Source organism: Zingiber officinale, chromosome 5B (assembly GCF_018446385.1).
Source record: "Zingiber officinale cultivar Zhangliang chromosome 5B, Zo_v1.1, whole genome shotgun sequence".
In the NCBI taxonomy this organism is placed as follows: Eukaryota; Viridiplantae; Streptophyta; class Magnoliopsida; order Zingiberales; family Zingiberaceae; genus Zingiber; species Zingiber officinale.
Genome location: NC_055995.1, coordinates 131,063,011 through 131,135,099, shown reverse-complemented (window position 1 = coordinate 131,135,099; position 72,089 = coordinate 131,063,011). Strand labels below are relative to the sequence as shown.

The window sequence follows — 72,089 nt, the reverse complement described above, 5'->3', positions numbered from 1 at the left end:
TCTTTAATTCTTCCGTGAAGTTGATTAACTGATTCACCTTCATTTGAATGGTCTACACTTGACTCGATAGTAGGTCTTTCTTGGTGGTTCTTAACTTAGCTAATCCTTCATGAAGTCCAATCAACTTCTTTCATAACTCGTTTGCATTATTGAATAATCTAAATTTATTGAGTTGCTTGTAAGTTAGACCGCATTGAAGAGTAGTAGTGACTTGACATTCACTTGAGGCTTTTTTTTTATGTCATTGGTCCATAGGTCGAATCCTACTAGTTCATCATTTGAATCTCTTGGTTGGTCAAAGCTGACTTTGATGATCAACAATTCTCTATTTCGATCATAACGTAGTACTCCGTCATAACCTTCCAATATACAAAATTATTATCATGGGAAAAAAAAGATGAGAGATTGTATCCTTCCTACAAATGGCATTAAGTCCTCACGCACTATAGGAGAGAACCAAGAATTTTATAACGGGAGGGCAAAAGATGTGTGTTTATACCGGGCGGTCGTATTGTTGCCCTCATTCTTCGCCCATTCATCATTCATTTTTATACCCTTATCCTTTTTACATTAAAAAAATGAGGGGGACGTTATCAACTCCTCTAAAAAACTAAAATACTTAAAAAAAAAAAAATCTAAATATAAAGCTTAAAGAAAATATAAAAAAAGTTTAAGGTTGTGGATAGAAAGTAGTAACTCATCATAAATTTAAACATAACATGGTTTAAATTTTTAAACTTTGGTAGAAAGTACTAAGTCATCATAAATTACAAGTTTAAGGTAGAAAGGAAAGAGTTTGTATTTGTCAGCATCGTTAAAGGGTATAGTTGGTTGCAATCCATCCAACTGATAACATATCCACACCAAAGAAACGTTGTGGGTAGTCCAACCACTGTTTTCCAAGGTGTATTTCAATTCTATCTGATAAATTTTCACACACATTAATAAGTTCCTACCTACCAATTGTCAAAAGGGTAATCTACAAACAAGAATATGTTTGATTAAACTGTGAAACTTGCAATCAACAATAACATCTTCACAATGTAGGTATGATCATTTCGAAATGCTGGATTAAATGGAAGGCATGGATTTAGAGTCATTTTTTCTCTATTTGTGTCACATAGTCTTGTTTACATTACTGATTAAATGGGATGATATTGCCTTTCATGAAATCTGTATTTTTTTAAGACTCCATATGTAGCTCTTATTTTATGTATGAAAAAAAGGTAGATCCGCTACCTTAGCGGCCCCCCTAGTGCCGGCCCCACGGATATGGAGGGAGGTTCATGCAGGTACACAGGCCATAGGCGCATGGCGGGGTAAACCCCTAGGTCGTCAGTTCCTGAGAATCGACCCCTGGCCATTACGCCAGAGATACCATGCGCCCACCGTCTGTGCTACGCCCTGGGGGCTTATTTTATGTATGAAAGTAATTTGAATAGGTGGTTCACCCATTCAAAAATTCTTTTTTTTTAAAAAAATAAAGAAGCAAAAAGCACCTGAATACATAATGAAGAGTGGGTCCTGTCCTTTCAGCACTAAATTTGTATGATTTTAGTTCCAAGGGATGTTAGGGGAGTATCCTTATTTCATGTGAAGTGATAGTCGAAGCCTTCAAAGGTAATTGTTTATCTTTAAAAAGAATAACTGCCTTAGTCTTTTGATTTTAATTCCAAATTGTAGGTCCAGAACAAAAATGGTGAATGGATCTCCGCACCTCCTATTCCTGATACATTTGTTTGCAATATCGGTGACATGCTTAAGGTTGTCTTCTCTCTCTTGAATAAAATTCTTGACTCATTCAAATAATAAAATTAAAAAGAATGCAATGTCTCTAAAAGGGGAAAAAATGCATTGTCTTATAGCATGATTTGGTTCTTAATTTCCTCTGAAAGTGATAACAAATTGTGTAATTGTTTATAGTATTTCCTTCCAACAAAATGGCCTTCATTTTCATTTTTTGTGACTTCCAAGCATAAATGAAAAGGCCAAATTAGGTCAACCTATCTACTGTTGGTAACTCACAACATACTAAATGATGCAAATTGAAAATTTTCCTTGAAACTATTTGAGTGAATGCATTGAGGAATTCCAGATTTGGTCCAACGGATTATACGAATCAACTCTTCATAGAGTGATCAACAACTCCTCGAAATATCGTGTATCTGTAGCTTTCTTTTACGAGGTATGCTCATCTGATTTCAACATAATAAGTTTTCTGTTACCTCATCTTTTATTTCATTATTTCATGAGCAGCCAAATTTTGATGCTTCTGTTGAGCCCTTTGAGTTTTGCAAGCAAAAAACAGGGGGGATTGCAAAGTTTGACAAGGTTGTTTATGGAGAACATTTAGTTAACAAGGTTCTCAACAATTTCGTGTATTAGCTAACACTATCAATGTTCTCCTCAAATACATAAATAGATAAATGAACACTGATATTGTCATCCTTTGGCTGATCATTTTAAGATCACTAAACTTATGAAATCTTCCTTCTTATTAATTTCTTCTGTTGAATAATATTTCTTTTTTACTGTTTGTGTTTTCTGTATTGTGTTGGTAGTGGATGGATTGTCTAAGGATATTCTTTTCTTTATGATGTTATATTTTAGATTGTCATAAAATCATCATTGTTAATCTAAGTCTTGATGGAAAAAGATGTCGATGTTCATGTAAGATTAGGTTGTCTATGCTAAAAGTGCCTAAACTTGTTACATTGGACCTCTAACTCTTTTTGTTGTAAGGTTAGCAATCATCTATAAGTGATAAGAGTGTCCTTCATTACCTAGGTATATCAATATGAACAGGTAGGTTAGGGGTTGTCACTCGGAAGAGAATCGTCACATTGCGCTTTATATAGGAATTACACTGGACATTCAATAACTGAGATAAGTAGATAATAAAGCTAAATTTAAACTAGTTGAGTATTTGATTATGTTTAATAAGTAGGCCAAATTTGTTTGAGTCAATTAAAATGGTAGATACTTGTGTATGCTTACATATATTTTATCTATTTGTTGTGTATTCACAGAATTGTCTGTCATTTAAAAGTGAGTATTTTGTCTTGTTTGAACAGAGAATAAACAGGCATAAATATTTTGAACCAAGTGTAGTGGGTTTGGCCGAATTAAGTACAAGATGCTTAGGAATCAAGTCTTCAACTTCCTAACAGATTTAGGCATGAATGTTGCATTTTTACAAATTAAAGAAACATATGAAGTTTTTTTTTTTATGGGTTTGTCCTCTAAGGTGGGTACTCGTGTGATTTTTATGATATTGTTTCTTTTAACTTATTTACTTGCAATTGTAAAAAAGTTTTTAAGTTTTTAATCTTCTTTACTCTGTCTTATCAAATTAGACTTTTCTCTTAGAGTTAGAGTTTTAAGAACTTCACTTTTGAAGAGACTTTGTTTTGTCCTTAGTCATAGATAAAGATTTTGACGTGTTTTTCTAGATATTTTTCTAACTCATTCACTTGTAACTTAGAAAATTTAATTAGTTTAGAGAAATACAAAATTTTAATTTTTTATAGTAGAGTTCGAATTAAAATATATGTTAAACAAAATATAAAATTGGAAACTGATTGAATCTAATAATATTTCAATAGAGGTATGAAAATAATTAGAAAAGTAAAATAAATAAAATATTTTATTAGTAATTACTGTAGTCCACTTCTATACAAAATAATGGAGATATATAAAATTATGTGAATTACAAGAGGATTAAACTCATTAAGTCATGCCATAAATTTTTTAAAAAGAGTGTTAAACCTTTTTCACCATATTTAAGATAAGTTTTCTTCGCCAGTTGAAGGTTCAAACTCGTGATTTGATTTTGTTTTTTTTTATTTAGGCTTGAATATTTTTGACTTTGCCTCTCTTTCTCTCTTTGAGTCTGCCTTCAGACACTTTATGAGTGCCTCAAATCAGAGATAGGTTGATGACTTAAATGAGAGACACTTTATGAGTGTTAAATCTCTCTTTGATTCCTGATTAGATCTAGGCACTGCTTGATGAATACCTCAAATCAGAGATACTAAGACCCTTGAATTCCTTCGAGATTCCTTACCTTGCTCGAGGCCGCTTTCTCGCCTACCACTCTGATAAAGTTGATGACTCAAGGGACATGTTGAGATGGACTTTCTGAACCAAAATATGTCAGCATGCCCAAGAATGGGCGGAAGCTTTCTCTCCACCAACCAATAATCAACTTAAATCAAATAAAATGTTCAATGATCACCATTATAAGATTAAATGGTTCATCATATATTTTTCACAATGTACAAATAATAGGTGAAGAGTAGCACACCGTAGCAAGGTGTGCGTGTGTATGTAAGTTAACGACCATCAGTGACCAAATGTCTTCAACTAGGCGTTGACAACAAAACACTCACTCCTCGATGATGATCACCATTGCAGATTAAAATGGATCATCATATATTTTTTCACAATATACATATATCTATTTTTCAGGTGACGATGGACTTCTGCACATGGAACAACATGATGTGCGTGTTGTGAATATCTTTGGATATCCGAGCTGAAACCAAAACAATTTTCTCATCCAGCTAACCCCGACAAGTAAGAAACTCAATTCTTAAACAACCCAAAGTAGGTAGGAGATGCTTCTGCTTCTCTAAACTGGCATTCGTGTGCTCTCCAGATGGTAGCAAGACCATAGTCGGAATATATAAGGACGAAGATTGCCTTGGATAAAACTCTGACGCACAACCCTGGCACTTGACATGATTTATAAGGTGGAGGCAACAATGTTTTGTCAAAAAATACACCTTCCTCCCCCGGTGGGATTATGGGGAGGGTTGAATCCAACACACTATTAGGAATTGCATCTAATGTTTCTTCAAGAAACGACTCAATTGTCTGCATAAATTTCAAGTATAGATTATTGAAACATTTACATAGATGATAAAAGGATACAAGTAACATGGAATAAAGCAAGGTTTAATAAATTTTAAACTCTAGGATTTTCATAAAGCAAGGTTAAAGAATATGCAAAATGGAAGTGAGCTTCTAGTACCCATCATCTAAAAATCTATTGAGAATGAAGATTCCTATGTTCGATTGAAATAATGAAATTTCCCCCTATTCATAAAAAATAATTATTCCTTATCAATGTATTAAAAGGTGATTTCAAGTGGCCGTTGGTAAGCACTTGACCCACAACTATATCCTTAACTAATCAAAACAAATTTATATCCAAAAACGAACATGACTAGTTATAATTAGTGTCATGCTGCAATATTAAAGTAAATATAAAATAACAATGTCAAATGAACCTACAACTTATAAAGAAAATCAAGTTTTACTTAAGATCCTTCTGGAGCAATGTCTTTTGAAAGGAACACCTAACTAGGCAAAGTGGTCTCTTACAAAACCATCACCTGGACCACCTCCTAGACAATGTTCCTTAAGGGCAGCTTGGTGCATAAAGTTTCCGTCAATGTGGGATCCTAAAGAAAGGTCAAATCATATTGAGTCTATTGTACATAGCTACATTGCACAAAGTTATTCATGTGACTCAAATCTGTGACCACAAATCATACGACAATGACTTTATCATTGCATTGAGGCTCCTCTTCATCCTTATTCTATATCTATTATATTTTTCAATTCTATTCAACCCTCAAAAATCATGAATAAGCGAAGCTACTATGACAAAGCAAGCGGCCAACATGAGCCAAACCTCTTTAATTCGAGTTTGCTAACATCAAATCTTGATCCTCATTTGCACCTGACTTACACTAAAGAGCAACTAACAAGAGCTTCTCCTCCGCTAGTGTTCATATTTTGCATCTTCCACAACAAACCAACCTTAAGTCCACCAGATTTGTGCAACATTTTTGTCCAATTTGGCATATTTGTCATCCCTATTGCCCTCTCCATCTGCTCTTGGCATGGGAAAAAGTACTGACCGCAAGCACCTGACCTCTACCTCCTCTCACCATGAGAACTCTTTCCACAATTACACAATAGTTAGATCCGACTCCTACATGCACTCCTCGCCCTTTTGTGCCTATGTTACCCTAACCATGTTGCCTGCAAAAGAAAAAACAAAGAAAACTAGGAACCAGTAAGGTAGGTGAAGAAAACTCATAGGAAAAGAATAATGGCTGTTTCCATGAGGGAAGAGAAGAGAGGGAGGGAAAATATAAAAATATATATTTATTAAAATTATTAATCAAAAATATATTTGAAAAGAAGAAATTGTTTATTTTTATTTTTTGAGTTCAGATTTAAACTTCATTGCATGCAAAAGTGAGCTTTTTGTCTAAATTTTCATCCAAACGAAACGAAATCAAGAGGAAAATTGGAGAAAGTCAAAAGTCATTCTATGAAACGGAAACAAACTCAACATATGTAAAGAAAAAGAAAAACTGTGAAGTCAGAAATCATTGTATGAGATCAAACAATCACCTACAGGATAGTTTTAAAACCTTACTGTTGTACTTCTGGTGTAGTTTAGCTATTAGATCTCTTACTGAAATGTGTGCACATAACCATAAGGCATTTTATACAAAACGGCCTAGTTTGGCAATGTCAGCATAGAACATTATGAAACACAATAAACTTGTAAATTTAGCTTCCAATTTGAGTACATTTGTTGGAAAGTAGTGAATCTAATATAACTCAAGTTTGAGGAAGTTTTGCCAGAAATGTACCTACATTATTCAATAAAAACATGAGAAGCGCAAGTTGCCAGCCTTAATCATTCTTATACTTATTCCTTTCTAATAACAAAATAAAATGAGACAAAGGAGAGTATGGAGAAAGATATTATTTGTTATTTTGACAATTCAGAACAATCTACCATTTAGCCAGGAGGGTAAAGGGAAGAAAACATGAAACTAATTGGAAGTTATTCTGTAAAAATCATATGTTTCTACCTTTTAAAACAATCTCTCAATATTTTAGTTACAAGTGGCAGCTAGGCTAATCGGTGGCCTGACACAACACGCACACGATAGGCCATCTCTGACATAACCCATAAGCCTACAGATTGCATCATACAAATCTATGCTCAACACAAAGGTACTGGGACATGAACTAAGTATGACCCGCCATTTTTATGTAAAAAAAATGATAGTGAATATTTTAATAATATTAATTGTAAAATTATCATTTTAATAGTATTTATTCTTGTTTTTAGTTTTTTATTAATTTTTTAGTAATTTTAAAAATAATTTCAAATTTTAGATAGTAAAAAAATCAAACTTAGAGGGACACCACAAGCCAGGACTTGTGATGGCCCGAGTTGGGTCTAGCCTAGCACCTCTTCCTGTTGACATCACTAACTTTAATCTATGATGACAAGGGAGGAAAGGAAAAAAAACAAAAGAAAATGGGAAATGATATAGTATGGAGCTAAATAGATATTTTTCGACCAGAATTTTATGCCACTATACGAAAAGAAGACGAAAGAAAAGGATGAATGAAATTATACATAGGGCTGTAAACGAGCCGAGCCGAGCCGAGCCGAGCTTTGGGGTGTTCAAGCTTGTTTGATAAGGTAACCGAGCCAAGCCGAGCCGAGCTTAAAATGAACCAAGCTTTTGAAATGAGTGTTCAAGCTTGACTTGGTTTATTTTTGATGAGCTTGAGCTTGTTTGAAGCTTGGCTTGAGCTTGGTTCGTTTAGATGTTATCGAGCTCTCAATTCAAGCTTAGCTTGAGCTTGGTTCGAGCTTGGCTTGAGCTTGGTTCGAGCTTGGTTTGTTTAGAAGTTATTCAAGCTTGTTTGATTGTTTAAATTTTCAGTTGTTTGATTGGTTATTGATCTTGATAATTTAAATTTATTTATTTTATTTTATTATTTATTTAGTATATTGAAAAGAATTTTATTACTGAATATGGTTCATGAACATTGTTCACGAACGTAAACGAGCTGAACACATATGTGTTCAAGCTTGTTTGTTTAGCTTAACGAGCTGTTCAAGCTTGTTTGTTTAGTTAATCTTATGCATATTGAACGAACATAAACAAGCTTTTACCAAGCCGAACACCAAGCTTGTTCACGAACGCTTGGTTCATTTACAGCCCTAATTATACATGGTCGAAGAAACAAAAGAATAAAGTGAAAAAGACTATGAAAACATAGAGGAAACAAAAGAATATAAGACATCTAATAATGGTACTATCTAAGATATATTTTAGGAAGGATAAGTGAAAATATTGGGAAATCGTAATGTTACATTATCAGCTATCCTCGCAAATTAACTTTTGTACTTAAAAAATTATAAATCTTGCATCATTTCCTCGAGTACCAAAAATAAACATACTTTTGGAGAGGATATGAGTTTGAGTTATAAAATTTAAAATTTTTGCAGGTTCTCGTGAAAATTTATTCTCAAAACTAGATAGACAAATAAAGCAATGCATACATCTTGGGACATAAGAGTTCTCCACTTCCAGTGCAATGCCACATAGCAGTATCAGCTTTACGTTTCCAAGACCATTTGCAGGTTCAGAGTGGAATATGTGTAGTAATGGCTAAACAATTGTCACCAGGAAACATGATTAGAATTAGCATTAGTGACTTAAGGATGCAAACATAACTAGCATACCTTAGTATATAGAGTAAGAGTTTTTGTAAATAAAACATGTCGAAAATATTTGATAACTAGATTAATTATTAGTACAATTTCAAAAATTAAAAAAAAAATCTAGCACAGAACTACCTGAACTATACATGGTATAAATTTCATAATATTATAATACTCAGAAAAACAATCAAGTATCTAATATCAAATAGTAGAAAAAAGAAATTAGTAAAGTTTAGCTCATTGAACGTATTTAATATTCTATAAAGAAAAGCACAGGTATTTATAAAACATATTATTTTTCAATGTTATTATTGATTAATAGCATTAAAAAAAATAGCCTCTTGTAATGCAGGGTAAGATTGTGTACAATATATTTAATGTAGTACAATTCTTTCTTGCGGCCTCGCATTACCAGGAATTTCATGCACCGAACTGCTCTTTGAGCATTTTAAAAAACACTTCATTGTACTCCATCCATTTTAACATCGTATGTTAATAAGAAATAACCATTGAATTCTACTACTGGTTTCATATTCAAGTGAAAGAAATGAACAATTCATCCTATGGTCATTCAACTTCAAATTCATGATAGCAAGTTGGGTTATCCCTCCACTAAGCTTTATACAAGTATATATCATTAGCTCCATTCCAAATTCATTTTCTGAAACGCAATTCATCATATGAACTTGATGTCCATTCACTAAAAATTGAGTAATTAAGTCTTTGGATACAATACCAAATCTTCATCTTAATCCTCCCATTTCATGCACTATCAGCACATACATTTTAAGTAGCATGTAGCAGGGGGAGTTGGACCTAATCATTGCGCTGGTCAAGCAAAAAGCACAAGACAAAGCAGGACGACAAAGAAAAAACAGAACACAGATGAATTGATACAACAATTTAGGTCTTCACTAAACAAGGGAAAACATTGGATTTTATAACTTTGTCAATTACATAATAGCATTAATGAAGAATGGGGTAGCATTAGCACAGAACTGTGACATCAGGGGAGCAAAATTTTGACTTGACAAGGACGACCCAATCACTTAATGGAAAAGTAATGGTTGAGCTGGAAATAACATTGATGTCCATCCAAATATGTGATTCGGCTAAACTGAATCATTTGTTGAACCAACCAGTTAAATAAGAGTGGCACTGGTCATTAACAAGCAACTAAAATTCAAGCTAACTTCCAACTTATGGAATTCTGAACTTCAAATAGAATTTAACTACCAAGGAATTGCATTTTGACCATTTTCTAGTAACAATGTATTTATCAGAAAGTTCAAAATTTCATTACTATTCAACACCAGATACACGCTTCTCGTTCAAGACCCTAAACAACATCATATTGGATTTAATGCAGTTGGCACTAGAAGATCAAAACTTTCTAATATAGAAAAAACCTAGTAATCAAGGAAATGAATTGCCTAGTTCAATGAAATTTATCACAAAAAATAGCTTCTTCCGCTTATATTGGGCATCCAAATTATCATACTACTTAGGCTCCTATCACCATTGTTAAAAAGACCAAATATGCTCTTATCCCTCTTCCTACTGCACAAAATTCACATATTTGTAGTATCGGATTGGACTACAGGTATGACCAATAATCTAATTAGGATCTGATTTGAACTTAAATGAAATTTATTTAATTATGGTCTGATTGGATTTGTCTGGAGTCAGTTTGGGATGATGACGATCAAAGATAGGAGGCAACAATGTTGAGCTCAAGCAACTTGGAGATCAATATGGGATCAAATCAGCGGCATTTTGTTTCTCCTTAACATAAGATTAATCATATTAAGGTGTATACCTGAGGATGGTGAGTGATATTAGACGTGTTTGGGTTAACTATACCTCTCAGAGAATTTCAGGTGAATCAACTTGTGTCAAAGAATTGTGATTGCAGGTAGGACCTATGACTCCTCTTCTCGATCTCAGAGTTATAGTGTTGATTTGGTATTGTGAGCATTGCATGTGCTGAAGTTTCTGATTTGGTATTCAAGCAAAAATTAACATTGGTTATACTTGTAAGTGCGTCTATAATATGTTGATAACTTGGGGGGAAATTATTTGGGTTATTTTCCTTGTAGTCCTTTCTGCATATATATATATAAAGTTATTGTCATTTTACATAATATTTTCCTTGAAAATTTTATCTCCAAATACATCTTCTATAAACTAAACAAACAATGGCGGGTTGTAAACATATACTAATATGAATATATAAAATATTCAATAATAATCTCAATCAAATACATAAGAAATATGCCATAGAGTGCTACAAAAGAGAGCATATATTAGATAATATATTTGGTCAGAGATACGACCCAATATGAACTCTTTCTACAGTCAAGTTATTAATTGTAAAAATTATAACCAACATGACTCAGAAATAGTGCATAGAACAGGGACAAAGTTAGTATTTATTTCTCTCGTCATCAATAGAAAGAAAGGGAAAGAAAGTGAAAAGTTACCACATAGAAGAACCTTGTCTCTTTACATGTCTTATCTAATTGACTTACAACATCTTGTAGTTTTTTTGTCATCAAACATTACTGGATCATCAATCTTTTCCAAGTAACCACTAATATCTAAATTTGGGTAAATAATGAGGAAAAAAAAACGAAGGGAATGATACTTTTATACAAATAAAGAGAGAGAAAATAACAAGTTAAAAGATAGCAATAAATAGAAAGTGCAAAAAAACATTATCCAATCAAATATGTACACAATGCATAAAGCCATCGATTGTATTATACTGGACCGAAATTTTTTATATACATAGTATCTTAAAATTCTTAAAATTTTGATATTTTTTTCTATCCCTACCTATACCCATCGTACCGAATTTTTAGTATACCGAAAATTCAGTAAACCAAAAATTCGATATTTGATATAATACCAAATATTTTGGTAGGATATTATACTGGACCGAAATTTTTTATATACACAGTATATTGAAATTTCATTATTTTTTTTCCAACCCAACCTATACTTGTCTTATCGAATTTTAAGTATACCAAAAGTTCCGTATACCACATATTTGGTATGATACCATACCGAAAATTTTGGTACAATATGTTACAATACTTAACGGTTGTTTATAAAGGCCACTAGTTAACAAGGTTCTCAACAATTTCATGTATTAGTTAACACAATCTTTGTTCCCCTTAAATAAATAAATAGATAAATGAACACTGATGTTGTCATCCTTCGGCTGATCACTTTAAGATCACTAAACTTATGGAATCTTACTTTTTGTTAATTTCTTTTGCTTAATGATATTTCTTTTCTACTGTTTGTGTTTTCTATATTGTGTCGATAGTCTATAATACCATACCGAGATTTTCAGTATTGAATAATGAATAACAAAAATGTAGTATACTGAATTTTTAGTATACCGAAAATTCGGTATATTGAAATTTAGCAAGACGAGTACAGATAGGGATGGAAAAAATACCAAATTTTGGTATACTGTGTATATCAAAAATTTCAGTCTAGTATAATACTATACCGAAATTTTTGATATTGTATCATACTGAAAATTCAGTAAATTAAATTTTTAGTATACCGAATATTTGGTATCTGAATTTTTTGGCATATTGAAAATTCGATAAGACGAGTACGGATAGAAATAGAAAACATACCAAATTTTTGATATACTTTGTATATCAAAAATTTTGTTCTTGTATAACAACATATGACTTTCCTTTTGTAATATTTTCATGAACCCTTTAATAATAATTAAATAACAAACATAAATAGATTGAGTTGTTGATGACAATAAAATTAGAAAATATTAAGAAACTATTAGGCTCATTTGTATCCACTTTAGGCTGACGACTTAATCTTTAGTTTGTTCATATAAGAAAGATTAAAAAATGTGCGTGTTACATTTTTAACTTCTTTCATCAATGAATTTGGAATACCATGATTTTTCAACAAAAAGAAATATATAAGTGTTGATAGACTAAAATACCACCCATAAATCAAATTCTTTGAAATCAAATATCAGCACCTGGTTTGTTTACGGGGCAGGAAGGTGAAACAGAAAAAAATATATCTAAATTTGAAATTAAATTTGTAAGGTCTGGTTGAGATATATAATTCTAGAAAATAACTAAAAAATAATTAAACTGTGATAATCATAAACCTCCTAGAAAATTAAGATTTTCAGATAATTCGAAAAATACAATACCAGATAAATAAAAAAAAATGGATGAAAAAGGTACAGAATGAGCAAACTAGCATTCATTAAGTAATAAAATATAAAAAAGAGTGATGTTTTGTTTATTAATCAGACAATTTAAAAAAAAATGATTTCGGTACTTTTGAATGTATTGGAAAACAAAAGTCTTTAGCTAATTAAGCATGATTTTATGTTTAATTATATAACCAACAAAATTTATAAAAACTTTATTATTATAAAAAATGTTCAAAAATTTAGTAACATCAAAATTATAATAGAAAAGGGATCTTACTAGAGTCAAATCCGGTCATACTCTATCCAAATGTTCAGGTTCATTTTCATTTCTACAAACACAACAATTTTTTTAGAAAAGGATAGTTTCCTATTTAAATCATCTTAGATTAAGAAGTATGTTACTGAGGATCAAAAGCATTTGGTTCTTAGAATGGAGAGTACATTTTCGTTAGGGGAATCTATATGCAAAATAAATCCATTAATGAGCTAGTACCTGTACAGAGAGACAAGTGTACCACGAATGAGACCTGCTTTTCCCCCCTCCACTGACACCCTCCCCTCCCGGCCCCATCCATTTTTTTTTACCTTTATACCCCTTATTCAGTGTCCACGTTTTTTTTTACAAATTTTTATTTCTTTTTAATCAGTTTTTTTATCAAATTTTTTTTAACGGTTTTATTTTTTAATTAGTTTTTCTTATCATTTTTTTTATCAATTTTATTCTTTTTAAATAATTTTTTATTATATATTTACCATGGTAAATAATATTTATTTAATATTAAAAAAAATAGTATAATTTTTTAATATTTTATTTATTTTTTAATGGTATATTTTCACATTCCACACACTCTCTTCCAGCTCTATCATATTATTTACCTTTAAACTATTATTTTTATTCCATTTTTTTTTTGTTTTTTATTTTTTATTAAGTATTTTCTCGGCAAGAATATCATATTTGTAATATGTGACATCGGATTCTATGTCCCTAATTTTCTCTGTCCCCCGTGTTCCACTCGTCGCCTCCAGCCCACTACCGACGACCTCTGGCCGTCGTCTCGACCAGAACTATACTCTAGGGGGAAGGTGAACCCAGGGGGATCGCCATCGACATGATCGACATCGGTATTCGACCGAATCTGAGCAGGGACTCAGATCGACGGTGAAGGAAAGTCTGCTCAGATCCGGCCAAATTTTGGCGTTGATCGTGCTGATGCGACCTCACTACGTTCACCTTCCCTAGAATATAATTTTAATCGAGGCGGCGACCGAGAGCCTCCGACGGTGTCGCCGACGGTGGGCTGAGGCGACGAGTGGGAACAAGAACAGGTGATATTGGAATAGAGGATTCGATCTCTTATAATCTTTTATTTTTTTTTAATAGTAGATTTTAGGGGTTATTATTTATAAAAAAAATAAAAGTAAAATATGGATAAAAAATTAAAAAAATTGATGAAAAAATAATAAAAAAAATTATTAAAAAAATAAAACTAAAGAAGTAAATAAAATTGAAAAAAAATTAAAGCAGTAAATAAAATTAGAAAAAAAATAACTTGTTATTTAAAGAAAGAGGGATGAAAAGGTCATTTAATAGAGGAGAGAGAGAGGGGGGTGGGCGGTCAGAGGGGGTGGGAAAAGTAATTTACACCACGAATGCAGGACCTTGAACAGATGTGTATGTAAAAGAAATTAAATTTTAATATTATAAGTGTTCAATAAAAGTGAATGGAGAAGAGATGAAAGAGACTTCATTGTGAATGAGACTTTAGTCCCACATTGAAAGTTTCATGGCATGATGGTTGATTTATATTGATACACATGCATTGAGGATATGAATAAATGCATGGGAAGAAGCTCTCTCTCACGCGTGGGTGCACAGGAGGTGAAAATCCAGGGCTCGGATTGCATTGAATCATGTTGACTCGTGTGCGGGCACGACCTGAGCTCCTATATAAGTTACTGGTTATGGAGTCGAAGAAGACGCCATAGAGATGGTGCTCGTGGGCCAGAACTAAGTCATTTCAGTCAACTTCTAGTTGCTTTGTACTATTTCTAATCTATATATTCAAAAAATACAAATTATTTTGTTTTGTGCCCTTTGTTCCTTAGCTTTTGCTTTAAGTTCTTTTCTAGTTCCAATTCTACTGATATGATAGGTAAAGTTTTTGGCTAGCCAATCCTGATACCAATCACAAACTAATTAATTTTTCACTCAAAGAATTGAAAAGGAAAAAGTGAATCGGTTTTTTTTCACTCAAATTATTTTTTAATGGTCGAATATAATGAATTATGGATGCAAAAGGTTTAGTCAAGATGTGTCTCATGGTTCATGCACAATTATAAAATTGGTGGAATGTTATAAATAGCAAGGTAAGGACAAATATAAGATACAAAGTAAAAATATTATGTTAAAAAATGAGGATAAATTTTAACAATTTCAAATTGTGAATTGATTAAAAGTAATAAAAAGAGATATTAAAAATAAAATATTTTTTTGGTCTGTTAACAAAATTGATCTATTATCAAATTTAATAAACCCCTCAAATATAAATATAAAATCTTAATAATCTGGAGGTCCCTATAATAGGGAGGCACTAGGCAGCTGCCTAGGCTGCCTCCCCCTAAAGCCGGCCCTAAGGGTGAGCAAAAGTAAATTTCGAAAGATTATGGTTTAGAAAAATAGATATAGGAAAAGACTAGTGAAGGAAGAACAAAATGTCTACTCTCATAGGTATTTTTCTCTTCTTTGGGAGACACTTTTATAAAAAATAAATAAATATCATAATATTTTTAAATTTATAATTAGATTTTTAAATTTTTTTAATAAATATAGAAATTATTTTATTAGCCTTTACTAATATATATATATATATATATATATATATAATTATTTTTTTAAAAAAGGGACCTCACTGGAGGTGGAGATTTATGCATCGACCCCATCTTGACAACCCTCAGGCCGACTCTGCTTTTTACAACAACTTATTGTTGTAAAAATATAATCCACACGAACAAGCGTTAGTTTGTCTCACAAATTCATGAAATGGAGATAGGTTGTGCTAGCAACCTAGAGAAAGGATTTCGGCCAAGAGAGGAGAAGAGCAAGGAGAATGAAGAACCTGTACTCGTCTTACCGAATTTAAGTATATCAAAAATTCGTTGGTATGATACAATACCGAAAATTTCAGTACGATATGATATAATACTAAAATGTTGTTTGTGGAGACCACTTGGTTAACAAGATTCTTAACAATTTCATATATTAGCTAACACTATCATTATTCCCCTCGAATAAATAAATAGATCAATGAATACTAATATTGTCATCCTTCGACTGATCACTTAAGATCACTAAACTTATGAAATCTTCCTTCTTGTTAATTTCTTGTCAATAGAAATAAAGTGAAAGAAGGTAAAATGTTATCACATAGAAGAACCTTGCCTCTTTACATGTCTTATCTAATTGCCTTATAACATCTTATAGTTCTTTATAATCAACAATTGCGGGATCATCAATCTTTTCCGAGTACCAGTGAGCCTTCTCACTGGTACAACTATACTCCCGGTTTGATGCACCTTTTTAAACTCCACTGCTGGATCAACATTGAGACCCAGTGTAAACCGCCTAACCACCTCTGCACACAGCTCAGGCCAAGCGGGAAGCTCCTTGTGAATCAGCATAGTGCGGTACCACTCACTGGCACGGCCTGAGAAATGTACCACCGCCATGCGCGTTTTGATCTCCTCTGGTACTTGAGAAATCTCAAAATAGGATTCACACCTCATAATCCAGTCTTGTGGATCGGATCCCTCTGAGGGAAATCGGATCTGGATCAGTGTTCCGCAACTTATAATGAGGGGCAGTTTACCTCCCCTTTACTATCTCGATCGCACCTCAGCACCTCTGAAATTGAACTATCTGAGTGAGAAGGCTCACTGGTACTAAACGTAGGCAATTGTTGTACAAATGATGTGTAAATAACCAACTATCTTATAGTAACCACTATTATTAAATTCATGTGTAAATAATGAACAAAAAAAGAATGAAGGGAATGATATTGTTATACAAATAAAAAGGAAAAATAATAATAAGCTAAAAGAAAGCAATAGATAAATAGCACAAAAAATACTATCTAACCAAATATGTATACAATGCATGAAGCAATCAATGTTGGTATGATAATATACCAAACCAAAATTTTTGATATGCATAGTATATTGAAATTTAGATAATTTTTTCATCTCTATCGGTACTCGTTGTATCGAATTTTCACTATACTAAAAATTCGGATAACGAATATTCGGTATATTAAAAATTTAGTATACTGAATTTTTGGTATGATACAATTACTAAAAATTTTGGTATAGTATTATACCCAACCAAAATTTTTGATATACACAGTATACTAAAATTTCAGTATTTTTTCCATCCCAACTTGTATTTGCCAGTATGATAAAATATTGAAAATTTTAGTACAGTATGATGTAATATTAAAAGGTTATTTATGGAGACCACTTAGTTAACAAGGTTCTCAATAATTTCATGTATTAGCTAACACTATCACTATTCCCCTTAAATAAATAAATAGATCAACGAACACAGACATTTTCATCCTTTAATTGATTATTTTAATATTACTAAACTTATAAAATCTTCTGTCTTGTTATTTTCTTGTCAATAGAAAGAAAGTGAAAAGTTACCACATAGAAGTGTTCTGCCTCTGTACATGTCTTATCCAATTGTCTTACAACATCTTATAGTTTTTTGTCATCAAGTATTGCGGGATCATTAATCTTTTCCAAATAATCACCTATATCTAAATTTATTTGTAAATAATGAGAAAAATAAAGAATGGAGGATATGATATTGTTATACAAATAAAGAGAAAAAATAATAATCTAAAAGAAAGCAATAGATAAAAAACACAAAAAAAATACTATCCAACCAAATAGGTACACAATGCATGAAGCCATCAATGTCGATATGGTATTATACCGGATTGAAATTTTTTATTTACAAAGTATATCAAAATTTTGATATTTTTTCCATCACTACCCATACTCATCCTACCTAATTTTTAGTATACTGAAATTTTAGATACCGAATATTTGGTATATCAAATTTTCGGTATGATACAATACAAAAAATTTCAATACGGTATTATTCTGGATGGAAATTTTTTATATAAATAGTATATTAAAATTTTAGTATTTTTTTCCATCCCAACCTGTACTCGTCTTACCAAATTTTAAGTATACCGAATGTTCGATATGATACAATACTAAAAATTTCAATACGATATGATATAATATTGAAAACTTATTTATGAAAACCACTTAGTTAATAAGGTTCTCAACAATTTCATGTATTAGATAAGATTATCACTTTCCCTTCGAATTGTTAGGACCAAAAGTAGCTAGAGGGGGGGGGGGGTGAATAGCTCGTCGCGTGCTCGTTGCTCGGTGTTGGTTGTTTCTTCAAGAATGTGCAGCGGAAAATACATAAACAAACACAAACACGCTAACACTAGGAGTTTACTTGGTATCCACCTCCAACGGAGATGACTAATCCAAGGATCCACACCACGCACGCACCCTCCACTATGAAAACACTCCTTTTCGGTAACTACCGAGGGCGGAGAAGCCCTACAAGACTCTCAGTACAAGAAGAAAGGAAAGGGAAACAAAATACAAGCGCAAAGCTTACAATGAGTACAGAAAACCCTAACCCTAGCTTCTCTTCTTGCCTTTGATCCGCCTCTTGACTTGGAAAGCTTCCAAGATCCTTCAAGAACTGGCGATCTGATCTTTGAGAGCGCTGTGGAGGAGTTGGCGAGAGATCTGGAGTGAATCGGTGAAGTGATACTGAAGAAATCGCACGCCAACAGCTATAAACGACGCCAACGGTCGAATCCCAATCGATTGGATTGCTCCCAATCGATTGGGGAGGCTTTGGATCGATCCACGGATCGATCCAGAGCGCCTCTGTGCTCTGGAAAAACTTTTGGATCGATCCACCGATCGATCCAGCACTTATCGCGCGAAGCAGCAGCGTCCCAATCGATCCACTGATCGATTGGGACCTCTGGATCGATCCACGGATCGATCCAGAGAGGTTATGTTCGTGGGGACTCACCGGATCGATCGGTGGATCGATCCAGATCTTCTGGATCGATCCACTGATCGATCCAAACCTGCTGGATCAATCCACGGATCAATCCAAACCTGCTGGATCAATCCACGGATCAATCCAAACCTGCTGGATCAATCCACGGATCAATCCAAACCTTGGTTTTTGCCCAAAACCAAGCCCAAAGCCCCCTAAACCAACATCTAGTCAACCATGACTTGTTGGTACATAAGACCTAGCATCCGGTCACCCTTGGCCAGCTAGGACTCTCTCACCAAGTGTCTGGTCAATCCCTTTGACCCACTTGGACTTTTCTCTTCTTGCCAAGTATCCGGTCACTCCCTAAGACCTACTTGGACTTTTCTTCCTCGTGCCAAGTATCCGGTCAATTCCTTTGACCTACTTGGACTCTCACCAGATGTCTGGTCAACCTTGACCCATCTGGATTTCTCTTGCCTGGCTTCACTCACCAGGACTTTCCCAATTGCCTAGTTTCACTCACTAGGTCTTTCACCTGGCTTCACTTACCAGGATTTTTCTCCTGCCTAGCTTCACTCACTAGGACTTCCCAATTGCCTAGCTTCACTCACTAGGTCTTTCACCTGGCTTCACTCACCAGGATTTTCCTCCTGCCTAACATCCCAGTTAGGACTTTCCAGTCAAGTATCCGATCAACCTTGACCTACTTGACTCTTCTTCAATCAACCTTGCATTGTCAAACATCGAAACCCAAACCAAGACTCAAGCTTGGTCAACCAGGTCAACCTTGACCTGAGGGATGTTGCACCAACACGAATAAATACATAGATCATCGAACACTCATATTGTCATCCTTCGGTTGATCACTTGAAGATAACTAAACTTATAGAATCTACTTTTTATTAATTTTTTTTCAATAGAAAGAAAGTGAAAGATGGTGAAAAGTTACCACATAGAAGAACCCTGTCTCTTTACATGTCTTATCCAATTACCTTACAACATCTTGTAATTATTTGTCATCAATCATTGTGAGATAATCAATCTTTTTCAAGTAATCACTAATATCTAAATTCATATGCAAATAATAAGTAAAAAAATACGAAGGAGATGATATTGTTATACAAATAAAGAGAAAAAATAATAATAAGCTAAAATAAAGCAATAGATAGAAAGCATAAAAAATATTATCCAACCAACTATGTACACAATGCATTGTCAATATGTTATTATACCTGATCGAAATTTTATATATACATAGTATATCAAAATATCGGTATTTTTGCCCATCTCTACTTGTATTCATCGTACCGAATTTTCAGTATACTGAAAATTCGGATACTAAATATTTGGTATATTTATATCGAATTTTTAGTATGATATAATACCAAAATTTTTGGTACAGTATTATACCATACTGAAAATTTTGATATACAATATAGTGAAATTTCAGTATTTTTTCCATCCCAACCTACACTCATCTTACCGAATTTTAAGTATTCCAAAAATTTAGTATACCGAATTTTTGGTGTGATACAATATTAAAAATTTTAGTATGATATGATACAATACTGAAAGGTTATTTATAGAGATTACTTAGTTAATAAGGTTTCAACAATGTCATGTATTGGCTAACATTATCATTGTTCGACTCAAATAAATAAATAGATTAATAAACACTGATATTATTATCCTTCGGCTAATCACTTTAAGATCACTAAACTTATGGAATCTTTTTTTTGCTAATTTCTTGTCAACATAAAGAAAGTGAAAGAAGGTAAAAAGTTGCCACATAAAAGAACTCTGCCTCTTGACATGTCTTATCCAATTGTCTTACAATATCTTGTAGTTTTTCGTCCTCAACCATTGTGGGATCATCAAACTTTTCCATATAACCACTAATATCTAAATTCATGTGTAAATAATGAGGAAAAAACAAAGGAAATGTTAGTGCTATAAAAAATAAAGAGAAAAACTATAAACTAAAAGAAAGCAATCTATAGAAAGCACAAAAAAAACATCCAATCAAATATGTACACAATGCATGACGCTATCGATGTCAGTATGACATTATACCTGATCGAAATTTTTGATATACACAGTATATCAAAATTTCAGTATTTTTTTCCATCTGTACTCGTACTCATCGTACCTAATTTTTAGTATACTAAAAATCTGGATATCGAATATTTGGTATATTGAAAATTTGGTATACCAAATTTTTAGTATGATACAATACCAATTTTTGGAATAATACCGTACCAAAATTTTTTATATATACTGAAATTTTGGTATTTTTTCCATCTCAACCTGTACTCGTCTTACCAAATTTTAAGTATACCAAATTTTTGGTATAATATAATATCGAAAATTTAAGTACGATATGATACAATACTGAAAGATTGTTTATGGAGACCACTTAGTTAATAAGGTTCTCAACAATTTCATGTATTAGGTAACACTATCACCGTTCCTCTCGAATAAGTAAATAGATTAACGAGCACTAATATTTTCATCCTTCGACTGATCACTTTAAGATCACTAAACTTATGGAATGTTCCTTCGTGTTATTTTTGTCAATAGAAAGAAAGTGAAAGAAGGTGAAAAGTTACCACATAGAAGAATCTTACCTCTTTACATGCCTTGTCTAATTGTCTTACAATATCTTTAGTTCTTTGTCATAATCATTGCGGGATCATCAATCTTTTCCAAGTAACCACTATTATCTAAATTCATGTGTAAATAAAGAGAAAAAAAAAAGAACGAAGAGAATGATACTGGTATACAAATAAAGAGTAAAAAAAATAATAAGATAAAAGAAAACAATAGTTAGAAAATAGAAAAAATACTATCCAACCAAATATGTATACAATACTAGGGATGATATTATACCAGACCGAAATTTTTGATGTACATAGCATATTGAAATTTTGGTATTTTTTTCATCCCTATCTGTACTCGTCGTACCAAATTTTCAATATACTAAAAATTCGAATACCGAATATTCAGTATATTGAAAATTCGGTATACTAAATTTTTGGAATGATATCATACTAAAAATTTTGGTACAGTATTATATCGGACCAAAATTTTTTATATATATAGTATACTAAAATTTTAGTATTTTTTCTATCACAACCTGTTCTCGTGTTATCGAATTTTAAGTATACTAAAAATTCAATATACCAAATTTTCGATAAGATACAATACCAAAAATTGTAATTCAGTATGATACAATACTAAAGGTTGTTTACGGAAAGACCACTTAGTTAATAAGATTTTCAACAATTTCATGTATTAGTTAATACTAACACTCCTCTCGAATAAATAAATAGATCAACGAACACTGTTATTGTCATTCTTCGATCAATCACTTTAAGATCACTAAACTTATGGAATCTTTTTTCTCTTTAATTTCTTGTCAATAGAAAGAAAGTGAAAAGTTACCACATAAAAGAACCCTGCCTCTTACGTGCCAATTACCTTATAACATCTTGTAGTTCTTTATCATCAACAATTACAGGATTATCAATCTTTTACAACTAACAACTATTATTTAAATTCATGTGTAAATAATGAGCAAAAAAAAAAGAATGAAGGAAATGATATTGTTATACAAATAAAGAGAAAAACTAATAAATTAAAAGAAAGGAATAGATAGAAAGCACAAAAAATACTATCCAACCAAATATATATACAATGCATGAATCCATCGATATACATTATACCATACTAAAATTTTTTATATACATAATATATTGAAATTTTGGTATTTTATTATATCCCTACCCATACTCATTGTACCGAATTTTTAATATATTGAAAATTCGGGTACCAAATATTCGGTATATTGAAAATTCGGTATACCAAATTTTCAATATGATACCATACCAAATATTTTGGTACGGTATTAAACCGGACTGAAATTTTTTATATACACAATATACTAAATTTTGATATTTTTTTCCATCGTAACTTGTATTCATCTTACTAAATTTTGAGTATATCAAAAATTTGGTATACCAATTTTTCGATATGATACAATACCAAAAATTTCAATACGATATGATACAATATTGAAAGGTTGTCTATGGAGACCACTTAGTTAACAAGGTTCTCAACAATTTCATGTAATAGCCAACACTACCACTGTTCCACTCGAATAAATAAATAGATCAATTAACATTGATATTGTCATCCTTCGACTGATCACTTTAAAATCATTAAACTTATGAAAATTTTCTTCTTGTTAATTTCTTCTGCTAAATGAGATTTCTTTTCCATTGTTTGTGTTTTCTATATTGTGTTGGTAGTGTATGGATTGTCTAACGATATTCGTTTCTTTATGTTGTCATATTCTACTTTGTCATAAAATCATCATTGTTAATCTCAAGTCTTGATGAAAAAAGATGTCGATGTTCATGTAAGATCAGATTGTCTATGCTAAAAGTGCCTAGAGTGACCTTCATTACCTAGGTATATCAATATAAAAATGTGGCGTAGGAGTCGTCACTTCTCACTTAAAAGAGGATCATCACATTGCAATTGTACGTAGGAATTACACTAGACATCCAATAACTAATATAAGTAGGTAATAGAATTAAATTTAAACTAATTGAGTATGTGAGTCAAATTATGTTTGAGTCAATTAAAATGATAGATACTTATGTATACTTACATATATTTTATCTTTTGTTGTGTATTCATAGAATTGTCTATCATTAGAAGCGAGTATTTTGTCTTATTTGAATAGAGAACAAATAGTCATAAATATTTCGAACCAAATGTAGTGCATTTGGCCGAATTTAGTAAAAGATGCTTAGGAATCAAGTCTTCAACTTCCTAGCAGATTTAGGCATGAATGTTACATTTCTACAAATTAAAGAAATATAGGAAGTTTCTTTTTGTATGGATTTGTTCTCTAAGTTGGGTACTCAGAAACTGATGTGATTTTCTTGATATTTTTTCTTTTAACTTATTTACTTGCAACTTCAAAGAAGTTTCAAGTTTTTCATCTTCTTTAGTCTTTGTCTTATCAAATTAGACTTTTTTCTTAGAGCTTTAATGTCTTCACTTATGAAGAGACTTTGTCTTGTCCTTAGCCATAGATAGAGATTATGATGTGTTTTTCTAGATATTTTGTAACTCATTTACTTTAACTTCAATAAGGTACTAGTAAAGAAAAAGAAAATAAAGAGTAATAAAAGTGATATTTTTATCAATTTTTTCAAAAGTTAACTTAGAAAATTTAATTAGGTGAGAGAAATATAAAATTTTAATTTTTTTTATAGAAGAATTAGAAGTAGAACATATGTTATATAAAATATAAAATGGAAAAATTATTCAATCCAATAATATTTCAACACAAGTATGGAAATAATTAGGAAAACATAATATTGAATGATTTATAAAGTCATTTTATCTAATATTAAAAGTGAATAAAATATTTAATCAATGAGGATAAGTATTCTAGTTTACTTTTAAAAAAAATAAAGAAGATATACTAAATTATATGAATTATAAAAGGATTAAACTAATAAATCATATCATAATTTTTTTTTAAAAAGTGATAAATCTTTTTTTTGCCATATTTGCAACTTCTGAAGATAAATCTTCTTCATCATCATACTCTAATTTGATTTCATTTTTTTTTTTGTTTAGGCTTGGATTTTGATTTTGACGTTACCTTAACGCTATCAGATTTTTCTACAATCAAAATTATAAATTTCTCTTTTTCTCTCTTTGATCAAGGTTAACACTATATATGTATCTACCATAAATGTCTATAAAATAATCATTGAAAATGTCTTGAGAGCATAATTAATCAAGTCTCTATTTTTTTACTTACTTTTTTGATTGCATAGATGTCATTGAGAGTTCTTTAAATCTTCCATGAAGTTGATTAATTTATTCACCTTCCTTCATTTGAATGTTCTACACTTAACTCGATAGTAGGTTTTTCTTGGCGGTTCTTAAGTCAGAGCTAATCTTTCATAGGGTCCAATCAGCTTCTTTCACAGCTCCTTTGCATGAGTGAATAATCTAATTTTATTGAGTTGCTCCTAAGTTAGACGACATTGAATAATAGTAGTGACTCTGGTATCTACTTGAGCGGTTTTTTATGTCACTGGTCCATAGGTTGAATCCTACTAGTTTATCATTTGAATCTCTTGGTTGGTCGAAGCTTATTTTGATGATCAGCTAATTCCCTATTTCGTTCATAACGTAGTACTCCATTATAACCTTCCAATATGTAAAATTATTGTCATGGGAAAAAAAGATGGGAGATATGGTATCCTTTCTACAAATGCATTAAGGTGGCGTTTGGTTAAATGATAGAAATGACTATGGGTATGAGTTTAAAGTAAGGTGGAATGAGAATCATTCACCTAGTTATATAGGTTTGGTTGATTCCAATAAATATAGAAATCATTCCCAAATTATCATTCTCAAGCCTACAATCCAAACACTATCTTTTACTATCATTTCATTTCCTCATTCCCAAACTCATCAACCAAACACCCCCTAAGTCTTCAGGCATTATGGGGGGAACCAAGAATTTTATATTAGGAGGGCAAAAGATATGTATTTATATTGGGGATGATGGTGTAGTTGCCCTCCTTTTTCTCTCATTCACCTTTTATTTTTAGAGCAATGATATACTCAAGGAAAAGAACTTAAGGAAAAGTTCAAGGATAGACACATAAGGTCATGATCCATCATTTTATTTTTTATGGGTCCCATCACTTTATATATTTACCTTTGAATTTTTTTCGTTGAGTATATCATTTTTCTTATTTTTATACTCTACACTTATTACATTAAAAAATTGAGGGGCCATCATCACTGGTCTAAAAAACTAAAATATTTTTTAAAAAATATAAAACTTAAACAAAATATATATAAAAAAATAGGAAACGTTAGATCAGGTTGTTTTCACAAATACATAAATAAATAAATGGAAATCGAAAAAGAATGGAAGAAAGAAACCGTGCGCCTGCCTGCCTGCCTGCCCTATCGCATTACTCAACTGCCTTTCGAGTTTCATCGTGCTGCGGTTACCGTAATATTCGAATAAAAGAGGAATATGCTTCCTCCGGCCACCGCCGCTCACTTCCCACCGCCTCCAGCCTCCCTTAGGACTATCTCTCCTCGTCCTCCTCCTTCGCTTCATCTCCCCCTCTCTCGCCTTCCCTTCGCCTTCCGCTCCCGCTCTCACCGACAACACCGTCTCGTCTCCTGCGCTTCCAATCCACCCGACTACAGTGCCGCCTCGGCGCAGGTGGACATGTTCCGCGGCCGGGACGGTGTCTGGTCCTCCCGCCAGCAGACCGTGGTCGTCCTCTGGGACCTCGACAACAAGCCGCCCCGTGGTCCCCCGTACGAGGCCGCCCTCGCCCTCCGCCGAGCCGCCGAACTCTTCGGCCGCGTTCTCGAGGTTTCTGCCTACGCCAACCACCACGCCTTTGACCACCTCCCCCAGTGGGTCCTCGACCAGCGCCGTGAGCGCCGCCACCTTGACGTCCTCGAGCGTAAAGGCCTGGTCGAGCCCGCCGAGCCCTACACCTGCGGCGTCTGCGGCCGCAAGTGTCGAACGAACCTCGACCTCAAGAAGCACTTCCGCCAGCTCCACCAACGCGAACGCCAGAAGAAGCTCGACCGCATGCGCTCCCTCAAGGGGAAGAAACGGCAGAGATACCGGGAGAGGTTCATCGCTGGGAACCACAAGTACGAGGAGGCTGCCCGGTCTCTGCTTGCCCCCAAGACTGGATACGGCCTTGCTTCGGAGCTTCGGCGGGCAGGTGTCTTCGTTAAGACAGTCGAGGACAAGCCGCAGGCCGCGGACTGGGCGCTCAAGAGGCAGATGCAACACTCGATGTCGCGTGGGATTGATTGGTTGTTTCTGGTGTCGGACGACTCAGATTTTTCCGATATGGTCAGGAGGGCGAGGGAGGCTGATCTGAGGACGGTGGTGGTTGGGGATGGACGGACAGCTCTCGGATGCCAGGCTGATATTTGGGTCCCTTGGCTACGGGTGGAGAATGGGGAGGTCGGGGAAGAACTATTGCAGTCAGGATGGAACACAACCTTCTCGGAAATGGATGATTATGACGATTTTAGCGACAATGATCAAGGATCATTTTCTTCTTCGAGTTTCTATGAGGATGAAATGCCTGATTTAGACTTGATTGTCGATGAGATCGTCATTGGGAATTCCAGATTAGGTACTCTTGGCTCCTCAGCTTTCTCAGAGGAGGTGGTGGAAGATGGTGAAGGATTTCATATCTTTGGATCACCGAAGAGTAATGACCATTTGTTCTTCCATAGCGAGGAAGAGGACAGTGATCCCTTCATCTGATCAACAAAAGGTTAGTACAAGAAAGCTAGCATTTTTGAAACCACTGAATTAATTACATTGCTTTGTGCACATAACTGAGCACTATCTTCAGTTAAACTGTCATGGTATGTGCAGATAACAACTCACTTTACCCTTGGCTATGTTTTGGTTCTCTTGTTTCAAGATAATATATTTGAAAAAGATTACTCTTCTACTACTAGCTTAGTTATCTTTTGACATTGTGTTGTTCAAATTAGTCATATTTTAATCTAGCTGATAGTAAGTGCATAGTGGTTAATGTGAAAGATAAATTATAGTAAATTGTAATTCCATTAGCTCTCTAATTTCTATACATTTTATTTTTATAAGTAAATAAACTAAGTGGAAGGCGACTAAAAGTGTAAAATTGATCTGAATGATGCACTTGGAATCGTGTCAATCGTCAGCATGTTATTAACTATATTATTCCGGTTGAGAGCCAAAACTCTAATACAGAATGATATTTTAAATATGGATAACCTTTATTTTGCTAATTGTCTCTTTTATCAATCTCCCTTTTAAAAGTTTTAAAAAACTTATGGTCGAGTCATTACATTATGTATATACGTTATATGAGCGCAGATGCAGTAATTATTTAAAAAATACTTATTTTTTGTATTTATTGTTAATTGAAATAATTCCATAGGTTTGGTTGACACTTATCATGCATAATGATTCTCAAAGGATAATTAACATTGAAATACCTTTTTGAAAAAAAAGAGCAAAATAGTTCTTCTTTTAGCATCAATTGCATTTATTTTAACTAAGGTATTTCATTTTATCTAATTTTGTTAATTATATTTCCATTATAAAATATGAAATTAGATCAATACCTTGATCTAATCTTTTCCGAATAACATCAGTTGAAATAATAAATCAGCTTGATAGAACAAATAAAAATTAGCCTGATGGATATAAGTCAATTGAAAGATTAGAAAAGTATGTGACAAAGTATGGAGTTTAGACTTCGTCATTAATTATAGATTATCAAAGTTCGAAAAGATAGTTTTAGGTGAAAGCAACTAATCCACTGCATAATGTATATACAGTATGCAGGGACATATTGTGCCTGCATAAAAAAATATTAAACTAATAATTAAATTGATATAAACAATGAATATGATTAGCATATATATATATTATAACAAAATATATTAATCACAAGTAAACAAGTGACATGAAGTGAATTCAAGATATATAATTTGTCATCATTTATTGTAAGAAAACATATAATAGTTGAAAAACAGAAGTACATAATATTACAATCTATTATGTATATCCAATTAAATAAGTTTTAAATAACCATGAAATTTTACACTTAGCAATTGTAGTTAAGGAGAAATATGTGAAGAATTTTACCAGAGCCACTTGTGTCTGCTTGTTATTTTCACTTAAGCCCTTTGAGCTTGCCTAAGATAATTAAGTGACTTCTATAGATTTTTACAAACATTCATGCAAAGGGGACGACATATTAAGTATGCGATATGATCGCTTTTCAAAATTGCCCAAGCGATTGTCTGGGTTACTTTGTAAAACAATGTAGACTATAGGACAATTTATTTATTGATTAGATAAAACACCAATGTTGATTCTAAGCCCAATTGTCTCAATCTATAAGTATGAATCTAAATCCTATTTTGATTTGATTAATTTTAGTTTTACTACTAAAACATATTGCATAGAGCTTAATGGAGGATAAAATTCTTACAATGATACTAATAGTGCGATGCGGAAGATGGGATCGCTAGTGGGGAAGGGATGAATAGTGAACGTGCAAATAAAAGTTCTAATTTTTCTTATTACGTATTTAGACGCTTGTATATAAAATATATGAAAACAAGCACAACAAAAGACTCACAAATTTACTTAGTTCACAACCCTTAGGTTGCTACATTCAAAGTCTACGCACACGAAGTCCACTACTTTTCTCCACTTTGGTAAAAGACTAAAGGTGGAGAAACCTCTTAGTACATCAATTGATAATAATACAATTAAGGAATAAGAGTCTTAATGAAGAAACAATAATTTGAACAGATGTATATGAGTGTGGTGGTCCTATCTTCGAGTCTGTTGGTCTTTTTATAGCCTTTGCCTCCCATGGCGGAGCCAGATGGACGGACCTACCGGGCTAATCTACCCAAGATGATAGAAAATTAATGCCCCCGGGCTGACAGCTACGTAATTAATTTTTTTTCTTACTCTATCTCTCACATTCTTCATTTCTCCTCCTTTTCAAGGTTGTGGGCCCCCCAGGCTAAAGCCCGGGTAGATCAACAGGTAGCTCCGCCCTTGTCTGCCTCAATCTAATCACTCTATTGATGTGGCAGTGATCTAGTTGTCTTGAAGCCATTCTAGTCACCCAAAGTCTGAGTCATCTCCTCAGCCTTATCCACGAACAAGTCTCCTTCTATTCATTGTCGTTGATGTGGCAGCCATCCGATCGATCGAATCCAATTTCTGTCGTCCACAACTCCCGAATCAACTAACTTTAAACTCATTCAAAGATAAACATTATCATGTGCATAGGTTTTCCAGATTCATTTCGGTCGCCTAGAACTCTTACTCAAGTCAACTACGACCGAGTTCGCCTAAGTTGAGGTCCATCCTTCGTCTCGAATACAAGTTCAGTCAATTCAACTCACCACAACTTACTTTAAGCAATCTTCCACTCAACTTCTCACCTCTTGGATGCATTGAGCCCTCTGATTCACTACCGATGCTTCCTTCTCGTTCCACTAGTGTACTCTTCCACCAAGTCTCTTGTCCCTTAAATTCATCAACTCTTAAGTCCCTGCACACTTAGATACACATATCATATACCAAAGTAAGGTTTAACTTAAACTCATTTACCCAAACTTCGAAACTGTGGTTAAACCACTTGGGATACCAACGATCTCCTCCGCAATTATTTGGGGTACTAACAGATACGACATTGAAATGAGAACTCTCACATGGAGAACAAAATTCATAGAGAAATATTATTAAATTGAAAGATTATTAATATTGGTTCTTGAAAATAAATTCAAATATTTTGGTAAAGAAATAATCTTATACCTAGAAGGACATAGGGCATGATCAAATTTGGCATAGATTTTCTATTCTCTAAATACAATAATTAAAAGGGACAACCTGGTGCATGAAACTCCCACCAATCCCGGGGAAGGGTCTATTGTATGCAACTTTCCCTGCTTTACAAGAGGCTGTTTTCTAAACTTGAACCCGTAGGCTCTAAGTCACATGGCAACAACTTTACTGTTCCGCCAAGCCTCCCCTTCATTTTCTAAACACAATAATTACCAATATAAAATGCATTCATTAACTTATTCTCCAAAATAAAAGTATGTACCAAATAAGCATTTACGAAGTCTAACCTTGTAATGATTAGATTCCCTTTATCTTCCAAGGAGAATTTTACTCTTATATAATCTTTTGTTATTGTCATTTTTCCAAGCATAAGGAATAATTGCTTCACCAACTTTTTGCATGATTTCTTCATTATCTTTCTGTTTCTTCTAACGGTATTGCTGTATCTTCTTTCGCCTTTTGATTTTTAAGGAACTAAAAATTGACTTCATTGACATGTTTTGCCTTTGTAGCCATCTCTTTGACAATGAGAGAATGTCGCAATTGATTACAGGGCAAGAATAGCTCTTGCATTTGTATAGTGGTCATAAGGTGTGGAAATGATGATACAAAGGATTAAAAATCTTGGCACCAAAAGTTAGGACTTGGAGGCCCATGTAATATTTATTATGTGATAATTTGAGTTCATTAATGCAAAAAAAGAATTATCTAATTTATCCCTCGCTAGTTAATAATATTGTTGCTTGATACAATTTGTTTCCTAGTATCAACATAGGAAATTCCAGTGTAATGACAAGAAGATAAGATAATCAACTCTCTATGTTATGACTTTTGAAGCTATAAACTACAAAAGGACATATCCCAAGGAAGTCTTAATTGATTTGTTAAATTTCAAATGGTTTCTTGATAGTGATTTTGTTTAATTTGCGTTTTTGGTCATTTAGGAAAGCATAAGGAAGTTATATTATAAGCTAAATCATGATTATTAGCATTGAAGGTTCTCAAAAGTGGTCATTTAGGAAAGTATAAGATAATCATGATGACTTATTATGAGGCTGTTATAGGATAATGCCATCAAATAGCTCTTCTAAGGTCAAGTCATTAGAGGATTTTTAAAGGTTAAATCATTAAGTTCAAGCCATCAAGAGAAGAGGTTCTTTTGATATTAAGCTTTGTACTCAAGTAAATGTCTTCCTTAATAGATATATCTCTAGGTAAGACTACAACATTAATTGTGTTATGATTCATTCTATTTGTTTTAAAGGGACCAAATTTAAGTGAACTAGGGGTGTTATCTTTAAAGTATGTGCCAGTCTTAGATATTCTAGTTCTTCAACTTAAGTTCATATGCTTTTGATCTCTAATATATAATGTAGGGTAGTATTTGCTCACTATCATTTTATCTTTTGGCCTCAATAGTATTTATTTTCAACAAGCTTTTTATGCTTCAAGTTGTACTTATCCTCTACCATTTTATCTTTTGGCCTCATCAATATTTTTTCTAAACAAGCTTTTTATGCTTCAGGTTGCATTTAACCTCTATGACTTTGTAGTAGGCTTCATCTAAAAAGTTGAAAATAAATAAACTGCCTTTTTAAAAAACTTTTGACGCAAGTTTGCTCATAAATTGATACACAATCTAGGATGTATCTTTCTTGATATTATAATTTTATACAAATTTCATATTAGATAGCTATGGTTTTAAAAATTTTAATTTACCATGCAATTATTTATAAATTTTTGCAGAACATATTTTCCAACCAGTTTTCATTTCAGCTTGAACCATGGGTGGCTTAATTTTTGTCAAAATTCATAGGGAGTCAAATGAGCTTGATTCTAGCAAATTATGCTAATTGAAAAGGGGTTATATCATAGTGATCAAAATAATAACCAATCAAGTAATGTATTAAGGTTCAATTATCTCTTAAAACTAGGTGCATCCTAGCATGCCTAGGCCTATATTATTTATTATTTTCAATTCAATGACTCAGATTCTTCCAAAACCTAGAATAATCTGATGATTCATTAAATTATTCATGGCCTATAAGTGAGGATATATATTATTCATGGACTTATATTTGTATATAGTATGGTTTAAAATCTTTGTACTAAGTGGGCCTTCAATTGTGCCACTGATGGTGACAGACTAGTTGATTTACTAAGCGACTGATTGCATCAATCAACTGATTGTAAGTTACCAGTTGACTGACTCTTGATGTGGAGAGCAAAAAAGGAACCATTGCTACACAACAACAGTGGCATTGCAAGGACCGATTTTCTGTTGGGCAATAGACACACGTACAAAAAGGTTTCAAAGGCTATAAAAGGAGCAGTGGAGAAATAATGTTAGTCAAACCTATTAGAAACCTTATATTTCTCTATGCTTTCCTCTCTGTATAATCCTTTTAATTTTTGAGCTTATAAGACCTCCAGTAATTGACAAAGGAGAAAGTCCCTTTTCGGGAGTGATTCGCCAATGGATTGTAGGCCATAAAGTAGGAGCTTGGGGGCTGCCAACCATATTAAACAAACGTGTTAGCGATTGCAAGTGTGTTTTCTTGTTAATGTTGCATTTTCTCTGCTATCCATTTTGAAACATTGATATCGAGAGCAAGTGTAGTCGAGAAGAAGCAAAGAGGTATTATGAGTCCTTGTGGATAAGTCGTTCTATTGATGTGCCACCTCTGGGAATTTGAGCGGAGGATGTTGGAAAGGGGGAAAGAAAAATTCTTCTTCCTTCCTAAAGGCTTCAACGCAAACAAAATAATTAATACACGGGAGATTGAGATCCCTTTTAAAGGCTTCAACCCAAACAAAAGTAGAAATGAATTAAAATATTGTAGAAAGGAATAATGTCACACTGTACTGGATTGAACTTGAATAATTTTCTATTTTCTATATTTATCAAATTTGAAACTATCTCATCTGACTTATTTCCTAAATAAAATGATCTGCCAAAATACACTTTTATAAACTCTAAAATCTATGAAAATTAAATTAAATTGTCTAACACATCTATAAATATTATACAGTCAATTCTAAATGATTAGGACAAATATGCCTTATGATAATATGTTTATTATTATCTGTCAGTTGGATAGTTGGATGTACATAAGCATATTCAAGTATGTGTGCACTTGCATATGTACTACATAAAACATTTTCTAGACTATTGCTCTGTTTTTTTTTTTTGTTTTTTTTTTACTTTTTAATAGATCTAAGATACTTGACAGAGGGTGATGTGAGTAATGAGTTGTCGACTATCTATTGTAGTCTAGGAGCTTGAGGGTGTATATTGGACATTGAAATTCTTACTTAACTATTCAAATAATTCTAGTTAAGTTGGACCTTGTTGATATTTTAGTTTAGTAAAGAGGTATTGAGTGTATCTTCTTTAAAAGGCACAAAATTTTTGGATAAATAATCTTCTAAGCATAGATAACAATTTCAGTTACAAGTAAGACAAATGTGATATGTGGCTAAGGATATATGGAGGTGTAACATTTGGCTTTTTTTTTCCTTAAGACAAATTAGGAAGTCTCAGGTATCATTCTAAAACAATGTGTCAACTATAAGGGGATGTGAGTTAGTAACCTCATGTAATAGAGGTTGTTGAGTATTTGATTTCCCATAATAAATAGTTGTTATGCCTATGTAAGATCTTTTTAATTATGTTTGGCAACCTCTTCCAACAATCATTTGATGTTTTTATAATTATTTTATAAGTAATTATATATGGTTCCCAAAAAGGATATCAAAGGATTGCACTTGTTTCGCGTTATGGGCTTGTAAAGTAATAAAACATGAGTGTTTGGTTCATTTACCGTCCTAAAAACATCTATTGGTTTGTAGTGTTCCAAATTTTAGGAGTCAGATCTCTGGATTTTTTTAATTATTATTATTATTATTATTATTATTAATTTTGCTGCATCATTGCCCACTGAAAGTATTTTGATGGAAAAAATGAAAGAAATTAACTGGAGAAGGAATATTTTGGTTAAGTTTTCAACCACTAACTGAAATATTTCTGATGAATAGAAGGGTTCCACAACACTAATAATTGACATGATATGAGTTCTAGTGTTGAGTTTCTCCAAGTTAATGCAAACTCTTCTTAGTAAATCAATAATGTACAGTATGGAAGTAAATAAACCTGTGGCTCTTTCGAGAGTAAAACAGTGTATATTTAGAGCCTTCCTTTGTTAGACTTATCTGTTTTCTTCTCTAAAAATCTTTTCTGGTACCTTAATGCAGAGTGGTTGGCACATAAACTCTCATTTCTCAACATAGATTGGTTAATGTTTGAGATGTATCTTTGGAGAAAATGGACGTTTACCTACCTCATTTGACCATAACCAACCTGACAAGCTATTCGCGTTGTGCCCAAGAAGGTAATCACTGCCTTTTAATGAAACAAAATATATATGTTGGATTTGGCATGCTTTGTGAATCTTCTATTACAACTATCAAGCTAATATACAAGTCAGAAGTTAATTTTAGAAGGGGGCCTCCACCGGATTTTCCTGGAACTTTAGCTCATCCAAAGTGGTATCTCTACTTTATAGAATTGATACTACTTTATGGTTCTATTATTTGGATGTACTGACAAATCGAAAAGTTTCTCATGAAGATAGGGTTAAATTAAAGCTATCTTGTTGTATTAATTAAGACACGTTATCATGATATATGTTATTTGTGGATGATATTATTTTCATAGATGAGACATGTAAGGGGGTAAATATTAAACTTAAAAAAAATTATTTTCAATGCTTCCTACCAAGATTTAAGTTTAATATTTAAGTATAGTAAAGTAAAGATAGAACATATAAAATTTGAATTTGATGTAATAAGATGACTATTAAGATAGGAGATAATGAGATAAATATTTGTGATTATTTTTAAAAAGGATAGAGAAGCTGAGAGAGATCTTATATAAAATATAAATAAGATTGTTAAAATGGAGTGTCATGTGTTTTTTGGGGTCGTAAAGTACCTTTAAATTTAAAGAAAAATTTTATAAAACGACAATTAGAATTATTATATTATATGTAGATGTATTGAGTTATAACTCGAGTACAAAAATATAAGATGAAAATCATAGAAACAGGATGTTAAGATGAAAATGTAAAGATACAAGGATAAACAAGATAAGAAATGAGAATATTAGAATAAAAATTGAGATTGCATCTATTGAGGGAAAAATATATTAAGATGATATAAATATTAGATAACTGATAAATATTTTAATTAGGCAATGTAAATTATGACAAATATACCCGTGGGAGAAAAAGATAAAAAAAAATTGATTAACAATGATAAAATAAAATAAGATAAAATTTATTTAAATATAGAAGATGATAATAAGAAATAAAGTCGTAGAAAGCTATCTCACGGATAAAATTTATTATTGTTATTATTGTATAGTGTTATTATTTGTTCTTTTACATTTGCATTTTTATCCAATTTCGAAAGTGTGGTTATATAACTATGGTCCTTAAGATGTAATTGCTCTTCATATTTTATTTAGTATAGCTTTCCTTTTGCAAAGTCATCTTGATCCTCTCACTTATGATAGTAAAAAGTAGAATGATAAAAGTAGACTCTATTATTCTAGTAGTCTCACAAGGTTGACTTTACGATTATTTGTAAAGAGATAAATTAGAAAATTATAGTTGGCTAGTACTGAGAGAATTTTTTTTTCTCAAATTTACTATGATTCAAATTCTTATCCTATGGTAGTAATTCTATCTCGTACTAGCCAACTCAATCCTATTCCGGAGGTGTTAATCCTCTCACCTAGCAACTAGTAAAGCTGTCTACTTGAAGCCCAAAATTACCATATATTCACTGTGGTACTTTTATTTTTATCCTTTAGATTGTCCCTGTAATGTATTCATTCATTTATTTTCTTTTTTATTTCTAAAAAGATAAAAGCATTGTCACACGCTAGTATCAAACAGTTAATGCCATTTTTTCTTTTTCAATGTTTAAATAAATTTCTTCTTATCGACAAAAAAAAAAACCAGATAACTTTCAACAAACGAAACTCACCCTTAGTCCACTATTGTTTATTTAACTATAGTTGTTTGTGAAACGGCTCCCCATTTGAGGTTAATCGAAACATTACATTTGTACGAGTTGTGGCAATTAAAATTGAACGATTTTGTCATGCTGGGTGCTCCCGCACCGTGCCCGAGGGTTGCCTGCCAACATGGTATGGATCTACGTGGGCAGGAATCCCTCAGATGCACACGCATGGTTGCACCCAGGGTCGCACAGCATAACAGCACTCTAAAATTGAACTAGTCCAAAAGAAGCCACGATTTAGATTGAAACATGCTGCTTTGATAAAAGGGGAGGAAACCTCTTAAAAGTTAAAAATTTCAAGTGAACAGTCATTCACTGTCCTCAAGAAGCAATGTCGAACCAGATCTCAACTGTGCACAAGTTCGAACTTCAAATTAACAGAACACGGAACATCTCTCGCACATGGCAGTTTTGTAGAGTCACCGCAATGGCATTAAATCCCACCACATGATGGCGCTTCTTAATAACTTCAGGAATACATTCCTACAATGCTCAAAGAAACCAAGTCAGTTAACCCGAGAATATATTGTCAATGACGAATCACAAGCCTTACTGGAAATAATTACCTCACTTTCTGCAGCTGTAGCAGCATCATATGTATTTCATTCCTGCAATTCTTGTCCGCCTAGATATCAAGAATTGACTTAAAGAACAAATAACTCCTAATAATCCTAAAACTCTCACAGTTTGTATGTCTGTTATCACGATGGACGGCAAATTTAATGGCAATGTAAACAACAAAACTTGGTCAGTCTGCTTTACATAGTCCCACATAAAGCGGTTGAAGAGAATATGGTTGGGTAAGGTGAGCATAAGAAGGGCAGAATTTTTTACTGCAAAAAGCCAACTTATTCCTCCAATTTCAAGTCCCCATCCCATGCTCCCTCGCCAAGTTTCCTCCCAAATCCTGTAGAAAGCAGTCAATACCAAGTATCCAGATATAACCACTGTCACAGGAAAGTATCTTTGCCTGTCACCAAAACCAGCAAATATATCAGAATCCTGATTGAGAAGCAGAAGGATTGGCGCTAAGAAAAATATCGCTCGGCTTGCACCACCAGTGAGATGGATGTTGAGTATCAGGCAGAGGATGAAACACATTATGGTAGCAACATTGCCTACTGCAGGCATCCAAACAGCCTCAGTTGTCAACCTCTTGATTGTGAGGGATGGTGCAGCAGATGCCCTCCTCTGGTGAATGAGTCGTGTTTTTGGTGGCAGGGCATAGTTGCGATCGGATTGACTTGGTGGCACACCTCTGCCAAGAGCCTTCTCACGCAGTAAAGATGACAACTCAAACTTGATTTCTAAAGCTATAAGCATGAATATCATTGCGTAGAGACCCATAAGTGACACTCTTGCTCCTTCGACAGTAAGGAGAGAGTTGAACCTCTCTGATTCTTCCCCTTCTTCAATACTACTCTTGGCCCTAAGCTGCCCTTCCAATAAATAAGTAACTGGAAAGAGAGCTACCAATAAAGCAAATACCCATGGCAGAAGCCTCGTGCTTGAAGCAGATGGGAAGTGTGTGAAAACTACCAGGACAGAAGCACAAACAATAGCAGCAACAAGGAGGGGATATAGAATTACAGCTTCGAAGAAGTATTCAGCACAGATATAGATGCCCAATGTTGTCCCAACTCCAACAGCATAAAAAGTCCTCAATTCAACAATATACTTAATTGGTATAATGGACGTGATTGCTGCTAGAGTAAGCAAGATAGTTGTTATAAGTAGCCATGATGGCCATGTAGATCGACTAGCAAAAAATCCATAAATTGAGATATCATCATTAGACTCATGGGCTGCTTTAATCAAGTCTGAGTGGAATGTCAATGATAGTGGAATTGGTGGCTGCATTAGAACAAAAAGCAAACCCATCGACACTACCAAGACAAGGAATCTCTTAGCCAGCTGCAAACGCACAAAAAAATTATCTCCTGATTAAAACAGATATCTTTACCAAATATTGTATTATCCAAGATTCAAAATGCAAAATAATACAAGTTCAAGAACAAAAGAAAAGATATAATACAAAGATAAAACTTAGTAAGTGCCCTGCAAATGTGAATGTAACAAAAACAATGTTATATGTAGGCATATGCATGTTAAAAGTATTAAGAACAAAACCATTATTTGCCCAAGCAAGAGACAGAAGATATCAGCAATATCTATGATTAATAAATTTACCTATATGGTCTCCTCGTAACAATTAATTTGCCTATGATTAAATAAATTTATCACATTTTCACAATTGTGCTTGCTTTGAGAGTATTGGAATAGTTCCATTAGCCCTATATTTTGTATTTATTAGTTTCCCATCCTATTTCAAATTATGTATGTTGTGTCAACTTGGTACCATAGCAGACCCTAATCTATCCACTTCCTTTACATTAGAAGTGAATCTTTATATCCTCTCAGCAGGTATTCACTCCTATCCTAGTGTTCACTCCAATTAATGATTCCAACTATCTAGTATAAGAAAAAAAAATGGAATTCTAATTAGTTATAATGAAAAGATCATTAACCTTTCCACCTACAAACTGAGAACGATGTGGTCATTTAGTATGAATGGGGAAATTCAGCGCCTAACTAATAATTGGCTTCTCAACAAAATCAAATAGATCCTCATTCCCAACTGAGCATGGTGCAACATCAACACAGCAAGCCCTCATGACCTGCCAGCATAGGGGCCCACATGACAGCTGGAGAAATAGTCCACTTAAGGAACAAAATTCTGTAATGGAGTTTCATGCAGCTTATTAGGCTCCTAGCACCTTTCTAAATGAATATACATGAATTGTGCTTGTCATGGCTGTCATTTAATGGTTTTAAATCTTGCCTCTTCTTGTCATCTACGTGTGAACCAACATTAATATAGTGTTGAAACATGGAGCCAACTCAATACACCATTAGGAACTCATTGCAAAATGTCAAGGAAGCTTTGAAAATTCAACTAGGATAAGGGTGGGTGCTGAAACATGGGATCCCTAGGTCAAACAAGGAAAGGATAGCGGATGGAATCGTTAAGCCTCTAATTTGTATCTTTTTCATCTTCATCTTCCACTTCCTCTTTTCCCTCTTCCACTCCACTAGTGTACACAAGTTAGCATGCCTAGCAAGCACTGACCTATATCGTGTATCAACATAGGCATTCATAAGAACTTGGTGCCCCAAACAAATAAAAGATAAAAAAAGGCTTATCTTTTCAACCTGATGCAAGAAAATGCATATTGGATCTTGATTTTGCCACTACAATAATTTGGCCCAAGGTTTTCAAATTTCCATCAGCACATAATTGTACGAACTGTGAAATCAGTTTAGAGACTAGTATTTAAAACCTAGGCCATTTGAAATTATCAAAGTGGAATCCATTAATGAAGTGTAGAAGAGAGTCATTGCATTATGAACCAATCTTTATAGCAGGGAGAGTGGTTGAGTTGATAAAGCTACTGTTGTGTTTATGCTACATTCTGTTTAAAGGTTGAACAACAGATCCAGAAATTGTTAACCGGGGGACCCAGTACACAAATAAACCTCCCAAACTCTAACTCCTCTTTCTCCTGCTTATGCTCGCAGAACAACCCCCAACCTATGCCCTCTCCACTGAGCTCCAAGGTATAACAAGTCCTACTACCCCAGGAACCCTAAGATCTGAAAAAATCTCCGGCCTCATTCCATGTCCTTTCCTTATCCAGCATAGTTTTCATTCCAGGAAAAAAAAATTGAATTGTGCAGCCTCTCCATCTGTCAACCCCTAAAATCTGAGAGTTTTCAATCCTTGTCCCTGTAGCTATAGGGGATTTCTCCCTATTATCTTAGTCGCCTCTAGAGAAATCATGATTACTAAATCTGGAAGAAATCCTCCCTTTAAACCTCATGAAGTCATCTTCCACCAACCAACTGTGAGCTTCTCCTTCTCCTCATTTCTCCTTACTGATGAAACTGAAACTACAAGAAGCATCCCATCATGTTTGGGTTTGCTGTCATCCTCAAGACCAGTAGGTATAGAAGCGGGGTGATGCCACATCAAAATCAAACTGTAGAACAATCCAAAAACATGCAGGAATTTGAAACTAAATTAGCGAAGAAAGAAAAGATAATCAATTCTAAGACTCTGAACTTCTTTTGTCCACTCAAAATCATCAGCAAGCATATCACGAAAATAAATATTCTAAATAAAACTAATATGCAAATCTTAATAGGGAATATAATTATTCCCTATTTATTACCAAAATAAAAATGCTAATTATCAAGTGACAAAAATTAAATTATAATTTTTGGCAGACCCATGAATCTTAAATATTTTCTAATTCCTTTCCTTTTATAGCGGATGCATTAATCTCAAATTAACCTCTAACTTATTTTCATCAAAATTATTTTCTTTTATGTATTATTCATTTCCTTGTCTACATTATTCTCCACTTCTGAGAAGAGATTGACTTTAGAGAATTTGCTGGATTCTTTGTTGTTGCTTCCAAGCATAGAAAACAATGTGATGAGAAAATTAAAATACATGAATGCCATACAATATGAAAAGTTACTTCATTAAGTATTTAATAATAATCACAATGTAATTTTATTCTTAATATCAATATAACTCCCATGTGCAAAGTGGATCTCTCAGTTTAATATATAAAAGCAAATAATGAAATTTACTTCACTAAGTATTAATAATGATCATCACTTAGTACAATTTTATTCATAATATTGGCATATATAACTCTCATATGTAAAGTGAATCTCTCAGTTTTACAGATAAAAGCAAATAGGGAAACTAAGTATTTAATAATAATCATCATTTAGTATAATTTTATTCATAATATCGACACATATAACTCTCATATGCAAAGTGAATCTCTTAGTTTGAAAGAAAATAAGACATCAGTTGTTTGATGATCATTAAAGTTATAAGTAAATATAAAAGGAATAATTAAATGATTTGCAAAATTCATGATGTTTGCTGTCTTTGATCTCTAAAGAAGTTCAAGTATACTAGAAGTTCTTCTAAGCTTACATCATTAAGAAGGCTCATCTAAGGTGTTACTAGAGGCTCTTCTAAATTGTTATCACATACTTATTTTATTAAGGTTATCAAAGGTTTATTTGAGGGCAACTCCAAGTTCATAGATTGTAAAAGTAGCAAGGACTTATTATCTTCAAATTTAATTCACTTAAGAAAGATTCTTTGTTTTTGCATCCTTGTTATGCAATCATTAATAAAATTTTATGAGACATCTTTTCATTAATTTTCTTGTCATTTTATGTTAATATGTAACAAGTTCTTGTCCGTTTTGGTTTTGGTTTTGGTTGTACTTAAACCAGTTGTATAATAAGTCAATCCACTTCAAACCAAACTATCATGAATGGGAGTCAAACTGAGTTTATAGGATTTGAGGAAAGAGTTGTAGACTCAATTTTTTAATGTTTTCATTGTAATAATATTGAGCAAGTTTAATCTCAAGCATTTCCTTTTTCCCTTTTCTAGAAGTTTAGGGGTTTTCTATCAATGAATCTACAAGGACCTTATGTTTTCTCATTTACCAAGACTAGTTATCCTCACATCTGCTGCAAGCAGACTTGATACATTTCTCCAAGATTCAAAGTATGCTTTACAGTCAAGCTATCTATTTCCAACTAGAACAGTATGATTCAGTAACATACAATGCCACTGTGAAGTTTGACAAGCATAGAAACAAGCCAAATAAATTTGATTTGGTTCAGTGGTCTAATCCTCTTCCGTGTCACATGTTTAGTAAGTTAGACTATTATACTTAGCCAATTGAGTTAAAATTTTAGAGAACCAAGTTGAAGAAGTATAAAGATGGAAAGTAATAGGATATCAAACTTAACAATAGTATACACTCTCCCATGTGGCATGTTTAGTTTTAAACTTAGACTATTATAAAAAAAATTTAATAGCATACCTGACAATAGTTTTAAAAATTTAGAGACAAGTTGAAAAAGCATAAGGATCGAAAGTAACAGTACATGTAACTAAATAGTAAATTCACTAATGTAATGTACAAAGAATTCATTGACCTAATTTTATTGTATGAGATATATATATATCACCAAAACATTAGATGATTAATAATAAATACCTTAGAAATATAAATACATTATCAATAAGTGATAATTAGTATCTTATAAATATAAATACTTCGATAAAGTGATAATTAATTAAATGAAAAGATAATATAATGTATTAAGTTTAATAAGCTTTATAACATCATTTAACAATTAATCATTGTCAAACGAGTGATGTTTGTTCCAAGGATAGATTACATAAACTCTTATCCCCATTAAGTCTATGCAAAGCAATATGACAAACAATAGTTAAATAATGGTTTCAAATCACGTACCGAATCGGTTGAAATGGTCAAAATATTCATAAGATTACTAAACTCAATACAACTAGGCACCGAGACAATGTCTCTTGTATTATTGTGTCATTCATATTGACGAATATCATGAACATTTCATGTTAACGCTCGACACCCCTTGAGATAACATTGTTCATTTTTTTTTATTTTGTAGTTTGTCTCCCTATAAGATCATGTCAAAATCATAGCATGCCCTATTGAAAGCGAATTGTTTTTTTTTTCATCTCTATCTTCCTTCCACCTCCAATTTACTGCTACCATCTTACATAGAAACATCAGCATGATAATGAAACATTGTTCCAATCAACCAAAACACTGGCATGACTTGATATTTGAACCTTGAGTTAAATTACTCTTTATTATATTAACTAATATTTTCTTTTATCTCCTCCTACTATGTATACCTACCTTGCAATCTTTCACTCTAAAAGATTCAACAAGTTAACAATATAACATATTGGTCGCCTTTAAACATGTTTTGATTTTCATATGTATTATGCACTAAAATGTCACCACTTACAACATTAGGGGCCTCTGGTAAATAGTATAAATCATTTCTTCCATGACATGATATTGAAGTCAATATTGATTTTAGACCCACTTTATTCGATAGCATTGTATCATTAGTCAATTTGGTGACCCAATTCTTGTCTGGAGATCAAGATCGCCAACCGCCCTACTGACTCTTCACCTTCCTCAATTTGATATTGTTTGAAGAAACATAATCACACAGCATTCATGTGAGGAGTCTTTTTGCCAACGTCATTGCCCGTCACATATCATGCACTCAATGAGCTTCTCATCATCTCCATCGAGAGAAAATCTTCATTGAATCCTTTTTTTTATTTGTCCAAAAATTCACCAAATCTAAGCAGCCTTTGTTTTTTGTTCTCCTCAAGGTGATAATCATCCAGGTCAACGATATCCTTGAGTCATTGGTAACATTGTGTTGTCATAGGAATTCACTGTGTCAATGTGTGATCATCAAAGCAAGCCAGGCCTTCGATATTGGGAGGTGACTAAGTTCACAAACAGTGAAGGCTCAATCTTCAAAGAGATGTGTTGTCAAAATGTTGCCAAATGTCATCCGAATATGTATTTGCATCCACCATGCCGTCGTACACAAAGGAGTGATCTTGGTATAAAAAAACAATTAAAGAGAAAAAAAATGAATGATGTCGGACCTTAAAGGGGCATAATAAAAAGGTAGGTCTTGAACCTTTGACTTTAGCAACAAAAACAAAGGTCCTTACCTCTACAAAAATTATGTTGGACCTTAAAGGGGCATAATAAAAAGGTAGGTCTTGAACCTTTGACTTTAGCAACAAAAACAAAGGTCCTTACCTCTACAAAAATGATGTTGGACCTTAAAGGGACATAATAAACAGAAATGAAAGTGCTAGGGCCCTTTAGTCTCATATTTTGAAACAAGTTCTTATAATACACATAAAGACCAAGAGATCTCCACCTGCATGTCTTGCCATTTTGAGTCGAATTAGGTTGTCTTGGGCTTTAATAGATTAAAGTTTAATTTAGTGAATCTATTAAAGTTCTTCACAATAGTAATGTTAAAGATTATTTCTCTAATAACTTGTAGTCATTTCTTTCCAAGCATGAATATTCTTTCATCAATCTTCCTGCCCCTATACACCACAACAAAACAATGTGTGGAAAGGAAGAATTAATACTTTATTGAGACTCACCATACTCTACACCTGCATATTTAAATTCCCTTTTCTTTCCTAGGTGATGTGCTTCTTATTGCATATTATCTTATAAATCGCATGTCTTCCTCTCCATTGTTCATGATTCCTTAAGATGTTGTCTCCACGAGGTGCCCAGTTAGCTAAAGGATGGCAGATTTGCAGCAATGGGGCAAGATCAAATCCCGGTGGGAATATGCCCTCGGGGAAAAACTCCTCACATCCCCTAGCCACTTAGCGATGGGCTATAAGCTGAACCCGTGATTTACGTCCCTTCACATAACGGACTTTGAGGGGCGCTTAGGGTAAGCATAATCACCTTTGCTACAATGATTCCATGAGATGTTATATCTCCACAAGTACATGATAATACCTGCTTTGCATATTTTATATCCTCGATAGGATAAACTATTTTCACCACTGTCACATATCTTTTTAAATTACTTCCATCTTCAAAAGTGATATACATTCTTTAAGTCGATTCCAATCTTCAACTCTTTACCCTCTATATCTGAGAGGGTGTAAAGAGGATTTTTATATTTCTACCTCAGTATCAATTCACATGTGTTCTACTAATAAGGTGCTTTCCACACCTCCTGTTGTTGAGGTGCTTATTCCTAATGCCCCCTCCTCTGAAGGAGTAAAACCAAAAATAAAGACAGAAGCATGCTCCAACACGTTTTAAAGACTCTTGCTCACAAATTGCCTACTTTTGTTTCAGATCTGCCTTTGATTTGGACCACCTATTACTTTACTCAAAGGTACTCAAAGTGTTTTACTAATATCCACTTTTCTATTTTTTTTACCATATGTGTCAAAGTCGCCACCTATTATGCTTTTTTGTCCTCTTTATCATCACAAATAATTTGTAGAAATATTTTAGAGGCTCTTTTAAATCCCAATGGCAGTACTTTGATCAAAGAAAAGGATAGTCACCACTCCAATCCACTCTAATGGTTCTTGGAAGCTAGTTTCTTTCCCTCTAGGGAAGCCCACAATGGATTGCAAGTGGCTTTTCACTATAAATGCTCACCTAGTTGTACTTGGATCAATTAAAAGCTCGCCTAGAGGCCAAATGATTCACTCAAATCTTCAGAACAAACTACCTTGACATATTTTCTTCAGTGGCCAAGTTGACTTCAATTTGCCCCCTTCTCACCCTGTTAGCTATTTTTTTGAGCTCTTTCATCAGCTAAGAATCAGAAATATCCTCATATTAATCTTATTGAGGTTTTATATGATGCTACCAAATCTTTAGGGCTTGTTGCTTAGGGACTTTCTTTGTGTGAGATAAAGAAATCATTTATACGGGCTGAAGCAATCTCCAAGACCTTACTTAGTTTGGAAACTTTAGATCTGCTCTTCTATAGTATGGCATGACCAGGGAGCATATGATGAATCCCTTAATATTTCACTTATGTCTTAACATTTCACTTGTCTTAGTCAGGGAGACATTCTTGTATGGACAATATCATTATCACCAGATAATTCTATTAGGTCATATAATTAAAGTACCTCTGTTTGCATTTACATATCAAATATTTAGGTGATCTCAAATATGGCTACTCACTTTAGAGGAAACCTTTTATATGTCTTAGTGGAAGTATTTGATATGCTTGAAGAGGATAGAATCTTAGGGACAAAACCAATTAACACTCCTATGGTTTGCAATAAGAGATCAGAACCAGAGGACCAGAACAGGAGGCAGATACAGAATTGAAGATTGGTAAGAAAAAGTGGATAGCCATACAGTTACAAGACCTAACATCTCAATTAGGGTCAGTGCCAGTCAATTCTTGGACTCCATATTGTAATCTGTAGTGAACAAGCTAAGGCATGCTTCAGAAGGGCCAATCAGAATTATTACAACAATCAAGTTGCCATGCACATTTCCTTTAATATGGTATTTCATGAGAGAACAAAGCACATAAAGACCAATTGTTAATAAAATAAAATAAAAGAGCAACTGAATGAGATTGCCACCTCATTTTGTTAATTCCAATGTTAAACTAGGCATGTCTGCCAAATTTTCGAGTGACTTAGAATTTTATTCGTAGCGAACTGGGTTTATAAAGTATTTTTAAACCAATTTGTTTGTGAGTGCTATGGATGAAAATGTCAGCATTTGCCATATTCAAGATTTACTTGTATATTTTCATTGATTAATGACATAAAAATAGAAGCCACCTAGAGTAGATGGTATGAATCTTTTCCCCGTAACAAAATGTCTCTACCTTAACTATTCCACTAATTCTACACTTGTTACTAAATTACAGGTTTTGTTCAACTTATTTGTTTCTGTGCAATGATTAACAAACTACTTCATTAATTTTGTCACAATCTATCTCCCTAATCACAATTGCAGTAAACCTTCCATTTCAGACCCATTTAGCAACGACATCAATTTCAAAAATACAATTTCTTTTCACAACCCCAACTCCTAGCTTCCTAGCACCCAATTTAACAATGCCCTTAACTGTCCATTTAACATTAAAAGCCTGACTCTAACAAGTTTCCTAAGCAGGTACTTGATAGAAAAAGCTTTCCCTTGTTTGTTATTTTTTTGAAAGGAAAAGAAGTTGAAAATTTTGTAGTAATTCTTTAAAAACATTATAAAATGATTTAGTTTTTAGATTTCATAAAAAAAAAATAACATGAATTTAGTTGGAATTACCAATGAAAATTGTGCGTGGTAGTGATGTTCTACGTGATTATATTTGAGAAGGGAAAAATGTGCGTGTCCTAAAGAAACAATTCCCCAGCACATTTCTTCCATCCCACCTTTCTCGCCCAAGAAAACAACAGGAACAATGCCCAAGGAAGCCATTCTCCGGGCATGTTTCCTTCAAGCTCATGAGGCGTAGGGATTAAGCTCTTAAATAAGCAACTGACTCGAAATCCGACAAAACCTGAGTGCCCATACAATACCTAGTAACTCCCTTGGCACGACTGAAGAAGCATGACCCAGTTCACTATCTAATTACAACGGCACCTATCACCAGATGCACCATAAAAGCAAGCTCGACAACAAATCTTGACATAATATCCCAAATCAACATAATTGTCTTTACCTGAAACACATTCCACGGTGGCAGGCTTTTAAGATCTTCTGTCAAATTCCTGAGAAAACATTTCTGACAGCCTCAAGGGTACTATTCCTTGCACGGGTCTAGTTCTATTTTCCCAAAGATACCACGTATCAATAGCAATAGTAGTATTAAACCCAGGAACTCGAAGTTTACCTTTCAAAAAATGGTTACCCCTCACCCATTCCTCCAAATAGAAATCCCAACCTTTCGTCCAGTGTATTAACCTCACAGTTGCTTAGCAAATTCACATTCCACCGGCGATCATAGTTGTGAAAGCCTCCACCATGCTACTAAACAAACTTTTTACATGTCTCATAAATATTTGCCAAAGAATGTTCCACCTCCTTCTTTAGTCTCCTAAGTAGACTCCTCCCTCCTATCATTATCAGCAACCTTAGCACAAAGTGCACCATTCTCGGTGCAATGGCAGACCCAAATATTATCACAATTTCCATCAGGACACGGATTAAAATAATTCAAACCACTTCAGACAAAATAAAATGCTCATAGAGCCCCAATGTTCCAAGAACCCTTATCAACTCAGATACCTTCATAACCCTCCCTATAAGATCAACAGTCACAAAAGTCTGCCACCATACAATAGGAACTGGATCAAATTCATAGATCCTTCCAAACATTACAATTTTTCCCACTAGCACAAGATAACCTCTAAGCTCCATAATGTAATTCTTCAAAACCTAGGATGAATGGCCAATGCAACCTAATTCCCAAGGATGACAAAATCATGCTTACCCCCAACACCTTCACCTTAGATAAAATTATCACCATTAATAACAATCCTTCACTTTATCATATCCATTTTAGAATTGCATACATTGGAACCCCAAAAGAAAACAGTACAGAAAACCTAAATACTTGGAAGGATAAAAAAAAACTGTACAGAAAACCTATCAGCCCTCAAATCATCAATAGATCATGAGCAAATACAACAACAAGAACAACAACAACCAACTTTTATCCGACTACATGGGTCGGCTATATGAATCCTTCTACACTATTGGGCTCTATCCCCTAATAAATCATCATTTATATTTAAATAAATTTTATTTTATTTCATTGTTGCTAACCAAATCATTTTTTGTCTTCCTCTTTCTCACTTGATGTGCACATTTATCATAATTTTACATCACCTAACTAGAACATTTATTGGTCGTCTACGTACATGCTCATACTATCTTAAACATATCTCCCGAAATTTTCCTTACAATCCGACTTTCTCTCTAATATTTTCATTTCTTATCAAATCCATCCTTATATGTCTACACATCCATCTTAACATCCTCATTTTTGCAACTCTCATCTTCTACTCATATGCTTGAGTCATAGCTTAACATTCAACTCCATATAATATAGCAAATCGAAATGTCATTTTGTAGAACTTTCCTTTAAATCTTTAGAGGTATTTACGATCAAAAGAACACCTGACAATCTCCTTCATTTCAATCATCCTTGTATTTTATGTAAGACATCTCTCTCAAAGCCTCCATCATTTTACAAAAATGATCCTCAATACTTAAAACTCTCATTTAGAGACAACTCATCTCCTCCTATTTTAACAATTGTATCATTATATATAATATTACTAAACTTAAATTCCATATATTATGTTTTTACTCTAGCCTAAAACCTTTCACCTCTAGCATTTTCCGCTAAGATTCAAATTTAGCATATATTCCTTCACATGTCTCATCTACCAAAATAATATCATCTACAAACAAGATCATGAGCAAATAACAACTAATAAATTCTTACATCACCAGCCTTAGATGGTGTGATCCTCCCCTAACTCACATAATATTTCATCCCACAAAATAATTGATGAACAATTATAAAAGGGTAAAGTGACAAAGAATCACAGTTGTATGACCACTAAACTCCATAGAATTAACCCCATTTTCATTACAATGAAAAATTGAGGAACAAATACAAGGTTCGATCTACCTGATAAAGTCAAAAGGAACATCATCTTCCCCAGTATAACCAAAGCTTTCTAGCACATCATGTCAAAAACCTTTTGCAATATATTTCAATTATAAGGATAATTGCACCTTTACTTGTGAAAAAAGATGAACCATTTCGCTTACAAGGATGATATTATCATGCTACTTGTCGAGCAACAAAGCATTCTTGCAATAAGTTGAATATGCACTAATAATCAAAGAAATTTTAATTAACTGAAAACTTAACTCTAACTAAAATACAAAAGGAATGCCACTAATTCTGAAATAAATTAGCCTTATTAATCTCCCACTAAAATAAAACAAACTTTAAATTAATACACATCAAAACTACTTAACCATGCAAAATAAAACAATTAGAAACCATAAACACCAATAAAAAACTAATTCTTCTAAATAGGAAATCTCACCAAAATTGCCTTTTAGAAAATCTAAACCTTTTAAATCTAATCCCTAGTTTATCATATGCATTAGCAATATCCCCACTCCAAAGCTTCGGATATCACTTAACAAATGTTTGTCAAACATTTTCAGCACCCCTATAACCTCCTCACCCTCAAGCAGTCCAGTAATACATTTTATCTCCTAATATTCACTTGATTATGAAAGAATTTGGAATTCCGGTCACCCCTTCAATCCAATTCATCTTTACCTTTGAGCTCCACTTCATACAGTAATAGACTGTTAAGCTAAGCCTTCTCAGAATCAGAAAGCCCCATACGACTCTCCTTCAACGCCAACATCATCACCTCCTAAGTTACTTCAAGTTTCCTATCAACATTGCCAACCTTCTTATAACTCCACTAACTAAATGCTTTAGGAAGAACAGAAAGGCCGCATCCCACATCAGAGAGATAAAAAAAATCACACTCATATTGACTTTTAATCACTTAAAAAGCCCAAGATATTCCTTCTAGTAGTGCTCAAAAACAAAATCCTTCCTGCAAACCAATTTCTCCCTATTTTATAGGATAGGGAAGACAAATGAGTAACCTGAGCCTCAAACATCTTCAGCCAAGGAACATAAGCATATATACCTTATCTACTTATTGTATCAGAAACCAAAATCAGTAAAAATTTCTTTATAAATTCTATAAACCCAACAGCAAACCTTACCCAGGAAAAACCCACATCATCCTTCCTATCTTTAGTTTGACAAACACAGATAAAAACACAATCTACAAGCCAAATGCAAACTAACACTGCGAACCCAACAGCTTCCACAATTTAATTACACTAGTACCAAAAGTGTTAGCATACACACTAGAAAAAAACAAACAGTAGTACTATCTGAAACCACTGCTCATACAACTTTTATTCTTAAATCGCCAACACCTAAGAACACTCCTGCAAGAACAGAATTAAACCCTCCAACCTCCCATCAGAAGGAGCCCAGACACTAATCCAACTGCTGTCACAGACCTCTTCACTAAACCTCCTCCAAGAAATCTTCTAACAAGAAAAAATGCTGCTCACTATCCTTCCTAGAACTTTGAATATTTGATATTAGTGCAATCATCAGCAAACAAGCAATTATAAAGAACACATTCTCACTCCATCAGATCGTCCAGCAAAGTCTCCCTACAAAAATCACAACGAAACCTCTTTTTCTTTGACAAATTATTTCTAGAGGATCTTCCTTCCCAAATTTTGCCTAAACTCCATTACCCTTCCTCTCATTAAATTCTATATCCTGTGATTTATTAACAATTTTCTGTGTCACCTCCTGCTACTTAGCCTCAGAAATCAACTGCCCAAGAATTATTCAGCAACCCCAAAGGAAGAAAAAACCACTTCAGCCCCACTAACATCCACCTTCTTCAAACTCTGCTCCCTATTTTTAATGTTTGAGGTATGAGTGGAAGAAATATTCATCTTATTACACCCTTTGACTTGATCAAACAAATCTCAGCCGACACGCATCCTTCCATAGCAAAAGAATCATGAACCTCAAAACTCCGTTGACAACTTTACCACCATCACTGGTCGGCACATCCATCATGCCCTATTAACCCACCTCCACATTATTATAATTGAACAGATTGATAGAATAAACACCACCCCTCTTAGTAGCGGATTTAACAATACTCCCACAACCAAAAAGGTAATCCGAAATCTTCCTTTAACCACACCAATATTGGAAGAGGAAACTCTCCCACTCTCCATAATGCTACCTGTCTTGGTACTCTTATATTTGGCACCACAGTTACTCTTTATGCCCAATTCTAATCACACCAGTAGAAAAACCATTGAATGTTATCATAAATTAAACCGTTTACCTCCTGATGCAACGCACAATTCTTAAGGTAAAAGTTTATCAACATCAACCAAGAAACACCTTAGCAAACTTAGCCCTGTCCTCAAAAACAGTCACCTGGTCAATTTTAACTATACTCCAAACAACAACTACCAGAAAAGGAAGAATGTCATCATGAATGAGATTCAACAGAAAACCATCAAACTATAGCTATACAGGTATCTCATTAACCTTTTCCACAAGGAGATGAAAACAAGACCACCACAGAATCAAACAGAGAGCCCTACCATTCAAGAACAAAGGTCCAGCTGACAAAACATCTGTACAATCATCTCCACCTTTAAAATAAGAATGCAAAGAACCCCTCATAAAAGTCTTTGAATTGAATCAAATTCAACTTGCAAGCTTTGAATTTAATCAAAGCTTTGAATTTTTTTTTTAAAAAAAAACCTCATAAACTATGCAAGCTTTGAATTTAATCAAAATAGAAGTCTTATTAATAAACACAACACTGTTAGCAAATAGCATTCACTCGGGTGGTTTCACTTGAATATTCTTTGTTAGTTCATCTAGTACTAATGTGAACATAGAGGGACTTAGAGTTGACCCTTATTGTGAACCTACAAAATAGGAAAGATATCAACCAATAAGTATAACTTCTATATTAATTAATTTAATTATGTAGTTTTCGTAACCTAACAACACCCACCCACCAGAGTTCATCCTCACTACCCACCAGTTCCTACTATTTGCCTTCTCCAACTTGACCATGCGGGGTCAAGTATGATACCTCTCCTCTTGCCTTACAACTTAGTATTTTTTTTTTCATTCCAGGTGTGTGTCTGCATAGACAATGCAACTGCAGAAAGCTCTTGCCAATAATATCAATATTGATTGGCTTACAAAATAAAAAGTGAAAATCAGAATTTACGCCAAGTATCCACTAAAGCTTCATGGAAATTGGCCTAAAGTATTGCTCCAAGAATGGTAGAACTTCAGCATTAGGATAGAATCTTGACTTCTACAACATTTGTCCATATACTATTAAGATGTCTTCAAAAACAACTCATCCTAATGCTTATATTTATCATCATTTGCAAAACATGGAGGATGCATAATTTCATGTGTAGAATTGAGCTTTGTATTTAATGATCTTGGACCTCTTTACCAAATACAATAACAACCATTTACATAACATAGGTGCAAATAGCTTGCGGAAGGAACTTTCAATTAAATGATTTGAACCATTTTACAAGTACAAGAGCTCCTTATGTGTTACAAATCCCATCATTAGCCTAAAAAGGGCAGCTCGGTGCACGAAACTCCCGCCATGCGGGTCCCGGAGAAGGATCCATTGTACGCAACCTTACCCTGCTTTTTGCAAGAGGCAATTTCCACGATTCGAACGCATGACCTTTTGGTCACATGACAACAATTTTACTATTGTGCCAAGGCTCCCCTTCAAAATCCCATCATTAGCCTGGGTAGGAAAAAAAATACGGCTGGACTTCTTCTAACAATACTTCAAATCTGCTAAAATCTCATCACAAATAGATGTCTAATGTCGTCAAAATATTACGGGTGCGTTTGGTTTGTGTGTTTTTTATTTTCATTTTCTGAAAAATGCGCATTTCTAAAAAATGGTGTTTGGTTTGCATTTTTCGAGTCTGTTTTCTAAAAAATTAGATAGCGTTTTCTAGAAAAATAGAGAATGACAAAAAGTCATTTTCTGTTTTCTAGAAAACGCGCGTTTTCCAGAAAATGAAAATGGAAAACGTGTAAACCAAACGCACCCTACATTTTCTATTGCCATGCCTTTTGAGAAGGTTGCCAAGGGATCTCCCTACATTTCATCACGCATTCTATGTGCATCCTTAATGAGGATATTGAGCATCTGTTCCCCCGTCACATCTGGTCTGATTATAACACAATGGATTAGCCCTTTTAGACCAACAATATTTCCTAGATCTTCATGCATTTTTATTACATGAAAATGATAACTATCCGTCTTGCATTGTTTAGCGCTGTGTTTTATATCATGTTAGTTATTTTGAAGAGGATTGTCTGTTTGCTTTTGTGAATCCTTGAAAAAATAATGTTGGTAATAGTAATAGTTATACTATTTTCTACAGAAAAATGCATAAATAAATTTACAGGATACAAAGCTTCAGAAAAAATATATCTTTGAGACAATAATACTTAGCTTATCTATCAGAGAAATTGCATGAATAATGGATAGATCAATTTCAAGGAAATGATTAGTATGAAGTCAACAACCAAATCCAACAGAAATGTTTATAAAGACAGAAAATGAAACAAAAACATAAAGAGTTAATATGACTCCACTTGTGTGACACGAGATGTAGAATTCGATTTTACCTGAACATGAGAGAAGTGGAGGGCAACTATTGGGATGCAAGCAACCCCAGCCACAAGAATGAGTGATCCCACAAGCAAACCATCAGATGGAGGCCTTCCATTCCACCATTGAAGAGCTTCAAAGATTGTTTCACGACACAACCAAGTAGAGAAAGCAATCACGGCAGCATGAACATAGCCTTGCCAGGCCTTCATTCTTGAAGCTCCTTTTGACTTATCCCTGTGTAATTGCAAACAAGAAACCAAGCAGATAAGAACAACTCAAAGCAAAAATGCAAGATATCTAGGAAGTAATTGCAACCAGCACAAAGACGCAATCATTATTAACAAATGATTTCTTCAAACGAACACAACATATAAGTCTTCAATACCAAAAAATGGATGAGAATGGATTTCTTCATACTTGTAAAGAAGCAATGGAGGGGAAATAGCCAACAGCAAAACAGCTGTCATCCACAAAATTGATTTTGATGTAATAAAAAGCATAGCAAGCTTTGATAAATACAGACAGGTTAAGATCCAAATTGCTTTTGGGCCAATCCGGTGATCTATTGCCAATCTCCTCGCCAAAGTCAATCCCAAGAAGGTGGTTGTCAAGACCATGTAACTAGGATACATAACATCTTCATCAAATCCAAAGTAATAGATAACAGTATAGTTGAAGAAACGGTCCTCTATGTAGCACAATAGCAATGCATGGCCAATCAAGCCAACCTCAGTAAGAAATTGCAACTTCATAGGTAGCAATGCCAAACCAGGAATGGTCATTGCCATGATGATGCTTGCGACTATCAACTTGCAGAAGGTTTTCAAAGGCATACCAGCCATCCATATATTGAGATCCCAGTAGTTGTGTACAACAAACCACAGAACCATCATGCTCGCTAATGCCACAAAGGCAAAGTAGGATGACAAGCTTTTCTTTGTAAAGAAACGTGCAATATAGAAGCCAGAGATCATAGGGACAGGGAGAAACTGCAAAATCAACAATAGAAAGTTTCATTAACTGCTGGCAAACAGATGGTATGATAAGATATGGTTAAAGAAGCAACAAAATAAGTGAGATACAGCATCTAGGCCCTTCAGAAAAATGGAAAGGCAAACAACTCTACTAAAAAGAATTAAATAACCATTCACACAACACTTTATAATGTGTGTATGGCATTTGGTGACCTATAAACAGATTGTCTGCTATTTTCTCTTAACCTTTTAAGATAAAATAAGCATGGTCTAAATGCAAATTTAGCCATCTGAGTACAAAGCCTATTCATCAACTCTGTTAATGGAAGTGTTGAACTCACAAATTTGAAATGTGAGCCTAAGGACAGGCTGTTAACACTACAAAACAGACCAGACCTAGTTTGTTACCACCATTAACAAGAGGAAAAGAAGGGTTAGTCATGCAATTGAAATATCCAATAATCTAAGTTAATATCCCTGTAAAATATTCTGTACCATTTAAATATAGTTGCTAAATGGTCTGCTTGAATAGTTATATCATTCAATTAGAGATTTATTAACATAGTAAAATAAAAAATAAGAATAATAAGCAATACTTTAGCTTCAGGTCTATCTTCTAGCTCAGTCAACAATAGTTGATTTGGCATCCTGAGCCATGCATTTGTAAGTAATTTCCTGCTTATCCTTGGGTGTTTAATTGAATTGTATGCTTGTTCATCATGTATTATTCCCATAAGATGCATTAATTCAAGGAAGTTTCAAAATTTGCTAGCTTAGGCCATGGGAGAAGTCAGTGTCCATGTGAATTGTTAATCTGCAGGCAGTTATACATACAATGAGTATACAAGGTGCATAATTTATTTAACGTAGTGCTTGTGAAAGAGACTAATGCTCAAAGATGGGTTTTTGAGCATATAGTTCAAGTTAAATAGAAGTATATAACCTAACTACAATAAGCATCCAAATTGAGCTTATAAGATCAGAAGTTTTTATATTGATCACACGGGTTAGTGACTGAAGGGAACAAACTGCAAAAAAGACAATTTAACTATATATACATGCTAGAGTATGAATTCTTGATAATTTTATTAGCATAACTGAAACAAACAATCGTTAGTTCCATCACCTTGCAAGAGAGATGGAATATGATGTTGTAGAGATGAAAACATACCAGGATAGGGAACCCAATAACTACTGCGCCAGCTGCACTAACCAGAACCAACGAAACAGTAAAAGCTGCTGAGCTGAAAGCATCACCAACCATACCAATTACATAAGCCCCTACGACGGATGCACCTCCGAGCATTGTAACAGTGACGAGTAGGTAGTTAAAGGGTGGAGGAGCATGCAAGTATCTTCCAAAGGAATGAAATACAACTCTGACCTCGAGGCAGAGGACAACGACTAACATTGCCACCGCTCCATTGACCACCCGAATCCGATGCATCTGGTGTGCATCCCTTGTAACCCACCACAGTGCCCCCCACATAGATGCATAAAGCTGGAACAAAAACGGAATAAAGAAGAGCAGCAGGAGATCACATACGGATGCAGAGGAGGAGAAGATAGCCGCATGGTGAGAACCAATGTGGAACAGAAGCGGCACAAAGAGAAGATACAAGGTGTGAAAGCATCCCTCCAGCGGACCAAGTATCTGAGATTCTCCAGCGTCATGCTTCTGGGACTTAAAGGAGGATGGGCGGGGGAGAGCGAAGAGCCAGTAGAAAAGGCAAGCAAATGCCATCAGGTAGTAAGCGGCGTTAACCATGCCGACTGCCGAGACAGTGGCCCAGGTAAAAAGCGGAGGCATGACGACGGGGATGCAGGCAAACAAGAGGCGCTCCAAAGCGGGAAGGATGGAAGGGTTCTCGATGTGTATCCATCGGAACTGGAGCGAAGCCCAGACTCCGATCAGGAATGTTGTATCGGCACAGAGGAGGAGCGCGAGGCCAGAGAGGAGAGGGGCATAGTAGATCGAGGCAGAGAAGAAGAAGGCAAGCTGGGAGGCGATGAGGGAGGTCCAGACCGCAAAAAAGGCAGCGGTTCTGAGGCGGAGCGAGTCGAGGAGGTAGGCAAGGATGAGGCCAACAGAGAGGACGGTCAGGACGGGAGCACCACCGAGGTCGAGGAGAAAGGCAGCGGCGGGGACGAGGGCGAGAGCGAGACGAGGGTTATGGGAGAAGGCGGAGGAAGAGATGAGGCGGCTCTTGGAAGCGGAAGAGGAGGGAGAGGGGGAGGGGGAAGGAGAGGAGGAGGAGGCGGAGGGAGAAGGGCGGACGAAGGGATTAGGGTTAGGACTGGGGGAGGCACTGCGGGAGGAGGCGGAGGAGGAAGGGCTGGTGAAGGTGGGGAAGGATGGAGCGCTCATGGAGGCAGAGATGAATGCGCGGTGGCGAGCCAAGGGGTCGTCGGACATCATCGTCGAGTTTAGTTGGGAATTAGGATTGAGGTTTAGTAGCCAGGTAGGTGGAGGTCGAAAAGTGGTGGCGAGGTCCGCATTTTCGTCGATTAGAGGACGGGAAGTCGCCGGTTCCTTATAAAAATTCGATTAATTTATTTTAGTTAGTATTTAAAATAAAATAAAATAATTATTCGTTTCTAGAAAAATATTAAAAAGATGTTTCATCCTTACTTTTATAAAATAAATAATTGTACAAGCAATTACTAGCAAACTGCTCTAGCCGTAATTGTTATAAATAATTTTAATCAATTTATTTTATATTAATCAAGTTAGTGTGATTTTTAATTAATGTTGTTACCTGACGCCCAATCCTTCCTGACTTGTTAGGATTTTTCTTCTTATATCAAACATTTCACTCACATGTCAAATGTATAATTAATTATGATTCATTTGAACTTTACTCATTTGTCAATTGATCAATCATGATCCACTTAAATTTTACCTTTACTAACTCTCTATCAGACTTTCAACTATCAAGTGTCCAGTGAATATTGACTCACTTGGATTGTACACTTCTCAATACCCGGTTGAACTTCAAACTGTCAAGTGTCGGTCAACTATGATCCACTTAAACTTCTCCACTATCAAGTATTTGATTAACCTTGACTTATTTGACGTCTCACTCAACTATCAAACATACTTGGTCAATCTTAACCCGAGATCAATTGCACCAACAATAAGGACTCAATTTTGGTGGTAGTTGATGATTCTCCAAAATGACTTATTTTATTCCTTGCCACAAGACTTCAAAAGTTAATCATGTTGTTAATTTCTGTAAGTACACTTGATAAATTTTAATATGATCAGCCGAGTTAAGTTATGTCATATTATATTTGATCATTATGTCTAAGTGTGTAAAAACTTAAGAGCACAAAAAATCGAACAGAAGATGCAGTGGATGAGAAGGATGGCACGGGAAGCTAGTTGATGGATTTGGTGCATCCGAGGAACGAGATGCTATAGAAGAGTATACCAGTGGATCTAGAATGACAAGCCTGATGCTTTCAAGGGACGAGAAGCCGAAGCAGAAGATTGCTCGAGGAGAAGGTCGGAGTTGCGTTCGGATGAGTTCAACTCTGGATGGCCGAAAAATCACCTAAGCGACCGAAGTAGAAGTCAGACACAAAGTTGACTTGTCCAAGCGCCCGGACCACTTTAGGTCAGAATATGAGCCTCTTCGCGAACGTTGTTGTGAATAACGTTCGGAGTCCACGTCAGCAACACTCTAGGCGCCCGGACCGGTCCAAGTGCCGGGGGTTCGATAAAGTGTTATCTTCAAGCTATTGCGAGTAAATAAGGTGCACCGCTGGGGGCGCTTGGACCCACTCCAGCTCCCAGACCTACCACAACCAACGGTCAAATATGATCAGAGGGCTATAGAAGGAGAGCTTGTTCTCCTGTTCGAACACAACACTTGTAAAACGACACACTTGTATTCAATTTCTATTTCTGTGCTTTCAACGATTGTAAGAGAATACTCCGCCTTCATCAAGGAGAAATTTTAGTGAGCTTCAATTATCTTGGATTAATAACCATCTTGGTTGTAACGAAGTAAAACTTTTTGTATCTTACTCCTTTTATGTTATTAATTTTGTTTAAACTAACAGTATGTCTTTACTAAGAATCAAGAAAAAGAAAGTGTGTATTTTATTTACAGAGTAATTCATCCCTTCTTGTCAGTCTCACCGAGACCATCAATTATATCAAAGCGAGGGCGCTTCATAAGGACTAACTGTCGTCTAAAGCACAAATGGTCAAAGCAAATATTTATCCACCAAAATTCGAGGGGGACTTTATCAACTGGAAAAGAAAAATGGAGATATTTTTTAAAATAGACTTCGATATCTTATTAACTATAAAGTATGATTTCGTAGCACCTCATGATCAAAACAGTGACAAAAAAGAAGAAAATCATTGGACCAAGAAGAAGTAAGCAGACTTCGCAGCCAACAGCAAAACAGAGTTTTATCTACTGAGTATTCTACGGCTCCAAGAAGTCAATCAAATCAGAGCCTATGAGTCATCCAAAGAATTCTGGGAGAAATTCCTGGAATTGCACGAAGGAATCTCAAAGGCCAAGCTAGCGAAATGGGATCTACTCCTGAATCAACTAATAAACCTTCGGATGGAAAAGGGAGAAATGTGGCTCAATTGCACGCGAAGATCAAGGAACTTCTCACCGAACTCAACAACCTTGAAGAAGCGATAATAAATCTAGACTCGATAAGGTATGAGTTGAATGCATTCTCGAGAATTATGATGATAGACGCTTACTACATTTCCAAGAACCTCGAGGTAAGTAGTTTAGAAAATTTATTTTCTACATTTAAATTACATGAATCTAGATGTGCAAGAATAAGAAAGGATAAGGAACCAAACAGCAACGTCACCCTAAACACGAGAAAGGCCAAATCAGATTCCGACGCATCTCTCAACATAGATGAAAAAGATTACATGGTAAGAAAATTTTCAAAGTTTTTTAAAACTAACAAATTCAACAAGTCTCAAGATAAGAAACTTTCATAAAACAAGAGAAAAGTACGATACTACAACTGCAATGAGGAATGACACAAAAGAAAGCTGTCTGAAATTAAAAGGCAAAGACGAAGGATGAAGCAAGCTAAAACAAAGGAACTTCAAAGCGACATGGGACAAGTTATCAAAAGAGTCTGAACTGGAGGAATATGTCAGATTAGCATTAATGGCGAGTCACCAAATGGAGAGCATCAATGAAGGGGAAACTATATCTGAAGAGAACACCAATGAAAAGAAAAAAACCAGCTTCAGATCAGATATGATATGTGAGGTATGTCTTTTATCTTATGATCAGTTATATTCTAGTATAACCTTAATATCTAGATCAGTGTGTAAACTCAAAGTCTAAAAATAATGAATTGAAAAAGGAAAATATTGATTTGAAAATAAATTAGCTAATGCATGTCCGTTAAAACTTTTTGACAAAGTTCAAATGAAAAATTCTAATTTAAAAGAACAAATAGAATCCTTGAAAAAGAATAATGCACGTTCAAATCATTCAAACTTCAAAAATTATAATGGACTAAATTGGTATATTAGAAATCATAGGGACCCAATTGCAAAACTAGATAGAAAATATATCCCATGGAAATTTTTAATAAACCAATAGCTAGGAACTTATTTTAGATTATTAAATCATGCTTAGTCTAAATTAAATTAATTTTTATACATGCTTAAATTTAATATGCTTTAGATTTTAACTTTGTTTATCAAATTAATTATTTTGTATGTTTTTTTGTTTTGTGTTAAATTTTTTTTGTACAAAATAAAAATATTATCTACTCATAGAATTATTTTCAAAATTTTCTATGTGTTATATTTATTTTTAAAATTCTTCTTTCAAAAAATGAGCTTTGATGATTAAAATGGGTTAGAAAATTAATTTTTTAAAAATATAATTTTTTTTGTAATCATGAGTTATGTTTTATGCTAGAATAAAAAAATTTAGATTTTTTTTTTTTTGACAATTATCTAATTTTTTATAAATTTTTAATCAAAATATGTAATTTAAAATTTAAATTTTTGTAGGAGATTAATTTTAAAAATCCTGAATTTTTTGGAAAGTTGACATTGTATTTTGGATGGTGAGAAAAATCAGTAAGATTTTTAGATGATAATTTCTAAAAAATTTATTTTTAAAATTAACTTTATACTATTAAAATAAAAAAGATTTTGTGTATAAATTATTTTATCATATTTAAATTAATATGATTAAAATGGAAAAAATTATTCAAGTTTTTTCTAAACTTACAAATATTTTTAAATTATTTTTGTCAAAATAGATAATTAATTGATAAAAAATTATTTCTTTGAAAATAAATTTCAATAAAAAGACATATCTCTGGAAAATCTGTTTTGTACACCTAGAAATATTTTCTATATTTGTTATTTCTTTTTCTTATTTTTTCTATTTTTTTATGTGATCAAATGAGAGAATTAGAGATTAAGTTTAGAGGGAGGTATAGATTTTAAAATCCTTTACTTACTTTAATTGCAAACTTATAGTAGTAAATTGCAAAATCAATATTTACTTATTTTATTATTTTTGTTTATTACCCTAACTTAACACGAGTTGATGCACATCAAAAAGAGGAAGAATATACATACCAGGGTAAGTTTTGATGTGATCAACAGAGTTAAGTTAGACCATGTTATATTTGATGTTTGTGTCTAAGTATATAGGAACTTAGGAACACAAGAAGTCGAGCAGAAAATACTACGAATGAGAATGATAGCACGGGAAGTGAGTCGACAGGCTCAATGCATCTGAGGGACGAGAAACTACAAAAGAGTACACTGGTGGAGCGAGAAGGACACACGTGGCGCTTCCGAGGGACGAGAAGACAGAGCGGAAGACTACTCGAGGAGAAGGCCAGAGTTGGATTTATGTGAGCTCAACTTTGGATGACCGGAGAATCACCCAAGCGATCGGAGCAAAAGACGGATAAGTTAACATTGAGTTGACTTATCCATGCACCTGGATAGGGTCCGGTCGCTCGGACTACTTTAGGCCAAAACAGGCGCCTCTTCACGAACGTTACTGCATATGACATTCAGAATCCAGGTTAGCAACACTTCAAGCACCCGAACCGATCCAGACACCCATATTCTGATAAAGTGTTATCTTCAAGCCATTGCGAGCAAATAAAGTACACCATTGGGGACGATCGAACTCACTCCAAGCATCCAGAGCTGCCACGTTAGCCAACAGTCAAATCTGATCATAGGGCTATAAAAGGAGAGTTTGTTCTCTTGTTTAAACACAACACTTGTAAAACAACACACTTATATTTGTATTCTATTTCTGCACTTTCAACGATTGTAAAAGACTACTTTGCCATCGTCAAGGAGAACTTTTAGTAAGCTTCAATTGTCTTAGATTAACAACCATCATGATTATAACTAAATAAACTTTTTGTCTCTTACTCCTTTTTATGTTATTAATTTTGTTTAAACTAACAATATGTCTTTGCTAAGAATCAAACAAAAGAAAGTGTGTATTTTATTTATAAATTAATTCATCCTCTCTTGTCGGCCTCACTGGGACTATCAATTTTTACTTCAAGGAAATTGTTAAGCTTCATAGCATTCCAAAGTTCATCACTTCTGATTGAGACTCAAAAGTTTTTAAATCACTTCTAGGTAACTCTTTAGAATAAGTTGTATACTAAACTTCAATTTAGTTCATCAAATCACCCACAAACCAAGTTGTTATATTAAAAGCTTTGTAAAGAAGAATGTTAGGGAATGGAAGAGCTTATTACCACATGCTAAGTTTTTCAACTGTTCTACAAGTCAAACTATTGGTTATTCTCCTTTTGAAGCAATTTATGGTTTGAACGCTATTGACCCTTTGGATTTATCTCCTATTCACATTGCTGATCACTTTAGTGGAGAAGTTGATGAAAGAGAAAAATTCATCAAGAAGATTTATAAGAAAGTGAAAAACAAAATTTTAAAACAAACAAAAGTATAAGAAGCAAGCTGATAAGTACTAAAAATAAGTTGGGTTTAAGGAAGGAGATTTAGTATGGACTAATTTGAAAAGTGAAAGATTTTCCAATAGAAAGTTTGTTAAACTTCAACCTCGAGCTAATGGACCTTTCAATTTCAAGATTGTTCCAAAGATTAATGAAAATACTTACAAGGTGAGCTCCTTGGTGATTATGGAGTTTTGGCCACTTTTAATCTTTTTAGATCTTTCTCCATATAAAGATGACAACTCAATAGACTTGAGAATGAGTCCTTTCCAACTACGAGAGAATGATACACTTAGGTCTCCCATTCTCAATGAGAATTCAGTTAACAGAAGCCAATGAAGTCTAATTTTAGATTAATGATTTATGAAGTAACCGAAGCCTAAAAATTAATTTTTGACCAATTCATTATTTATTTGAATGTTTCAGTTAATCATAAAATTAATTAGAAATATTAACATTGATCTAATCCTTATCTTTAGCGGTCAAAAGAATCATATGAAGTAAAAGGTGATTTCGTTCATCACAACTCTCATCGTCAACCCCACAACAAGATAAAGGGAGATAAATCACAATATCAAATGGCCTCTTAGATGGGAGAGAATCTAATCTTCAGGGGAATGAATCTCGTGAGAATCAATCTTTGTCCAATTAAATAACTCTATCATCCGAGTGACAACTTAGCTATGCCCGTGGGGGCAAATAGTGGTATTTTGCACGATGTGTGTGGGTAGTTTTAGTAGGCCTCATGTGTATTGTGCTTTGTGTTGTTTTGGAGCTCTAATTTTTTTATTTTTAATCCAGATATCCAATTCTTCGAATTGACTAATCCTGAAGATAGCCGATTCGACCCCATGAAAATTTTTCACTGCCACCAAGATAAATCCATAAGCACAAGCGGTTCCTCGCCAGCGACGTCTTAAATTTTTCGTTCCACTAAAAGAAAAAATAGTTTGCTAGGAAAAATAATCTCTTTCATTGATAAGATATCCTCCATATATACAAAGATAAATCTCTTAAATGTGATAAGTATGAGCTAATTATAATCTATCTGGGAAATAGATTACAAAATAAATCCCTACAAAATGGGGATAAAACAACAAGTTGCCTAGTTTGAATTTCAACACTCCCTCTCAAGCTAGGCGATAAATGCTTTCCAAACCCAGAATCGAGCTCAGTTCTACGATGTTGGGTCTAAATAGTGTCTTTGTCAAAAAGTCTGTTACCTGGTGTTTTGAAGGCATGTGGCGGAGCATGATGTCTTTATTTTTAATCTTCTTACTAATGAAATGTCTATCAATTTTCACATGTTTGATACAGTTATGATGGACTAGATTTTTGGCAATGACAATGGTTGATTGATTGTCACGCATAATTTGAATTGGATCTCTTGTTTGTAGTATGAGTTCCATTAGAATCCATTGTAACCCAATTCCTTCATAAATGCCCATGTAAAAGCTTGAAATTCAGCCCCGATACTACTTGGAGCAACAACTGTTTGTTTTTTCTACCTCAAGTGATCAAATTTCCCCAAATGAAAATATAATATCTAGAAATAGATCTTTGGTCACTAGGTGAACCTACCCAGTCAACATTAGTGTAAACCTCCAAGGTTCATTTGTCTGTATTTCTAAACATGAGTCCTTTTCCTGGGTCCCTTTATAGATATCTCAATATTCGAATTACAACATCCATTTGATCAACTGAAAGATTTTCTAAAATTGGCTATTGCAGCTAACAACAAAACTTATATCAAGATGAGTGTGAGTTAAGTAGATAAGTTTGTCTACCAATCGTTGATATCATCCTTTATCAGCTTGGTCGAGATCTTAACTTGGTACTAGGATCTATAGATATATCAACTGGCTTACTTCTTACATCCACTCAATCCAATTTCTTGTAGTATGTCAAGAACATACTTTCTTTGAGACACAAAGATTCCTTTGTGACTTCTAGCAACCTCCAATCTCAAGAAGTATTTGAGTTGTCTCAAATCCTTGATGTCAAACTCCTTAAATAGGAGTGACTTGAGCCTTTTGATTTCTGGTTCATAATTTCCTTTGAGGTCAATATCATCAACATATATAGTTAGTACTGAGATTTTCCCACTTGGAAATTGTTTCACAAATAGTGTGTGATCAACTTGAGATCGGGAGTAGCCATATCTTTTAAGGACTTTAGCAAATCTGTTAAATCAAGATTAGGGTGATTGTTTGAGTTCATATAAGTCTCTCCTTAGTTTGTAGACTTTTCCTTTTATACTATCTGTCTATAAATTTTGCAGGGTCATCTATGTAAATTTCTTCCATAAGATCTCTATTTAGAAAGACATTCTTCACATCTAGCTGAATCAAGGGTCAATCTAAGTTAGCAGCAATAGACATACTCGGATGGTATTGAGTTTTGTAAGGTGCAAAGCTCTCCTAATAGTCAATCTCGTAGGACTGGGTATAACATTTTGCCACCAGTCCAGCCTCATATATATTTATGCTTCTATTTGGATTTTGTTTCACTAAAAAAATTCATTTACATTCCACAGTTCTTTTTCCTTGAGGTAGCTCAGATAGTATCAAAGTCTCATTCTTTTCCAAAGATGTGTATTCCTCTAGGATTGTCTTGTGTCATTCAGGAATTTTTAAAACTTTATACATAGAATTAGGAATACTGATCTTATCTTGTGATGTCACAAATACTTGGTATCCTAGAGATAGACATGAGTAGGACATACAGTTGTGCATCAGATGAAGAGTACAAGATCTAGTATTTTTTCTACGTGCAATAGGCCGGTCCAATGTGGGATCTGTCTTTGAACTAGTTCTATTAGATCCTATTATTTTTCAGGTTCAACTTGACCTCGAGTTGACTCATGATACGATTGAATTTTGTGTAAAGATGCAAGATGTTTTCTCCTCGTATAAATTTTCACTGTGTCATGGGAAGATGGTGTGTTCTTTTGTAGTTTTGAGATAGGTGGCACATGTGATTGTGATGGTGATGGAAAAAAGGAGTTGATGGAAAGGAAGGAGTTGATGGAGAGTTGACTAATGATGATGGTAAGATTGAGGAAAGACTTTGTTCAAGAAGGGACTCTCAATCCCAATCTCAATACTACAATTCAATTTTGTTCTCCCCTTGAATTGTGGTATTGGAGTAGTATGGAATGTATTCAAAGAAAGTGACATCTATAGAGTGATAAAATTTCTAGGTGACAAGAGAGAAACACTTATAATTCTTTTTGTTGGTTGAATATCTCAAGAAAATGTACTTAAGTGCACATGAATCAAACTTTCCCAGATATTGAGAGTGAATGTGGACAAATACAATACATCCAAAGAGTTTAAGAGGGATGTTGGAGATAAGTCTTGAGTGTTGGATACAAGTTTTGTAGAACCTAAAATGAAGTGTTGAACTTAAAAACACTTTAGAAGGGAGATTATTAATAAAATAGGTAGCTGTCAAGACTCCCCACCCCCAAAAGAAAGGTTGGAGTATGAGTTTAGAAGAGTAAGGAGCGGGCTACCTCAAGTAGATGACAATTTTTCCATTTAGCTATATCAGTCTGTTAGGACATATCAACACATGAACTTTGTTGGAATATAAGGCTAAAATTAAAGAAGTCTTTGGCATTATCTATTTTGAGAATCTATATGTTAGCCTAGAACTAGGTCTTGATCATGACATAAAAAATCTAAAATATTGTGTGGTCTCATATTTTTCTTTCATAAGAAAAGTCCAACAAAACCTTGTGTGATCGTTAACGAAAAATAAGAACCATCTAGAACACATAAGACTTAGATTTTTGAATTGTCTCAAAATGTCCTCATGAATGAGAGCGAAAAGTTGTGTTGTTTGATATTACGAGGTGCATAAGTGTGTATGATATGTTCAATATATTGACATACATCACACTAAAAGACATCAAAACTTTTATTGATAAATAATGAAGGGAAAAGATGTTTCAAGTACAAAAAATTTGGATGTCTTAATCGATAGTGCCACGACATAATTTCACCTTCATTATTGGATAGACTATTAGACCTTAAACTATGGATTGGCTGACGATTGAGCTCAACAGACTGCTAGATGTAGGAGAGAATTCAAGAAGGTAAAAATCCTACATGAAGTTTAGTACTGTCAATCATCTTCTTGGTGTTGAAAAACACAACAATCACCAAAGAACTTAGCTTCACGGTTAAGGTCTTGATTGAGCCTACCAACCAACACAAGATTACAAGCAAGTCCAGGCACGTAAAGCACATAATTGAGATTGACATTGTTAGAAATTTTAACTGTTCTCATTCTGACCACTTTGGTATAAATGTTATTTGTTATATGCACCATTGGATGTTTGCCACATAATGTAAATGTTGAGAATAACATTCCACCATATATCATATATTCAAATGCTCCTGAATCGATGATCCAAAAGGAGGACTTGTATGCATTGTCATAGGATTGCTCGTCGATGAGTTGAAATTTGAACTCTTAAATTGATTGTTCTGCTAAAATAACTTTTGGAGAATATCTAGTTGCTCTTTAGAGAAAGGAGAATTCATAGATTTTTAATTTTCAATAGACTCATGATGTGCCTCTCGACTAGGAGTCTTCCAATTGACTGGTTTTTTCATGGAGTTGCCAGCATTGTTCTTTGAGATGACCTGACTTTCGACAGTGATTGCACTAAGGTCTATTCTTCCATGATTGACTGTCACATGCATTCTGAGGCTTACCGGCACTGCAGTTTGTGGTGATGGGAAGGAGACTGCCTTCTGGAGAAGAAAGCATGACACAGGATATGACGGAGGAAGTTCCTACCGTGTCTTGCACTGAAAAATCAAAGTTGACCATGATCTTGTCACACATGGAAGTTGACTGCTTTGTTTGTTGACAATGACATTGAAATGGAGGTTGACGTTGGTACTGCTGGAAGAATCAACAAATCTACAATCGTGCGGCTTTGTCTTGTGGCTGAGAAAGAACCAACTACTAGGGTTTCTGCGACTAGGTTTTTTTCGATTAGGGTTTCTATTTTGATACCATGTAGTTTGATAGGGAAAAATAATCTCTTTTATTGATAGAACATCCTCCTTATATACAAAAATAAATCCTTTAAAATTAGAGATGTCATAAGTATGAGCTAATTACAATCCATCTAGGAAATAGATTACAAAATAAATTCCTATAAAATTGGGATAAAATAACAAGTTGCTGAGTTTGAATTTCAATAAAAAATCCCTAAAATGGCTGTAATTAAGAATCAAAACATGGGTGCTTGGGAACTGCTAGAGCACCTCTACCATTGCACTGTAACCCAGGGTTGGAACTCTAATTTGCTACATACAAAGTGCATGAAATCTATTGTTAGATGAATGTTTCAAGTAAAAGGAGAGCAAAATTTTGCAAGAAAGTTACCTTTGAGTTGAGTAAAAAAAATATTATGTTTTCCCTTTAATTTTCTATGTCTTAGGAGGATTTCTTTGAGTGGGGAGCTAAATCAAAATTCTTATTCTTGAGTTGTGTTACCTATCCTCAATGAGAAAAATCTGGTCAAGAAATTGAGGCAATTGAATATACATCGCAGACTAAAATAATATAAGATTCTGTTGCAGAACTAGTTAGATGTCATATAAATTTTTTAGTAGATAGTCTTACGAGATATACATAACTATGTAAAATAGAAAAATGGTTAATAAAACATTAGAAAGCGAGAGGCTCCCATAACCAACGATTTTCACGTGTCATTCTTACAATTTTGGCTGAACGGTTGTTGCAGTAATCCAAAAAGAAAACCAACAACCATAAAACTGTTGATCCTCAGATCCTGGTCATGCATTTAGGTTCTGTCTTGTGGCTTCTATTTTAAGCAATAGATTTTTGATATCTGCTTCCATATGCATCTTCACATTGCAATACTCCTGATGAGCCTTTTCTGCAGCTTGTAGTTCTTTAAGCTTTTCTCTACGTCTTTCCTCTAACTCACTCAGTCGCAAATTTTCAATTTGTCTTGCATAGTCTTCATCAATTTTCGAACTCCTAGCTATTACAATATGTCCAAGACTCGTAGCTTCTTTCCTTGCATCATCAGCATGCTGTTGGTACATTTTGGCCTCAGCTTGTTTGAACTTTATGATCCTTTCCAGTTCATCAACTGTTGGCTTCTTTTCTAGACTCACTGCTGGTCCAATGTCACCAGCTTTCCTACCAAACTGGTCAAAATCTTTGATGGAGATTACTGTATTTTCAAAAGCGTATGCCTTTCCCGATGCGATCGACTGTGTTTGCTCTTGGCTTGAGCAAGATATTGCATTGCTTTGGCTAGCCTCATGTTTGGCTGACTTCTTGGGTGTAAAGAGTAAAGGATTGTTTCCGATGTTAGATCCACTCTCTGTAAAATAGAGTTCAATAACAATCACATATGTAAAATATAGCATTTAGTATTCCTACGCGAAGGAGTAGCATGATAGCATCTACAGAAGATCACATACAGAATTTACATGATCGACATAGCACACAGATTTAGGATTCTAGTCTACAGCTGTAAAACAAACAAGAGAGGTAGTCATGTACTTTGGAACAATGAGTTTAATTTATGATAAACCTAAAATGTAGGATAACATTAAGCAGCATCTTGGTGTGCACCAAATCTGAGAGTTAGAGAGAGTGGCACCTTTTGAAATTGAAGTTACAAGAAAAAGATGAAAAAACAAAGCATAAATTGTAATTGTTTGGCCCAGATTTTGGAAACTTTTGCATGGATTTACTTGATTTTGTAGTGTTTAAAGTCTAGACAGCAGAAAGAGAAATTGGACATAGTTGTCAGGTTAAATTCTCGTGATCAGATCAAATATGTTAAATTATGTAATAACTTGTAAGTCAGGTTACTAAGGGCAAAGTGGTATGCTTGGAAACAACTTCAACGTACATGATCGCAACAGATCTCGACATTTTGATTAAACTGCGAGACCTCTGTTCACATAACAAGCAATCTAATGTAGAATCTGTAAGCAATCAACATGGAAAATCGCAACAGATCTCGACATTTTGATTAAACTGCGAGACCTCTGTTCACATAACAAGCAATCTAATGTAGAATCTGTAAGCAATCAACATGGAAAATTATATTTGCAGGCAACAGATTAAAGGAACCTGAAGGCTGTATGATATTGCATGAAACCTGAAGATAAAATTGTAAATGGAAAATAAATTTACCTGAAAGAAATGTCGTAATCTGACTAACAATTTCAGACTGATTAATATTGTTCTCCAGATTCAGCAGCATCTGATCAGCTAACTCATGTAATCTTCTACCCCGTACATCATTACTGGGAGAGAAGATCCTGCTGACATATTGAAGTTCCTTAGCAAGGGTTTCTGCTTTCCACTCCTTGGCGCATGTAGCAAAAACTTCCCTAACAAAGCCAAACATCTCTGAAGTATGGCCACAAGCAATACAGTGAAATTGCATTTCAGCAAATCCTTCTCCTATAGATGTATGCACATTTCTAATATGAAAATCACGCAATCCACAATCTGTGTGGCACCAATGGAGACACATGTCACAGCCAACCCAACTACAGGTATTCGATGCATCATCGAACTTGGAGCACACAAGACACATACAAGCACTGCAGAACCCAACTTTCTTTGTACACATCTTGCAGTCACAGTTATCCACAGGCAACAAACTCCCACAAGAGAGATTCTGGCATTTCAAATTCAGGAAGATCTCAACCAAACTGGAAGATGACAAGCTGTTTGTTTTCTGAATAAAATCAAGATAACCTGTTTTTATGGTCAGCAGGATCTCTAGTAGGTCTCGTTGACAAGTGCTCAGTGTTTCAATTGTCATATCAGACCTCGTTCGAAGCACATCTTGTAACAAATGCAGCAGGCTGCTTTTATCTTTGTTGGTCAGCATCTCACAAATGCTTTCCTTCAAGTAAGCTACCGATTGATCAGACATTTCCTGAAGCATTCTACCATTCAGTTGCAAAGGTTGTGACACAATCTTGTAGACAATCTTCTCCGTGACACTTAATTGATTAAGTATGGGCTGCTCACCATTCCATTGATCAGTCCCACTGCTTCTCTTCCCAACCACCCTACTCATCTCTTTGGTAGGTTGACATCTAGAATCATGAGAAACATGACTGTTTGTTGGGGAGATTTGTCGCGGAAGAGTTGACTGTTGGAATGGGCTATTGGGTTTAAAATTATGTTGACCACTCACTGAATGAAGTGATGTATGTGAAGAGTTTCCATTCATCTGTACACTATGGAAAGGTAGGCCAGATTTGTTCTTCTTAGTGTTCTTTGACGTGTGAGCTTGCCATGTCGTACCACTTGAAACCTGATTCAACCCTCCAAAAGTAGTATGGCTACCAACTAGGTTATCTTCAAGGTATGGTGAATTCTGAGTAAGAGAACAACTGGGATCATGAAGAATGGTTTGATAGCTCGTAAATGAGATCGAAGTTCCAAATTCATCTGTGTTTGTTCTCAGTGTGGACGGCAATGACTCCATGCTCCCAGCACAGCTTGAATTCTCAAGCTTGGGCTTGGCCTGTTTCATGGAATGATTTGACAATCCACCAGGAAGAGCAAGAGAAAGGTCCAAAGGCTCACTTTTGGGCTCTTTAACCGCAAAATTGCATGCAACCTTCCTGCTAGTATGTGCTTTCTCCTCTTGGTTAGTCTTGGATGGGAAGACCAACTCAAAACCTCTTCTTCCAGATCCTTCCTGGGGATCACCACTTTCCAAAAGGTGAGCTTTGGTTGAGTCAGAAATTGCAAGGCTTTTACCTTTGTCCAGGTGCTTCTCCGGAGTCTGGTCCCTGATAAGCATCAGTGTCACTAATTCGTCATTAGTACCAACAGCAGTTCCCATATGATGATCAGGCAAGGTAATGGAACTATTAGCACCAGTCTCAAGATCAAAAAA

The 72,089-nt window shown here is 34.3% G+C and overlaps 4 protein-coding genes across 6 annotated transcripts in view; 2 read left to right on the top strand and 2 right to left on the bottom strand.

Annotated features, from left to right (window-relative positions):
* Positions 1-2,501, top strand: part of LOC121986036 (2-oxoglutarate-dependent dioxygenase 33-like) — a 15,290-nt gene extending 12,789 nt beyond the window's left edge. For both annotated transcript variants that reach the window (XM_042539798.1, XM_042539799.1), the window contains exons 10-12: positions 1,684-1,764; positions 2,096-2,185; positions 2,257-2,501. In XM_042539798.1, coding sequence (XP_042395732.1) covers positions 1,684-1,764; positions 2,096-2,185; positions 2,257-2,385 — 300 coding nt within the window. In that variant the 3' untranslated portion in view covers positions 2,386-2,501. The remainder of the gene's footprint in view (positions 1-1,683; positions 1,765-2,095; positions 2,186-2,256) is intronic.
* A 23,353-nt stretch (positions 2,502-25,854) lies between these two features.
* LOC121986035 lies at positions 25,855-35,063 on the top strand. Of its 2 annotated transcripts, none has more exons than XM_042539796.1 (2): positions 25,855-27,242; positions 34,589-35,063. In XM_042539796.1, the coding sequence occupies exon 1, from the start codon at positions 25,961-25,963 to the stop codon at positions 27,230-27,232; it is 1,272 nt and encodes a 423-aa protein (XP_042395730.1). In that variant the 5' UTR covers positions 25,855-25,960; the 3' UTR covers positions 27,233-27,242; positions 34,589-35,063. The 2 variants fall into 2 exon arrangements, with proteins under 2 accessions (XP_042395730.1, XP_042395731.1); XM_042539797.1 differs by lacking the exon at positions 34,589-35,063 and adding an exon at positions 30,847-30,981.
* Positions 35,064-36,657: 1,594 nt separating this feature from the next.
* LOC121986034 lies at positions 36,658-57,707 on the bottom strand. Its single transcript, XM_042539795.1, has 5 exons — positions 56,346-57,707; positions 54,618-55,189; positions 54,215-54,434; positions 36,988-38,335; positions 36,658-36,904 (listed from the first exon to the last, which is right to left on the bottom strand). Exons 1-4 carry the CDS (start codon positions 57,591-57,593, stop codon positions 37,013-37,015), a joined length of 3,363 nt encoding a protein of 1,120 aa, XP_042395729.1. The 5' UTR covers positions 57,594-57,707; the 3' UTR covers positions 36,658-36,904; positions 36,988-37,012.
* An 11,116-nt stretch (positions 57,708-68,823) lies between these two features.
* LOC121986033 (protein OBERON 4-like) overlaps positions 68,824-72,089 on the bottom strand; it is a 4,972-nt gene continuing 1,706 nt past the window's right edge. The window contains exons 1-2 of the mRNA XM_042539794.1: positions 70,358-72,089; positions 68,824-69,533 (exon numbers count right to left, since the gene is read on the bottom strand). The exon at positions 70,358-72,089 is cut by the window's right edge and continues 1,706 nt beyond it. Coding sequence (XP_042395728.1) covers positions 68,974-69,533; positions 70,358-72,089 — 2,292 coding nt within the window. The 3' untranslated portion in view covers positions 68,824-68,973. The remainder of the gene's footprint in view (positions 69,534-70,357) is intronic.

Coding starts and splice junctions, on each gene's coding strand:
- LOC121986035 (XM_042539796.1), top strand. CDS start 25,961: ATGCTTCCTCCGGCCACCGCCGCTCACTTCCCACCGCCTCCAGCCTCC.
- LOC121986034 (XM_042539795.1), bottom strand. CDS start 57,593: ATGATGTCCGACGACCCCTTGGCTCGCCACCGCGCATTCATCTCTGCC. Junction 55,190..56,345: donor TTATTGGGTTCCCTATCCTG/GTATGTTTTCAT, acceptor TTGATTTTGCAG/TTTCTCCCTGTCCCTATGAT. Junction 38,336..54,214: donor TCCACTTCTCTCATGTTCAG/GTAAAATCGAAT, acceptor GTGCGTTTGCAG/CTGGCTAAGAGATTCCTTGT.